General features: G+C 40.9%; 2 protein-coding genes across 6 annotated transcripts; one reads left to right on the top strand and one right to left on the bottom strand.

Annotated features, from left to right (window-relative positions):
- The first annotated feature begins 21,162 nt into the window (after window positions 1–21,162).
- LOC121576621 (repulsive guidance molecule A) lies at window positions 21,163–33,920 on the top strand. The gene is made up of 4 exons (XM_041889913.2): window positions 21,163–21,848; window positions 26,093–26,211; window positions 28,675–29,192; window positions 31,805–33,920. The coding sequence occupies exons 1-4, from the start codon at window positions 21,835–21,837 to the stop codon at window positions 32,519–32,521; spliced, it is 1,368 nt and encodes a 455-aa protein (XP_041745847.1). The 5' UTR covers window positions 21,163–21,834; the 3' UTR covers window positions 32,522–33,920.
- A 3,979-nt stretch (window positions 33,921–37,899) lies between these two features.
- On the bottom strand, window positions 37,900–69,564 carry chd2 (chromodomain helicase DNA binding protein 2). 5 transcript variants are annotated; one of them, XM_041889910.2, is made up of 42 exons: window positions 69,360–69,564; window positions 67,728–67,791; window positions 67,502–67,561; window positions 66,096–66,156; window positions 59,507–61,241; window positions 59,084–59,194; window positions 54,570–54,795; window positions 53,931–54,017; window positions 53,619–53,680; window positions 52,637–52,765; window positions 51,763–51,930; window positions 51,502–51,635; window positions 50,832–51,057; window positions 50,629–50,729; window positions 50,365–50,406; window positions 49,727–49,917; window positions 49,448–49,572; window positions 49,054–49,270; window positions 48,864–48,953; window positions 48,496–48,686; window positions 48,176–48,364; window positions 47,885–48,044; window positions 47,567–47,719; window positions 46,978–47,049; window positions 45,808–45,957; window positions 45,425–45,573; window positions 45,220–45,316; window positions 44,982–45,074; window positions 44,688–44,861; window positions 43,911–44,080; window positions 43,640–43,821; window positions 43,398–43,536; window positions 43,061–43,211; window positions 42,829–42,945; window positions 42,578–42,700; window positions 42,254–42,394; window positions 41,873–41,986; window positions 41,468–41,646; window positions 40,850–40,949; window positions 40,518–40,722; window positions 40,139–40,400; window positions 37,900–39,995 (listed from the first exon to the last, which is right to left on the bottom strand). In XM_041889910.2, the coding sequence occupies exons 6-42, from the start codon at window positions 59,143–59,145 to the stop codon at window positions 39,692–39,694; spliced, it is 5,475 nt and encodes a 1,824-aa protein (XP_041745844.1). In that variant the 5' UTR covers window positions 59,146–59,194; window positions 59,507–61,241; window positions 66,096–66,156; window positions 67,502–67,561; window positions 67,728–67,791; window positions 69,360–69,564; the 3' UTR covers window positions 37,900–39,691. The 5 variants fall into 5 exon arrangements, with proteins under 5 accessions (XP_041745844.1, XP_041745846.1, XP_041745845.1 ...); XM_041889912.2 differs by having other exon boundaries at window positions 49,736–49,917; XM_041889911.2 differs by having other exon boundaries at window positions 69,364–69,564.
- Window positions 69,565–72,089: the final 2,525 nt, after the last annotated feature.

Genomic DNA, 72,089 nt, shown 5'->3' with positions numbered 1-72,089 from the left:
TTTTTTTGTCCCCAACACAAGGTGCACCTGTATAATGATCATGCTGTTTAATTAGCTTCATGATATGCCACACCTGTCAGGTGGATGTATTATCTTGCCAAAGGGGAAATTATCACTAACAGGGATGTAAACAAATTTGTGCACAACGTTTCAGAGAAATGGGACCAACACTACATGTTGCGTTTATATTTTTGTTCAGTATAACTTTAGGCTGTAGACTAATAACCTCATAATATTTTAGGCCTACATTTAAACTAGGCTACATCAACAATTTCTGTGGTGACTTTGACATAACTTTGAGTTGATTAAATTATGTCAAATAGGCTACAACAAGAAACCATGAGATTCCTGTCCATAAATCTTAATTTACAGTGGTATAATCAAGTCAGATTATTTTCCGCTGGTATTATACACTGAGTGTACAACACATTAGGAACACCTGCTCTTTCCATGATATAGACTGACCAGGTGAATACAGGTGAACACTATGATCCCTTATTGATGTCACGTGTTAAATCCACTTCAATCAGTGTAGATGAAGGGGAGGAGACAGGTTAAATATGTATGTTTAAGCCTTGAGACAATTGAGACATGGATTGTGTATGTGTGCCATTCAGAAGGTGAATGGGCAAGACAAAAGATTTAAGTGCCTTTGAACGGGGTATGGTAGTAGGTGCCAGGCTCACCGGTTTGTGTCAAGAACTGCAACGATAGCGTTTTTTCACGCTCAACAGTTTCCCGTGTGCATCAAGAATGGTCCACCAACCAAAGGACATCCAGCCAACTACACAAGTGTGGGAAGCATTGGAGTCAACATGAGCCAGCATCCCTGTGTAACACTTTCGACACCTTGTAGAGTCCATGCCCCGACGAATTGAGGCTGTTCTGAGGGCAAAAAGGGGGGGTGCAACTCAATGTTAGGAAGGTGTTCTTAAGGTTTTGTACACTCAGTGTATGCTTTTAAAATAGCATTTCCGGTTTGAACGGGAATATTGCGATATTAACGGGATAATTGCAATTTTCTTGGGAAGGACAATTGGTAGATTTTCAGGGAAATATTAAACCCTGATATTGACTAAAAGCTCGGGATTTATTTTCAGAGCTCCACACTGAGTGATATTGGCAGTAGTGCCAATGTATCACGAGTATAACTGTACACGCACATACACACACTCAGGTGTATGCACACTCAAATATACACACGCACATGCGCACACACACAAACAGACAAACACACACACATTCACAAGCACACAAAATCAATACAGCTGAATTACTCTCAAACAGTTTGGATTCTAACATTACCCCATCTCTCTCTCTCTCTCTCTCTCTCTCTCTCTCTCTCTCTCTCTCTCTCTCTCTCTCTCTCTCTCTCTCTCTCTCTCTCTCTCTCTCTCTCTTTCTCTCTCTGGATGTGTGTCCATGCAGATCTGCTGAGAAGTGTTTGAGCATTCTTTCTCCTGTCAGAGGTGTGTGGGAGGGGGACAGCCAGGCGTTCTGCCAAATGGGGTACAGGTGGGTCTTGAGAAAAGAGATGTTGAGTTTAGATCTAGGCGCTGGACTGCTGAAATAATAGAATTCATGACAAAGATACAGCTGAGATCGCTGGTGCAGATCAACTTACTGTGGAAAATGGGCTGATAGCCGCAGGAAAGCAAATGAACATGTGTCAGCCATCTGGAGAACTCACCCAAAACAAGGTGCATCCTCTGAGCTCAGACAAAGGAGTCATTTTACTTTTTGAAAAGCTTTGCTCTGTTTCTGTATTCTCGACTGCACATGAATTTCCAAGCTGTTGTTTTCATTTGAGTTGTCAGTACTGTACAATCTGACTGGAACACAGATTAGTTACGCAATAGTAATCCTCTTGTTGTGCTTTGCCTTACAATGCAGCAGTGTTACACAGGCTAAATTAGTTACATCCCACTGGGCACACACTGGTTGAATCAATGTTGTGTCAACGTAATTTGTCAACATATTGTGACATAGAATCAACATGGAAAATACATTTGATTTGAAAAAAGTAATCAACCAGTACTGTTTTCATCTAACTTCAACCAACGTTGTAAACTAATTAGGGTACAACTTCAACTTTAATACATTGACTTAACCTGACTAACAGGTTGTTACATCAATCTTATTTCAAAGTAATCATCAGAACTACACTATATATACAAAAGTATGTGGACACCCCTTCAAATTAGTGGATTTGGCTATTTCACCCCAACCGTTGCTGACAGGGGCATAAAATTTAGCACACAGCCATGCAATCTCCATAGAAAAAACATTGGCAGTGACTTTCAACGTGGCACCGTCATAGGATGCCACCTTTCCAACAAGTCAGTTCGTCAAATTTCTGCCCTGCTAGAGCTGCCCCGGTCAACTGTAAGTACTGTTATTGTGAAGTGGAAATGACTAGGAGCAACAGCGCGTAGCGCGTAGCGCGTAAAAATCGTCTGTCCTCGGTTGCAACACTCACCACCGAGTTCCAAACTGCGTCTGGAAGCAACGTCAGCACAAGAGCTGTTTGTCTTAAGCTTAATGAAAGTGGTTTCCATGGCCGTGCAGCCACACACAAGCCTAAGATCACCATGCCCAATGCCCAGCGTCGGCTGGAGTGGTGTAAAGCTTGCCGTCATTGGAATCTGGAGCAGTGGAAACGCGTTCTCTGGAGTGATAAATCACACTTCACCGTATGGCAGTCCGACGGACGAATCTGTGTTTGGCGGATCCCAGGAGAACGCTACCTGACCCAATGCATAGTGCCAACAGTTTGGTGGAGGAGGAATAATGGTCTGGGGTTGTTTTTCATGGTTCGGGCTAGGCCCCTTAGTTACAGTGAAGGGAAATCTTAATGCTACAGCATACAATGACATTCTGACGATTCTGTGCTTTCAACTTTATGGCAACAGTTTGGGGAAGGCCCTTTCCTGTTTCAGCATGACAATGCCCCCGTGCACAAAGCGAGGTCCATACAGAAATGGTTTGTCGAGATCGGTGTGGTAGAACTTGACTGGCCTGCATAGAACCCTGACCTCAACCCTATCAAACACCTTTGGGATGAATTGGAACGCTGACTGCAAGCCAGGCTTTTGTGACTGAATGGAAGCAAGTCCCTGCAGCAATATTCCAACATCTAGTGGAAAGCCTTCCCAGAAGAGTGGAGGCTGTTATGGCAGCAAAGGGGGGTCGAACTCCATATTAATGCCCATGATTTTGGAATGACATGTTCGACGAGCAGGTGTCCACATACTTTTGGTCATGTAGTGTATGTATATGTTGTAATAAATAGAAATTCCACGTAGAAACAATAAAATATTTTTCATCTTCCACTACCGGTCAAAAGTATTAGAACACCAACTCATTCAAGGGTTTTTCTTTATTTTTACTATTTTCTACATTGTAGAATAATAGTGAAGACATCAAAACTATGAAATAACACACATGGAATCATGTAGTAACCAAAAAAGTGTTAAACAAATCAAAATATATTTTATATTTGAGATTCTTCAAATAGCCACCCTTTGCCTTGATGACAGCTTTGCACACTCTTGGCATTCTCTCAACCAGCTTCATGAGGTAGTCACCTGGAATGCATTTCAATTAACAGGTGGGCCTTCTTAAAAGTACATTTGTGGAATTTCTTTCCTTCTTAATGAGTTTTGTTGTGTTGTGACAAGGTATGCGGGGTATACAGAAGATAGCCCTATTTGGTAAAAGACCAAGTCCATGTTATGGCAAGAACAGCTCAAATAAGCAAAGAGAAACGGCAGTCCATCATTACTTTAAGAGATGAAGGTCAGTCAATACGGAACATTTCATGAACTTTTTAAGTTTCTTTAAGTGCAGTCGCAAAAATCATCAAGCGCTATGATGAAACTGGCTCTCATGAGGACCGCCACAGGAATGGAAGACCAAGAGTTACTTCTGCTGCAGAGGATAAGTTCATTAGAGTTACCAGCCTCAGAAATTGCAGCCCTAATAAATGCTTCACAGAGTTCAAGTAACAGACACATCTCAACAGCAACTGTTCAGAGGAGACTGTGTGAATCAGGCCTTCACGGTCAAATTGCTGCAAAGAAACCACTACTAAAGGACATCAATAATAAGAAGAGACTTGCTTGGGCCAAGAAACACGAGCAATGGACATTAGACCGATGGAAATTTGTCCTTTGGTCTGGAGTCCAAATTGGAGATTTTTGGTTCCAACCTCTGTGTCTTTGTGAGACGCGGTGTGGGTGAACGGATGATCTCCACATGTGTATTTCCCACCGTAAAGCATGGAGGAGGAGGTGTTATGGTGTGGGGGTGCTTTGCTGGTGACACTGTCTGTGATTTATTTAGAATTCAAGGCACACTTAACCAGCATGGCTACCACAGCCTTCTGCAGCGATATGCCATCACATTTGGTTTATGCTTAGTGGAACTATCATTTGTTTTTCAACAGGACAATGAACCAACACACCTCCAGGCTGTGTAAGGGCTATTTTACCAAGAAGGAGAGTGATGGAGTGCTGCATTAGATGACCTGGCCTCCACAATCCCCCGACCTTAACCAAATTGAGATGGTTTGGGATGAGTCGGACTGCAGGTGAAGGAACAGAAGCCAACAAGTGCTCAGCATATGTGGAAACTCCTTCAAGACTGTTGGAAAAGCATTACATATGATATTTGACCTTGTTTCAATATTGATAGTAAAATGGTACATTTGAATCAACATCATGCCATCAACCTGTATAAAGAGGTACATTGAAATAAACTGCGCAGTACAGTCCAACGATTCCTGCCTGAACAGTGACTCTTATTGGTATATGAGGGGTAATGCAATTCAAGAAGAACAAATCTACCATCTAAATGCCTACCTTTATGTACCCTGCTTAGCTTTAGAAAACTATCTGTGTTCGATTGAGCTAAGCTATGATGTCAACACATTTAGACATTGATCAGCTTCCATACTCATTTGTGTAGACTACCTAAATAACGTTGAATAGTTAAAAGTAACTCTTACTTTTCTTACACAAGCTGTATGTGAAAGTAAATTATAATGTCAATGTTTATAATGCTGATTGAAATAAGATGGAAACACTACTGATTGTTCACTAGTTTACTCCAATTAGGGAAGGGGTGGTGGGGTTGGAAAGTAATAAAGGGAAATATATATTTTTAAAGGATATGTATATATATGTATGTATGTGTATACAATGAGGGAAAAAAGTATTTGATCCCCTGCTGATTTTGGACGTTTGCCCACTGACAAAGACATGATCAGTCTATAATTTTAATGGTAGGTTTATTTGAACAGTGAGAGACAGAATAACAACAAAAAAATCCAGAAAAACGCATGTCAAAAATGTTATAAATTGATTTGCATTTTAATGAGGGAAATAAGTATTTGACCCCTCTGCAAAACATGACTTAGTACTTGGTGGAAAAACCCTTGTTGGCAATCACAGAGGTCAGACGTTTCTTGTAGTTGGCCACCAGGTTTGCACACATCTCAGGAGGGATTCTGTCCCACTCCTCTTTGCAGATCTTCTCCAAGTCATTAAGGTTTCGAGGCTGACGTTTGGCAAGTCGAACCTTCAGCTCCCTCCACAGATTTTCTATGGGATTAAGGTCTGGAGACTGGCTAGGCCACTCCAGGACCTTAATGTGCTTCTTCTTGAGCCACTCCTTTGTTGCCTTGGCTGTGTGTTTTGGGTCATTGTCATGCTGGAATACCCATCCACAACCCATTTTCAATGCCCTGGCTGAGGGAAGGAGGTTCTCACCCAAGATTTGACGGTACATGGCCCCGTCCATCGTCCCTTTGATGCGGTGAAGTTGTCCTGTCCCCTTAGCAGAAAAACACCCCCAAAGAAAAATGTTTCCACCTCCATGTTTGACGGTGGGGATGGTGTTCTTGGGGTCATAGGCAGCATTCCTCCTCCTCCAAACACGGTGAGTTGAGTTGATGCCAAAGAGCTCGATTTTGGTCTCATCTGACCACAACACTTTCACCCAGTTCTCCTCTGAATCATTCAGATGTTCATTGGCAAACTTCAGACGGCCCTGTATATGTGCTTTCTTGAGCAGGGGGACCTTGCGGGCGCTGCAGGATTTCAGTTCTTCACGGCGTAGTGTGTTACCAATAGTTTTCTTGGTGACTATGGTCCCATCTGCCTTGAGATCATTGACAAGATCCTCCCGTGTAGTTCTGGGCTGATTCTTCACCGTTCTCATAATCATTGCAACTCCACGAGGTGAGATCTTGCATGGAGCCCCAGGCTGAGGGAGATTGACAGTTCTTTTGTGTTTCTTCCATTTGCGAATAATCGCACCAACTGTTGTCACCTTCTCACCAAGCTGCTTGGCGATGGCCTTGTAGCCCATTCCAGCCTTGTGTAGGTCTATAATCTTGTCCCTGACATCCTTGGAGAGCTCTTTGGTCTTGTCCATGGTGGAGAGTTTGGAATCTGATTGATTGATTGCTTCTGTGGACAGTTGTCTTTTATACAGGTAACAAGCTGAGATTAGGAGCACTCCCTTTAAGAGTGTGTGCCTAATCTCAGCTCGTTACCTGTATAAAAGACACCTGGGAGCCAGAAATCTTTCTGATTGAGAGGGGGTCAAATACTTATTTCCCTCATTAAAATGCAAATCAATTTCTAACATTTTTGACATGCTTTTTTTCTGGATTTTTTTGTTGTTATTCTGTCTCTCACTGTTTAAATAAACCTACCATTAAAATTATATGCTGATCATTTCTTTGTCAGTGGGCAAACGTACAAAATCAGCAGGGGATCAAATACTTTTTTCCCTCACTGTATGTATGTGTATGTATGTATATGTATGTATATATATATATATATATATATATATATATATATATATATATATATATTTTGCAAGAGAAAAAAACATATGGGGGATTGGAAGTGATGCGGACCATTACATTGATGGAAGTTAAAATCTATCTGCAATATTAAAGCTGATCTACTCCCTAAAAAAAAGAAAGAAAAAAAATAATAATTCAGATCCAATGTATTTTACACGTTGATTCAACATCACAATCTCTATTGGCTCACAGGAAACATAGCCAAACACTTGTTGTTGTTTTTAAAAAGTGGCACTTCGTCCAATAAGTGGCATGTCATAATGTCACATATTTTTGGGCCAAGATGTGGTCTTTCCCACGCTTTGCTTTGATTGGACGGAGAGGGGGATACTGAGTATTGTTTCCAATTGGACTGGCAGAGAGACAGACTTTTTCCAGTATTCCAGTTTACTATTCCCTTTTACACATTGGACTTATAAAAAGTAACTCCCATATCACTTGAGTGAAAACAAAAGCATGTGCACATCTGCTAATATAATTTGAGTTGCATTTTACCAGGGATGGCCCCTTTTGGAGTTAAATAAATGTTTTTACCAGCCAAGTATTAAACTACAGATATTAACACATACACACATAATACGTGTCACACTTAGTTGGGCATATTGCACATGAAACAGGAGGAGAATTAAAGAAGGCATGTCAACACTTTCTTTTACAGTCAGACTGAGGGAGAATGGTGAGGTTGGGTATCTGGTGTCTGCTTATACCATGTTTAATTAAAGTTCCTGGTGAAAGGACTAGACTACATGTTGAGACAAGGAAGATAATGGCAGCGCGGCCTAAAGGCAACTATGACTCACTGGTATTATTTTGGCATTGGGAGTTGTGTTGGGCTTCAGCTTTCTGTCTCCCAACTATTGGCTGAGAGTGTTGTACTGAGGACCTATCTGTATCAGGTGCTGCTGCTCCGCTGCAGTGTCACGGAGACATGTCAAAGACATCAGGTTTCATACCATTCCTCTGCATCACCCCTCCTGTCAATGTTTTGGCTGGTGGTGTCAACCATAAAACTTTGAAAACATGGTGTACCATCCACCCTGAGTTTTGTGAACATATAATTGTGTCTACACTGTGTCCCTGGGTGGTTTTATGGCTGAATAACAAATCATTATTCTGTGTATTTCAGCATCAGGAATTTCTTCTTTAAATAGTTTTGAATTAATAGAGTTCTACTGTAAGAGCCAAGTTTGAGCAATTACAATATCATCTTAAAGAAAACAATCAATAACAACATCATTTAGCTCAGAGGAGAGGTCTGTTGTCTCGGAGGGCTGGGGATATCTGTAAGTCATTTGGGGATATCTGTAAGTCATTTTCCTGTAATCAGCTGTCTGCCCACTCTTTAATTAACGTGGACCTGAGCGCCGACATTTTCATGGCTCATTAACGAGCTACAGTGTACTTTAGGGAGACGGAGTGGACAACACGGGGGCAGAGGGAAATTAACATGTATCACACAGAGTTCCATGACATCCCTGTCTAACCAACAATATCAGTAGTCTACTGGGAGCAGCATCTAATGGGATACTGCTACTAGCCTACTCTCCAGCACATTGAGCTGATAGCATGTCTTAATGAGTTTCAAATTAATCTGCTATTCCAGCCACCACAGCATTCTACACTCCGCTAAATTTAAGAAGACTATAAATATTTCAGTATGTAAATGATCTTGTTCCAAGTCCTTAGAGTTACAAATTATTTTCCCGCTATGGAATAAAGATAGAATTACGCTCTGAACTGGTATCAAGCTATTGACCCATGATATTGGCTTCAAGCACAGTTAAAGGATTTCATATGTACACTGAATATGAACGTGTTTATAAGGTTATCTTGACAGGCCTACTTACAGGAAAGGTCACATGCTTGTTGCAATATAAAAATACATCTATATTTCAGAACAAAAATATGCAACATGCCACAATTTCAAAGATTTTACTGAGTTACAGTTCATATAAGGAAATCAGTCAATTTAAATAAATTATATTAGGCCCTAATCTATGGATCTCACATGACTGGGGATACAGATATGCAGGTAGGGGCGTGGATAAGAAAACCAGTCAGTATTGCCATCGATAAAATGCAATTGTGTTTGTTGTCCGTAGCTTCTGCCATCTGCCTGGTACAGTTGAAACTGGGATTCATCAAGGAAGAGCACACTTCTCCAGCATGCCAGTGGCCGTCGAAGGTGAGAATTTGTCCACTGAAGTCGGTTACTAACAGGGATGTAAAAAAAAAAATTGCACAAATTTGCGAGAAATAAGCTTTTTGTGCATATGGAACATTTCTGGGATATTTTATTTCAGCTCATGAAACATGGGACCAACACTTTACATGTTGCATTTATAGTTTTGTTCAGTACATTTTTGTCAATTTTAATGGAAAACTATTACAGTAAGGTTACCCTGAAATGATTTGATATTGTTATAAAAAAGGCTGCATTGGGCCTTTAAGAGCTGTCTATTCTGTCCGAGGAACCGGTCGCCCTCATAATTACACAAACACCATTTCAAAGCTCTGCTCTCCACTATTGCCCGAGCATGAAAGCTGAAAAATGATTTAAGGCTGCCGATAATTGGCTTGCAGCTGCAATAACTTTAGCTCTCGCTGCAGCCATTGTGACAGGATGCCACAAAAGGAAGGGCAAGCCTTAGCCCCTGCAGCTGTGCACACAGGACAACACTACAGGACACTGGTAAAGTTCAACAGCAGAGCAGAAGAAACAAAGAAATAAAAGGGCTCCAAAGAATTTACAGACATACTGCTTATTTTCTAATGGCAGATTCCCAGATGTTGGTGACGCTCAACTTTACATGCAAACAAAACAAAATGTTGGGTATGCAGGTTGTGGATGGCATTGGAATTGATCTACATTCCCCAGGTGTTTATATCCTTGTTGAGTGACGTGTTACTGTGTCATTACTCTGAATTGCAGAGAGAGAGAGAGAGAGAGAGAGAGAGAGAGAGAGAGAGAGAGAGAGAGAGAGAGAGAGAGAGAGAGAGAGAGAGAGAGAGAGAGAGGCGCTAGCTGTAGCTGAAACATCAGTGGAAGACTTTGCCAGTGTCTGTGAATATGCCTCTCTAACACATACAGCAGGCATTGGTGTCTGTTTATTAATGATTCAGTCCAAACGACAGTCACACGTAGAGTGGGAAAGGGTTCAACTAAGATAATGCATTTTTCAGCAAATGTTGTAATTTCTAGATCTGCCTCTGTTAAAAACCAGAGCAAAATATACACTGAGTGTACGTTCTTAGAAAAAAAGGGTGCTATCTAGAACCTAAAGGGGTTCTTCGGCTGTCCCCATAGGATAACCCTTTGAAGAACCCTTTTTGGTTCCAGGTAGAACCCTCTTTGAGTTCTACCTGGAACCAAAAAGGGTTCTACTTGGAACCAAAAAGGGTTCTCCTATGCGGACACCCGAAGAATCGTTTTGGAACCCTTTTTTCTAAGAGTGTACAAAACATTAGCAACACCTTCCTAATATTGAGTTACACCCCCTTTTGCCCTCAGAACAGCCTCAATTCGTCGGGGCATGGACTCTACAAGGTGTCGAAAGCATTCCACAGGGATGCTGGCCCATGTTGACTCCAATGCTTCCCACAGTTGTGTCAAGTTGGCTGGATGTCCTTTCGGTGGTGGACCATTCTTGATACACACAAGAAACTATTGCGCTTGAAAAACCCAGCAGCGTTGCAGTTCCCTGACATACTCAAACCGGTGCGACTGGCACCTACTATTATACCCCATTCAAAGGCACTTAAATATTTTGTCTTGCCCATTCACCCTCTGAATGGCACACCTACACAATACATGTCTCAATTGTCTCAAGGCTTAAAAATCTTTCTTTAACCTGTCTCCTCCCCTTCATCTACACTGATTGAAGTGGATTTAATAGGTGACATCAATAAAGGATCATAGCTTTCACCTGGATTCAGCTGGTCAGTCTATGTCATGGAAAGAGCCGGTGTTCCTAATGTTTTGTCCATTCAGTGTATTACAGGTTCCACATAAAGTCTAGTCTATAGCTGTCTATTGAAAGGTATTTTTTATAGAGATTTGCATTAGTAATAGCTTGGATAAGCATGACAGGTCTCTATGTATGATTCATAATACAACAGCTCACACAGATCAGAGTAGAAGGTTCATATTTATCTAGTCATATTTTGTGGATTATCTGCGGTCTCCATGCAAGGTGGGTTCTGTTGACATAATCTGTATTGCACAGTAATTTTCCCTCTCACATGAATGACAAATAATGATCTCTACCTCTTTCACCCACATGTATCATTTCTGCAATGTGTACCAACAGGCGATATGAATGTTTGATCAAATACTAAACACAAAATGGCAACACAGGCTGTTTCTATGACAACTAAACCAAATATTGGCATGGTGTCAATGTCTGTTGTTAATTTTGGGACTGTCAGTGAACTAATTTCACTTATATATTATTTGACTAAAGACAGCCATCTAAGATACTGTGCATTCCAAAATCTGTGCAAAGTGGCAGCTCATCTCAATGTGGGAAATTATATTCCATGTCCTCAGAAAATTGGGATCTACCCTCTCCATTCGGGAGACATTATGCAGCAAGAAATTAACAAGGCAGCTGTTTTATTGAGATAAGCCTCTGTACTGTGGGATAAATGAACAATACCAAACATGCAAATAGCAGCAGGCCTGTTGTTCTCCAACCCATACTGCATTGCAATGTTTTTGACAAACCACATGCATTATTCCAAGGACCATTCTGTTTGCTGTGTATGGCTCTGCAATGACATGCAGTGTCATTCAGTCTGATCATCTCTATTTTGATCAGGACTATTTATACTTGGGAAAGGATTCAACTTTAATACACATTCCCTCGTCCAGTTTGGTACATGTCTAGAATTAAACATTGCACATCATTCTCACTGTATCAGTGTCTGGGCTTAAAAATATATATGTTCACCTTCACTACCTAGAATGAGAATGGGTTTTTTATAATGAGGGTTTAAGCATTCTACTCCATACCTCTGTGTGTAAGGTTCTGTCAATTTACGGCTTTCCTGCATGTCACATTATTACTGACTATGTCTGAGGAATTCTATGCAGTGCCTGCTCTCTACATAACACCAGCAAATAGATTAAATTCATTCTCACTTCTCATTATCAATGACAATGATGCTGAGCATCCACCCCTCATTTCAGATGTCATTCATGTAGGCTATGATACCTTTGAGTCCCATTTTATTTGAGTTTGTACACCAGCTTTGACGAGAAGACATGAACCCATCTTCATTTTTCTTTGTTTGCCGTTGTATTCAATTTAGTTTGATTGACCCAGTGATATTCAGATTGGGAAACAGCACACAATTCTTTATTCAGCTGAACAAGGTGCCTAATACATAATGTATGTGTAATATATGCATCCATTTAGGTCTATGCAGTCCATATCAGTCTAGTGTGTTTACACTCTGTGAAGGCATCTAGGTCAAACTGGTAATGATGAAATCAGATTTTAATGTCTATTTAACTTCTTGATGGAACACATTTCCTTTTCATATCGACTTTGTCTTGAAACATGTCTGTTTTTTAGTATGTAAGCAAATGATATTTGTCCTCATCATGATTTAATAATACAGTCAATAATACCATAATGGAATCATTCTAAAATGTATGAAAAGAAAACAAAATCACCTGTGTTGTTTTACCCATGCTATTACTAGAATGTATCATCTCTGTCATCTGATCTCACACCCTTATACAGTATTTCCACTGTCATATCCGAGTGACTAACATTTTTGGCAGTAGTCTATTGTTTGACTCACAACACTGGCATCAATAGTTGGACTCGTGGATCAGATTACAAATAAAGATACACTACATGGCCAAAGGTATGTGGACACCCCTTCAAATTAGTGGATTCTGCTATTTCAGCCACACCCGTTGCTGACAGGTGTATAAAATCGAGCACACTGCCATGCACTCTCCATAGACAAACAGTGTCAGTAGAATGACCTTACTGAAGAGCTCAGTGACTTTCAACTTGGCACCGTCATAGGATGCCACCTTTCCAACAAGTCAGTTTGTCAAATTTCTGCCCTGCTAGAGCTGCCCCGGTAAGTGCTGTTATTGTGAAGTGGAAACGTCTAGGAGCAACAACGGCTCAGCCGTGAAGTGGTAGGCCACACAAGCTCACAGAACGGGACCGGCGAGTGCTGAAGTGCGTAGCATCTGTCCTCGGTTGCAACACTCACTACCGAGTTCCAAACTGCCTCTGGAAGCAACGTCAGCACAATATAACTGTTCGTCTGGAGCTTCATGAAATGGGTTTCCATGGCCGAGCAGCCGCACACAAGCCTAAGATCACCATCCACAATGCCAAGTGTCGGCTGGAGTGGTGTAAAGCTCGCAGCCATTGGACTCTGGAGCAGTGGAAACGCATTTTCTGGATTGATGAATCACGCTTCACCATCGGGCAGTCGGACGGGCGAATCTGGGTTTGGCGGATGCCAGGAGAAGGCTACCTGCCTGAATGCAAAGTGCCAACTGTAAAGTTTGGTGGAGGAGGAAAAGTGGTCCTGGGCTGTTTTTCATGGTTTGGGCTAGGCCCCTTAGTTCCAGTGAAGGAAAATGTTAATGCTACAGCATACAATGACATTCTAGACGATTCTGTTTGGGGAAGGCCATTTCCTGTTTCATCATGACAATGCCCCCGTGCACAAAGCGAGGTCCGTACAGAAATGGTTTGTCGAGATCAGAGCCCTGGTTTGTCGAGATCAGAGCCCTGACCTCAACCCAATCGAACACCTTTGGGATGAATTGGAACGGCGACTGCGAGCCAGGCCTAATCGCCCAACATCAGTGCCCGACCTCACTAATGCTCTTGTGGCTGAATGGAAGAAAGTCCCCGCAGCAATGTTCCAACATCTAGTGGAAAGCCTTCCCAGAAGAGTGGAGGCTGTTATAGCAGCAAAGGGGGGACCAACTCCATATTAATACTCATGATTTTGGAATGAGATGTTCGACGACCAGGTGTCCTCATACTTTTGGTCATGTAGTGTACAATGCAAATCAGTGTCAGTATTAATAGCTAAATTGCCACACAGATGGTGTCTCAAGCATGACTTCTGTATTGCCATTGGTCACCAGTATGGGGCCTGAAGGTGCCTCCATCACCTCTCTGTCTCTGTCCTGACATGTCATGATAAAGATGTCAGTTCAGATGTGAGCTTTGTGAAAAATGGCCCAGTGGAACCAGTGCCTTGGGCTGTCGGTATGTTTCGTTCCCGTCAACACAATGAATGACCACATAATTTCTTATCGCCCATTGATAGAAAAACTGAAGAAGTCTCTTGATAACATTTACTGTATTGTAGCACTGCATTTTATGAAGGTTCTATATTATCAAGGGCAACTCTTCATTTATAAATACTGAAGGAATATCTATTGTTCTTCTTATTTGTGAGGAGAATTACACATAAATAATTGTCGTCACCTCACCTGTCAACTGTTGTTGTGGATTAAGTTAATGCATTTTTCATGAAGTCCACAGGAGTCGGGATTATCTCGTTAAACGCTGTGTGAAAGAGAGATAAATGAACATATTTATTTCAGTTGGCACAACAATCACAGGAGGGGGTGTGCTTCTCAGACAGCCCTGACAAATCTGTCTGGTGTATGTCTGCAAAATGCACAGACACCTCGGCAGATATTCGGCTCACTGACAACTGCCTGATTAACTCTTGGCACCTTGTTGTTATGCTAGGTAGTAAACAGGTGGGCCTAGAAGCCATTAGGCAGTCAAAATGCTAGCATCCCGTGCTATTCAAGTCAATGTAAACACTCATTTAAGAAATAATCTCTGTAATTTGTTAGAGAATCCTGAATACTTATCTCTGTACCGCTATAATCCCCTAAATACTTGTTCTGTCAATACATAGTTCAGTGGTCAATTTACCACTTAAAGTAACACATTACAACATTATCCACATTTTGTAAGTGACAAATTCAAAAAACGTATATGACTGATTGTTACTGTTCAATGATTGGTATTAGGTGAAATTTAACATTATGAGTGTTCTGCACCTATTTGCATTCCCGTGCAAACAAATCAGAATCTGGAATATCCCCCAAGCAAAAACAGAGCGATGGCTGAGAATGTAAACAAACCTGTATCCAAACAGAGGCTGTCATCACAAGCTTAGATTTACGAGAGGTTATAATGATAAGCAGATGAAATGAATACTGTTTTCAAAAAAGGTAATTTTTTATCGTCATACAATACTTTATTTTTCACTTGCGGCCAAATGCAAGGGAGGCACAAATAGCATGCAAAATTGTTGTGATCTTAGCAATGTGCTGAAAAATAACTTTAAAAACAATCCCAGACATATGATGTCCTTGCAGTTGACCTTTGAACATTAGGAAGACAGTTACTCTTTCCTGTATAGCTCTCTGGTGGCTCATTCATCCTTTTTCACTGATGATGGGGAAAGTAAAAACATTGAGAGGAAGCATTAACCTAACAATACCCATTTTAATTACCCTAGTTTATTTACCTGCTGTCGACGCCATTGTTTTTTATTTTGTTGTCCCATGTATGACCCAAGTCTATTCTGTAAGGTTGATTATCATCTATAGCCAAGGTGACATTTACACACAAAATGTGATTTACAGATATCATTTATAGAGCTAGAATGGTGTCAGATATAGGGGTATTTACTTTTACCAGCTTGCATTTAAATGCCTTACATACACATTACAAAGGTGTTTCATATATTAGCCTGACCCTTCCAACACCTTATCTGCCACCTTAACCTTTAAGCAAAATAAATTAGATAAAGCTTTGAGAGTGCAATCAGAAATATTTCATTTTCAAAACAGTGTCAAAGCGACACTTTTAGAAATGTAAGGTATAGAACAGGGTGATACTATTACAGGGTAATACTACTTGATAGAGCAGTGTCTACATCATTACATCTGGATTCCTCATATAATGGAACACTATAAATGCTTCACTGTAATATTTTCTGTAATTGTATATGGCACAATAGATAGCATAGGCTAGTTAATGCAGTATAGGACATTTGGAAAATCCCCTTGAGTTGAATAACCACATCTATACTTCATTGCCATAGACACTTTCAGTCATGTGAGCAAAAAGAACATGGTTTGTTTATTATGACTATTTTTGTATTTTTGGGTCATGCATAGATTCATTGAATAAACTTAAGAGAAAGTCTATTAGACAGCACATCACCATTTGATTTCTGACTCCTTTTTACATTAACAAATTGGAAAATAAATGGTTTTGCTAGTATCAGGGGCTCATGATCTCCTTTCATGATTATTAAAAGGAATATCCTGAGCTGACAGTTTGAGCCTTCCCAAATCCCATTTTCACCTCCAGTTTCTATTTCACTGGCTGGTGTTTTCTGTGGGTGTAGACCTAACTGATTTGGTATAATGGATTAAATGAAACATAATGAGATTCCTCATGTCAGTATTCAGTGGTGAAGGCAAATTAAAGGAAATCACAGGGAGCCACAGGAAGGCTTTATTGATCCTTTATTTTACTCTGTGTAATAATATGGCTGATTGCATCTGATTTGTTCTGAAACAATGACAGATGAAATACAATGAGCTTGACATCTTTATATCTTAACGCTAAAAATACAATGGGCCTTCTATAAATCAAATCAAATCAAATCAAATTTTATTGGTCACATGCGCCGAATACAACAGGTGCAGACATTACAGTGAAATGCTTACTTACAGCCCTTAACCAACAGTGCATTTATTTTAAACAAAAAAGTAAGAGTAAAACAACAACAAAAAAGTGTTGAGAAAAAAAGAGCAGAAGTAAAAATAAAGTGACAGTAGGGAGGCTATATATACAATAGAATAAAGTGACAGTAGGGAGGCTATATATACAGGGGGGTACCGTTGCATAGTCAATGTGCGGGGGCACCGGCTAGTTGAGGTAGTTGAGGTAATATGTACATGTGGGTAGAGTTAAAGTGACTATGCATAAATACTTAACAGAGTAGCAGCAGCGTAAAAAGTATGGGGTGGGGGGGCAGTGCAAATAGTCCGGGTAGCCATGATTAGCTGTTCAGGAGTCTTATGGCTTGGGGGTAGAAGCTGTTGAGAAGTCTTTTGGACCTAGACTTGGCACTCCGGTACCGCTTGCCGTGCGGTAGCAGAGAGAACAGTCTATGACTAGGGTGACTGGAGTCTTTGACAATTTTGAGGGCCTTCCTCTGACACCGCCTGGTATAGAGGTCCTGGATGGCAGGGAGCTTTGCCCCTGTGATGTACTGGGCCGTACACACTACCCTCTGTAGTGCCTTGCGGTCAGAGGCCAAGCAGTTGCCATACCAGGCGGTGATGCAACCAGTCAGGATGCTCTCGATGGTGCAGCTGCAGAATTTTTTGAGGATCTGAGGACCCATGCCAAATCTTTTTAGCCTCCTGAGGGGGAATAGGCTTTGTCATGCCCTCTTCACGACTGTCTTGGTGTGTTTGGACCATGATAGTTCGTTGGTGATGTGGACACCAAGGAACTTGAAGCTCTCAACCTGTTCCACTACAGCCCCGTCGATGAGAATGGGGGCGTGCTCAGTCCTCTTTTTTTTCCTGTAGTCCACAATCATCTCCTTTGTCTTGGTCACGTTGAGGGAGAGGTTGTTGTCCTGGCACCACACGGCCAGATCTCTGACCTCCTCCCTATAGGCTGTCTCATCGTTGTCGGTGATCAGGCCTACCACTGTTGTGTCGTCGGCAAACTTAATGATGGTGTTGGAGTCGTGCCTGGCCATGCAGTCATGGGTGAACAGAGAGTACAGGAGGGGACTGAGCACGCACCCCTGAGGGCCCCCGTGTTGAGGATCAGTGTGGCAGATGTGTTGTTACCTACCCTTACCACCTGGGGGCGGCCCGTCAGGAAGTCCAGGATCCAGTTGCAGAGGGAGGTGTTTAGTCCCAGGATCCTTAGCTTAGTGATGAGCTTTGAGGGCACTATGGTGTTGAATGCTGAGCTGTAGTCAATGAATAGCATTCTCACGTAGGTGTTCCTCTTGTCCAGGTGGGAAAGGGCAGTGTGGAGTGCGATAGAGATTGCATCATCTGTGGATCTGTTGGGGCGGTATGCAAATTGGAGTGGGTCTAGGGTTTCTGGGATTATGCTGTTGATGTGAGCCATGACCAGTCTTTCAAAGCACTTCATGGCTACAGACGTCAGTGCCACAGGTCGGTAGTCATTTAGGCAGGTTATCTTAGAGTTCTTGGGCACGGGGACTATGGTGGTCTGCTTGAAACATGTTGGTATTACAGACTCAGTCAGGGACATGTTGAAAATGTCAGTGAAGACACTTGCCAGTTGGTCAGCACATGCTCGGAGTACACGTCCTGGTAATCCGTCTGGCCCTGCGGCCTTGTGAATGTTGACCTGCTTAAAAGTCTTACTCACATCGGCTACGGAGAGCGTGATCACATAGTCGTCCGGAACAGCTGGTGCTCTCATGCATGCTTCAGTGTTGCTTGCCTCGAAGCGAGCATAGAAGTGGTTTAGCTCGTCTGGTAGGCTTGTGTCACTGGGCAGCTCGCGGCTGTGCTTCCCTTTGTAGTCTGTAATAGTTTTCAAGCCCTGCCACATCCGACGACGGTCAGAGCCAGTGTAGTATGATTCAATCTTAGACCTGTATTGACTCTTTGCCTGTTTGATGGTTCGTTGGAGGTCATAGCGGGATTTCTTATAAGCGTCCGGGTTAGAGTCCCGTTCCTTGAAAGCGGCAGCTCTACCCTTTAGCTCAGTGCGGATGTTTCCTGTAATCCATGGCTTCTGGTTGGGGTATGTACGTACGGTCACTGTGGGGACGACATCATCGATGCACTTATTGATGAAGCCAGTGACTGATGTGGTGTACTCCTCAATGCTGTCTGAAGAATCCCGGAACATGTTCCAGTCTGTGCTAGCAAAACAGTCCTGTAGTTTAGCATCTGCGTCATCTGACCACTTTTTTATTAGCCGAATCACTGGTGCTTCCTGCTTCAGTTTTTGCTTATAAGCAGGAATCAGGAGGATAGAGTTATGGTCAGATTTGCCAAATGGAGGGCGAGGGAGAGCTTTGTATGCGTCTCTGTGTGTGGAGTAAAGGTGGTCTAGAGTTTTTTCCCCTCTGGTTGCACATTTAACATGCTGGTAGAAATTAGGTAGAACGGATTTAAGTTTCCCTGCATTAAAGTCCCCTGCTACTAGGAGCGCTGCATCTGGATGAGCGTTTTCCTGTTGATTAATGGCCTTGTACAACTCATTCAGTGCAATCTTAATGCCAGCATTGGTTTGTGGTGGTAAATAGACAGCTATGAAAAATATAGATGAAAACTCTCTTGGTAAATAGTGTGGTCTACAGCTTATCATAAGATACTCTACCTCAGGCGAGCAAAACCTTGAGACTTCCTTAGTATTTGATTTTGTGCACCAGCTGTTGTTTACAAATATACAGAGACCGCCACCCCTCGTCTTACCCGAGTCTGCCGTTCTGTCCTGCCGATGTAGCGTATAGCCTGCTAGCTGAATGTTATCATTGTCGCTCGTTCAGCCACGACTCCGTGAAACATAAGATATTACAGTTTTTAATGTCCCGTTGGTAGGATAACCGTAATCTTAAATCGTCCATTTTATTCTCCAAAGCTTGAACGTTGGCTAATAGGATTGATGGGAGAGGCAGTTTACTCGTTCGCCGTCGGATCCTTACAAGGCACCCGGATCTGCGTCCACGATATCTCCGTCTCTTCCTCACGCGAATGACGGGGATCTGGGCCTTGTCGGGAGTCTGTAGAATATCCTTCGCGAACGCCTCGTTGAAGAAAAAGTGTTCGTCCAACGCGAGGTGAGTAATCGCTGTCCTGATATCCAGAAGCTCTCTTTGGTTATAAGAGACGATGGCAGAAACATTATGTACAAAATAAATTACAAATAACGCGGAAAAACACACATAATAGTACAATTGGTTAGAGGGCTGTAAAACTATAGTGTGTCTATCTACTATGTCAGCGCAGTAAATCATTCTACAAAACTGCAGAGTCTGTCATACTGATGTCAACTGACTAGTTGTATTAATTGACCATAGGCCTCTTGCTGCAGCGAGGCAGGCACCCACTCCACCAGCTGTGTTTGAGACAGGGGGCCAGCATCCGGCACTTCTAAAGCCATTATTTTCACACTGGGGTGGCAGCCTTTCGTGTGTGCTGTTACATCAATGTAAAAATGCTGCTTCTCAATGGCTATCAATGATGGGCAGACCTGAGCTGTGACTGCAAATTATTACATTGTTATGTTCCCAGTAAGTCAGGTTCAGATAGATGAATGTGATGGACTCAGAAATGTTGCAGTATCTACAGTATGATAGTAGCTGCCCAAGAGTAGCAATACTTTTCTCAGGTTTGACATGGCACTCAATGCATTAAGTATGTTTATGACACCATTTGAAGAACTGGGCAACTTTCACAGATATATGTAGTGGTTCATGTCCTGAAATATGTTCAAAAACATAGGCTGCCTGTTTCTGCTGCCAATCCATGTTGGATGTTTTCCTGTCCAGCTACAGCTGGAAAGAAGGCATAATACACCACTGCAAATGTCTATCCCCTGACTCAGTGATATGGTTGACCAATCACTTGTTTGATGGATTTTCCTAATCACAGGGAGTTTGGGGCAGTGAGAGCCTTCTCCTCAGAGGGATGGGGGTGGAGGCCGGCCTTGTAATGGTTCTCTAGAAGGAGGGGGTGGTCTGGTAACTCTTCTTGATTTTGATCCTTAAACACAGGTGCAGTGTAAATCCCCTATTCCCCATCTGTCTTTACCTTCCCGTTTCTAAATGTGGCCAAATCCAAAGGTAGTTTTTCATTTCTAATGCATAGTCATGTTGGATTTGGACCGAAGCTCTAGTCTTGCACTGTACTACTGTCTATTGCTGTTTCTCTTTCAATCTCAATTATGTAAATAGTAGGCTATTTTGGCATAAATGTGAAATAGGCCTACTGTCTATTGAGTTGTTAGATACTACTGAATTTCGCTACACCCGCAATAACATCTGCTGAATATGTGTATGTGACCAATACAATTTGATTTGATTTGTAGCCTACTATAACAATGTCTGCATCACTATTATCACCATTTGATAACAGTGTTTATAGTGGTTATAGTTGTAATACAGAGTAGTGGGAGGAACGAAATGTGGAGGAGGAGCATGAATCTGAGTTATTGTGGTTTATTAACATTTGCTGCAGCAGCTTGTGCGTAATGTTTGGAGAATAATCATCCCCAGTCTAAACATTCGCCAATTGCCTGAAACGGCGTGATGTGTCGGGGGACTGAAGTGGGGTCCCAGCGGCGTCATGCAGAGCCAATCATTGTCTCTCTCACACTTTCTAACTAGCCATTTCACAACAGTGATGCGAGGAAACGAGAGATATCAGCAGTCCATGTGGAGCAGCAGCGGTGTCCCGATGGCTCTTCCTCTCAACGTCAACGAGAACCAACTAAACTGAGCGCAGGAATACAAGGGCAAAGATGAGAACAACTGTTGGAGTTAAATTCTATTCATATTTTATGAGACATGTTCGTTATATTGGGTGACTGTTTGGTCAACGGAATGAGGCAGACGAATAGCCTCCAAGTGTCGGAGAATCAGTGAATTGACCAGGTTCTCAATCTCAACTATCAGCGAATTATTGTGTGAAAAAAATCACTTGAATTTCACACTCGTTATCTGATACATCATCGAAGGAAACCATGCATGGAAGGCGGCATTTCCCACCAATTTAAACAATGTTATATGCGCTACATTTGGATTAGCGTGCAGTATAAGACCTAGCTAACGGTATTTCGGGTGGAATTTCGGAGTCGGGCTTCTTGCGCTAGCATTTGCGCTTTCCTCGCGTTCGGCAGCTAAACTTGGAGAGCTCCATGCAGTCGCGAAGGTTGGTATTGGCCGTTTCTCAATATACTGACAATTGGGCTATTTTCAGAGAGATATTTAAATCTGAAATCTAAATTCATAATTTCGATGGAGAGTGGTGATTTTTCTGTCAATGGGTCATTTTTGTCTAAGGGTTCTTTCCTATTTTTGTCAGTGGACTATAGGAGACTAACGTTACTTATCTTGTCAATAGTAATGGTTATCCATGTGTTGATTACCCTTCTAATAAATTAGCCCTGCCTTGTGTGCTAGGCTGTAGACAATTTCTTTATACTACATTTTTGTGGCAAAAAAATAGCAATAGCCTACACAGTACGGGCTACAAAATAGAATTTGCAATACAAGTTGTCCAGCTGTAATAACATGTTTTGAATGTAATTATAAGCATGGCAATGTGTTGACATATGGCATTGCTATATCAATAATTGTATAGCCTCATAGGCCTATGTGTAATTGTAAATTCATAATTTTTGAGAATATTTCTATGTACTCAATATGATGATATTAGGCCTAAAATATCGTCTGCTTCTCCTCTTTCACATTGCTCAAATCAAACCCTTTACGCACGCATTATTCAGGAAAAACTGCAATTGGAAGCTTATTTGTATTTTGAATAAATAAAAAAGAGAATGGGCTTCGTTATTCGCAGTGATAGAAAGGAAATGGGAAAGTATCAAGATTCAATGTCGATGACTGACTGACAGTTGTAGGCTACTGTACCCTAATAATTGCGCTAAAGCGCCACAAAGCCTAATTTTATGACAGATAAACTTGTCCCCGCACTCATAATGCCATGTGCGTTTGTCATGATGAGAGGTATGATATCTAGACTTAATAACGGTGCGGTCTGTTGGAAAGTGTGAAGTAACTTCACCGGTGTCATACAGTATATAGGCTAAGACAGACCATATGTGTCTATGGGCCAGATGCATTATTAGTGTATCTCCGCAAAATATAGCCTAATGAGACCAACTGGAACACTGTAGTAACCTAAGTTTATGAATTTCAATCGACATGTAGGCCTAGGTCTTGTAAGGATATGGATAGGCCCTACGTTTAAATTCCAAGGTCAGTGATGACACAATGAGATCAAGACATCCATTTGTTCTATGGATTGATTAAGCTTGCGGTGAATGTGGTTTTATCTAGCATTTCAGGAGGCATTACATGGGGGCCTTTGATATGTGCTATTAGGCCTACAGATGTAGGATCTTAATTTGTAGTGTATGTGAGGTTTAAAAAGGCTTCTGATGTTTGTAATTTCCACTTTTACATTTCAAACTTGATTTTCCCTTACGAAAAATGTATCAACCCCTACAAAAAAGTCCATTAATTATAATCCACATTTCCTGTTGCTGCAGGAGTATTTTCCTGCTGTAGCAAACTGGCTCAAATTAAGATCCTACATCTGTACAGTGAGATGAGATTGAATCTTCTACAAGTCTAGGCTACATGTCAATTACCACACATTCATAAGCAATGCAAAATACCTCCCAGTCCTTACAGAACATAAGTGAGTATGTTAAGAAATATAGCCTACTATCACTGTAATACCACTCAAGTTGCCCAACCAAACACTAAAACACATGTAGTTCCAACATACTATGCTGTTTAATTTGGTTTGATAATTCAGAGTCATATTAATCTATAGCCATTGCCCATGTTCTATCTCTTTCCAGACAAATAATTAGTCTGGATGGTGTTTGGTGGTTCTCCAGTAGGCTAATGTCCCCAGGGATTTTCATCAACCCCAATAGACTAGAATAACACATAGAGATAGATAGAAGTCCCATCTTTGTATAAGTGCCATTATAGCATATGTGACAACATGGGCAGTGCCACTGAGGCTATCTCCATTTTAAAGTAGTACATTTTCTTCTTCTTCATTGGCTGATTTCTCCCAACTCATAGGAATCCCCACCCAGTTGACTGCTTTAAAACGGTGGATGCCCTCAATGGCAATGCTTGAGCTTCTGTACCTCTTATAGCAGGGTTCCCCAACTGAACAGTACTGAACAAAAATGGAAATTCAACATGCAAAGTGTTGGTCCCATGTTTCATGAGCTAAATAAAAGATCCCAGAAATGTTCCATACACACCAAAAACTTATTTCTCTCAAATGTGTTTACATCCTTGTTAGTGAGCATTTATCCCCTGCTAAAATAATCCATCCACCTGACAGGTGTGGCATATCAAGAAGCTGATTAAACAGCATGATCATTACACAGGTGCACCGTGTGCTGGGGACAATAAAAGGCCACTCTAAAATGTGTGGTTTTGTCACACAACACAATGCCACAGATGTCTCAAGTTTTGAGGGAGTGTGCAATTGGCATGCTGACTGCAGGAATGTCCAGCAGAGCTGTTGCCAGATAATTGAATGTTCATTTCTCTACGATAAGTTTTAGCGAATTTGGCAGTACATCCAACCAGCCTCACAACCGCAGACCACGTGTAACCATGTCACCCCAGGACCTCCACATTCGGCATCTTCACCTGCGGGATCGTCTGAGGGGGGAGGGGGTACTGAGGAGTATTTATGTCTGTAATAAAGCCCTTTTGTGGTGAAAAACTCATTCTGATTGGCTGGGCCTGGCTGCCCAGTGAGTGGGCCTGGCTCCCAAGTAGATAGGCCTATGCCCTCCCAGGCCCACCCATGGCTGCGCCCCTGCCCAGTCATTTGAAATCCATAGATTAGGGTCTAATGAATTTATTTATATTGACTGATTTCCTTATATGAACTGTAACTCCGTAAAATCTTTGAAATTGTTGCACATTGCATTTATATTTTTGTTCAGTGTAGTTAATAAGCATGGTTAATACGTTTCATATTAACTATTTTATTTTATTTATTTAACCTTTATTTTACTAGGCAAGTCAGTTAACAACAAATTCTTATTTACAATGAAGGCCTACACCGGCCAAACCCGGACGACGCTGGGCCAATTGTGCGCCGCCCTATGGGACTCCCAATCACGGCCGGTTGTAATTCAGCCTGGAATCGAACCAGGGGGTCTGTAGTGACGCCTCAAGCACCGAGATGCAGTGCTTTAGACCGTTGCGCCACTATAGGTCAAGGCACACGAGAAGTGAGAGTCACCATGTTACAGGCTTACCTGCTCCAACATATATTTACGCAGCATATAATATTAGTTAGGTTAGCATGTACTGTTAGCAGGAAAGCAAAATACAGTTCCCATCAAACTATTGAGAAGTGACCCAACGTGACTACAACGCACAAGTCTACACATTGAGATGTAATTTGACACTTAGGAGGGGCGGAAGGCTGGAACAACCGCACCTCATTGGCCCAGTCACTAGTACGCGATAGCCTAAACTGCGCCTTCTTGGCACTGAGAAAGTTCGATTAAGCTGAACCGTGGTGCACCGGTCGATGGCCCGTTACGTGACCGGGCAAAAACGGTGAGGGAGGAGAGCCTTCTCAAATCGAACAGTAATCTGCGCTGCTCGATTATGTTGGCAACAAGGGAGCATTGGGCATCGTTCAGAAACATACAACATCTCTTTTCCATAAAATATCTGTTAACATTTTCAAACTAGTCTTCATTGAGAAGGCAGATTAAGCGTATTTTTTTTCAACAAAAGCAATTACTTTTGAAAACATAAAATCCTACTCATTACTCCACGTGTTTAACCTAGGTGACTACTTCACATTTGTTTTGAGCCAGCGTCGGCCAAAGTTGGGGATCTGGCTCACGCAGGTTTTGTCTAGGGGGCAGCTTTTGTCCAAATTTAGTTTTCATAGCAGGTTTAGGAGAATTTACGCTGCAGGTTAGGATCATTAACGTAGCAGGTTAGGAGGATTTGGTTAAGGTTAGCTAAAATGTACCAAAAAAATAAACTTTCGACTTCAATTTGATAAAAGCTGTATCCCATCTAGACATGATCGCTCACGCCCGGGAGGCAACTAAATTCCAAAAGGAATGCAATCACTTTTCAGCATGTGCAAAACAGGGCCAGATATAATCGAATCCCCTCGCTCCCTAAATGGAAGATCGATTGCCTGCTTTCACTGTTTGCTGAGGAATTCGAGTGCAGTCAATAGGCTTCTAGAAAGAGGGCGAAGTTACTTCGAGAGTTCGAACCAAGTTCTTGTTCGAGGACATGACTGCATTCCTTAACTCCAGACCTCATGTAGCCTTCTGCTTTGAGTTATTAAACCAGATAGACGATACGAATTTCTCCTAATTCATTTTTTTCCACCTTCTCATTTGATTCGACCAGGGAGAGGAGAGAAGTGCGACCCCGTGCTGGATGGATGGTTATGGGGAAAGGAGCAGGAGGACCTTCGGCGCTTAAAGTCGGCAAGATCCTTGTTGTGTTTCTTTGCCTGTTTCCTTCTGGTAAGACAATATTAGAGATACTAATTTAATCATGCGTCTGTTAACTGTGCTAATATGATTATTATGTAGTTATTACAACCCTTGTTTAGTTATACGCTCTTGAGGTCTTGCAAGGTTAGACCAGTACCACGATGATTGCAAAATCCACACAATGAAAAGGACAAGACACATTGTTACATTGAGGCAATATTCATGGATACATTGTTCAATTGAAACAAGCTTAATTAGAATGGATACATACATGCATTGTTATATTTAGCAAAAGCGTTTGCCTTAGCAGCACATTTTCTACAAATGTAGCATCCATCTGCAAGTTTTGCAGCTTACATAGTATTAACAAGACAATATTTGAGTGTATCAACAAACATAGAAGACTTACTTAATAAATTGCACGTCAACACTGGTAAAATGCATAAAATATCAGAGACCTGTGGAATCGACGGTGTCGGTGCAAACAGCCAATTCTGTCGCTTTTCATGTGCTCCATGTTGTGAGTTTGAGGCCTAGGCTATTTTTACTTTCTGTTAAAGTGATAGAAATAACGTTTTATTTTCATTTAACCATTTTACACAGCTCTAGGCTACTCAAGTGCTATATCCCCGTGTGGTTGTGTTTGTTTGGGGGGATGGGGGATAGGGCTTACGGATTCGACCCCCCTTTACTAAACTAGCCTACTTTCTTGATTTGACTTTTTATTTTGGCACCGGTCAAAACAAGTAAAGCCAAATAAGTTACTCTGAACTGCACATCGACTTTCCCCATGAGTAATTCGTAACCATGCTTAGGTTATTAATTGTTTGATCTGCATGGTTCTAGTAAAATAAAAAATAAAAATAAAAAACGTAATAACACAGCTAATAATGGGCTTACTTGAGCCCCCTCCCCCTGTTTATGAGATGCAAAAATACCCTATCCATGCCCTATCGAACTCAATTTGCACATTTGCCGACCTTTATCGGTTTCTCTTTCAAGTCACTTACTGACAAACAAAAAGTGATAATGCAAGTGTTCGTTTTTGACGTTTATTAGTTTATTGCCATTTATCAGATGGGTGATAAATGCCTTTTGTTGCTGAGGCGGGAGTGTTGTGTGATTTGTGGGGGGTGGAATCGTTGTTGTGGTGTGGTAGAGCCATCAGTATTCAACTGAAAGTGTGAATTCAAAGTATTGGCTGCTCAGTTCTGAGGGAACGTTTGGTGGAGGAAAGTTCCATGAAGGCCTAAACTGAAGTGTGTTTATTAGGCGAAAGCTAGGAGATCCAATTGTATTGGTATTTGCTTTTAATTACGTCTATTATTTCTTATATACCCACACCCTATTCCATGCCACCCAAAGCGACTTAAATTTCAGGTCATGTAATTTAAGTACCAGGGAATGCCTGTTGGAAATTGCGTTACTCTTTGATTACAGCCTTCTACAATGGACAGGTGGATATCTTATATCCAGTTTGAACTGTGGAATGGTGAGACCTCTCTTCTGTTCCGCCTTCTGGTCCTGGAGCCAGTTTCTTTCCTGTTTCTTTTAATGGAGTCGTCGGAGCGCCAGCCCCCTCCCATTGCTGATGAAACTCAACCTAATCCCTTTACACAGGGCTAATTTATGACTCTGCTGGTCTCTTCTCAATGGCAAATTACATTGTCTTCATTCAGAGCTGTAAGACTACCCCCTCCCACATTGGCTCACACAAACTCATACCCCCTCTGGTTCACCTCAACAAGAGCTGGATTCTGAATAGAAAAATTTAAAGGGGAGGTATTTCCTCACCCCTGGTGTGTTTTTTAAATACTAATTTCTGGCTTTTAGCCATGCAACAGGATGATATAGTATAAATGCAAACACTAGGTAGGATAACTACCGGTGAATTTATGCAGTTAACACTTCTGAGTAGCTTGTTTTGACTAATTGATGAGGTGTGTGTTGGTGTTTTTACTAATTTATCCCCCAATGTCCCTGTTGAAATCAAGTTAGTATATTTTTTACGAGTTAAATTAATACACCACGTCTTCCACAAAAATATATATTTTTGTTGATGATGCATTAACTTTTGCATGTTGACTGAATCTCTTGGAAACAGTAAACCTCACTTTGTGTGCTGTATGTTCTCTAAGAATGAGGCTGTATTCATCTAGTGTTATGAAATCTCAGAGCAGAATTGATTTGAACTTGGCAAATTGCAGACACTTGTAATCCTCATATTTGGTGGAATTTTGGGTTTCGTTACACATGAGGTCAGAGTTATTTAATGGAAATAAATGCTCAATTTGTCTTGAGACAATGAAAAAAACATGGAAAAACTCGAAGGACGCTGCAGGGCTTTTTGGAATTATAGGAGTCTAAAGACAAGCCATTGCCCTTACTTGCTTTTCTTTTCTTTTTTTAGTACATTAAAAAAACAGTCCATTGTAGGTATTGGTTTTCCATTGTTGTGTGAACTATGGTCCTAATGTTTTCTTCTCTCTACAGTGAGTCTGCAGTGTAAGATCCTCAAGTGTAACTCAGAGTTTTGGGCCTCCACCTCAAGCTCTGGCCCGGAGGAGGAGTTCTGTACAGCGCTGCGGGCGTACAACAACTGTGTACGCCGCACCGCACGCACTTGCAGAGGCGACTTGGCCTACCACTCAGCCCAACATGGCATAGAGGACCTCATGAGCCAGAACAACTGCTCCAAAGAGGGGCCTACAACTCAGCCTCGAGCCCGGACCCCCGCTCCACCCCCACCACCACAGCTCCAGCCTGACAGCCAGGAGCGCTCCGATGGGCCAGAGCAGTGTCATTACGAACGCAGCCTTCCTCGCCAATCCTCACTACCCAACTACACCCACTGTGGCTTCTTTGGAGACCCGCACCTCCGTACCTTCAGCGATGACTTCCAGACCTGCAAGGTTGAGGGAGCCTGGCCCCTTATCCATAACAAATACCTGTCTGTTCAGGTGACCAACACACCTGTGGTGCCTGGTTCCTCTGCTACGGCCACCAGCAAGGTGAGAGGAGCCTCTACATCTCTCTATCATATTCACATGTTGAATCCATGACATATTGACTGTATCGTGGGTACAGCACAGTTACAGAGTGTCTGGGGATGCCGGACATTGCTAACTACTGATCAAGTATTTAGTTATTAATTCATTGCCAAGGACTGAAACCTTGCAAAACTACTCACTTGAAGTAAAATGACACCACTTTTCTTATCATCATAGATATACATGCAAAACTTCTGATAACACCTGTCTTCTCACTGCTGCGGAGGAGTTTAGAAGTGTACTATATAAGTAAAGAACTCAGAAATAGCAAAAAGATAGCTTGTTAGCAAACTGCGTTAAAATGCCAGGTAGAGGTTTTTAGGAAAGGGAACATTTCGTTGTCCCTCCTGACCAAGGCTGCTACTCCTCTATTCTGCCATTTTCTTACTAAAGAAAGCCCTTTCAGGGAAAGGGAAATATGTTGGCCTGCTTGTTTGAATCAGTAAACTGATAAATTGTAATAATATAAAATAATAATATGCCATTTAGCAGACGCTTTTATCCAAAGCGACTTACAGTCATGCGTGCATACATTTTTGTGTATGGGTGGTCCTGGGGATCGAACCCACTACCTTGGCGTTACAAGCGAAATTGTACTGCAGTGATTAATTTGTAGGAGCTCTCAAATCAAGAAATAGTATCATAAGTAAGACATTCGTATGTAAGGTTCTTGGCCGCTTTAATGTGGGTAGAGAAGTAGGAACAGCCGTGGGACTGTTTCACTGTGGACTCTGGTTAATGTTTGGATCAGTTCCATCGCAGACCAAGAGGCAATGCACAGACCAATTGTTGGGATCTTGATAAGGTTTACAAATGATATGCCAGTATTATAACAGCAGTATAAACATCAAACATTACCAGGTGGCTCCAGTCCTCTCGCTTTTTTTTGTTGACAGCCAAGACTAATGTTAGGCCCACTGTATGTGTAGCAGTCCATACCCTAGCATTGTGTGTATGTGGGTTAGAAACTGTTGTTTTAACTAAGTGCTCAAGCCATGCAGGAAACTGCAGGCATTTTCTCCACATTAGTTGGCCCTCATACCTCATCAATTATCATTGTTTTGCTACTACGGTACATTGGACGGCCTGGAGGGCTTACCCTGAAATGTCTTTCACTAACTTAAGGTGAAAACAAAGAAACCTGAGCATTTGTAGTCTGCGAATTCACGTAATATTCGGTCCACATTTGGTACAATTTTGGCAGTTGTGATTGTGTGACCAATAGGCCTCCATGCGCTGTATCCTGACTGCAGGGTTTACACTGAGACTTTGTCCTCAATCACATAAAGAGAGAGGCCAATTTTCCATCATCAGACCTAATGATGCACTTTCAGCATTCAGGCTTTTTTCTGTGCGCTTAAGGTAATTATATTTTTACACAGCTGTACTTGGAAACAAATTAGACAGCTTTTTAAGTTATTCAGTCTGGACAAGGGGAAAACAAGGCTACAGCCTATACAAACAAGACTTCCCTGGGTATAGACCATGGGATTGCTGGAGCTCTGCTTAATATTGGCTCCTGCTACAGGGTATGGGAACTGTCTGCTGTATACTCTACCGGTGTGACATGCTAGCAGTTCCTATAGACTTCCAGTCATTGAGCCAACGACTATACATTTAAAAGCTAGTCACTGCAGAAATATATAAACAATGACATATCTTTTTTTAGCGGTGGCAACAATTTAGCAGCGGTGGGCCACCGCTGCCAAATGAATATAGGGGAAACACTGACTACCTTCATTCAGGAGGAGGGTTGATGAATCAATTTATTTCTTTATGCACATGGTTTTTGTAGAGGTTTTTACATGTTCTTAGATAAAGTTGTCCTTCGAAAACAGAGGGGTCGGTGGAGATTGAGGGGTGGGCTGAGTGCTGGGGTGGCAGATTACTTGACTGGGTAATAACAGGGCATTTTGGTGCTCCACTTCCCCCTCCCCCTGCCCCCTCCGCTCTGAGATCAGAGCCTCTCGGCTGTCCTGGGGTCACTTCTGTGACAACGGCTCACTGGCGTCCTAATGAAACCATGCAAGCGGAGAAGTGACCAGCCTTAGTTAATTAGCCACAGAGCAGAGCATGCTCTCCCCTCCTGGCCCAGTGCCACTCCCCGGAGCACAGTTCTGGGGTTCACAGGCAGGTTTTTCACCACTATGAATGGCTCGTCTTTGTGTCTGCACACTATGGCCCGATTTAACATGGCCTATACCCGTGTTTTCTGAGGCCGTTTACTTTGGCCTCCCCAATGTTGAGGCAGAGCTGAAATGTGACACTGAACTGGGGTGGGGTCTGCATTACACAAACTACTGGTGTTCTTAATGCCAAAGCACAAAGATACCCCTCAGTCATTTGTGTAGCCCTACCACTAACTATTTTCCACATAAAAATGACAATATAGAGGTTCCATACAGTTTTTAAATTCAACTGGTGTTCAATGATTTAATTAATTTGATGTCTATATGTACCTTTCTATTTTCAGCCTCAAAAGGCTCCTTAATTACCTGAAACATATTGAATGAGCTAACTATTGTTGTGCTGACTGCTATTTCTAATCTTCTCCCCTCTCTCTCTTGCTACAGTTGACAATCATCTTCAAGAACTTCCAGGAGTGTGTGGACCAGAAGATGTATCACGCAGAGACAGACGAGCTGCCTGCGGCATTCGCCGACGGCTCCAAGAACGGTGGAGACCGCCACGGGGCCAACACGCTGCGCATCGTGGAGAAGGTGCCTGGGCAGCAGGTAGAGATCCACGCACGCTACATCGGTACAACCATCGTGGTCCGGCAGGTGGGCCGATACCTGACCTTTGCTGTGCGGATGCCAGAGGAAGTAGTGAACTCTGTAGAAGACCGAGACAACCAGGACCTGTACCTCTGCCTGCACGGCTGCCCTGCCAACCAGCGCATCGACTTCAGGACATTCAGGGCCCGTGCAGTGGAGGACCACGGCCCAAGCAAGAGCAGGACGGGCAGCCCTCCCCATGGGTTTACCTACCAGGCTGCCATGGCTAAGTGTAAAGAGCGCCTCCCGGTGGAGGACCTCTACTTCCAGTCCTGTGTGTTCGACCTGCTTTCCTCTGGGGACATCAACTTCACCATGGCTGCCTACTATGCCTTTGAGGATGTGAAAATGCTCCACTCCAACAAGGACAAATACCACATTTATGAAAAGGATGCATTTGGGAGTAATGCGGCACCAAGGGAATCAGATGTGTTCTCGCTAGTGCTCCTCAACTTTCTGGCTGTGTTGTTGTTCATTTATAGTCCCCTGCCAACATCATCCTCATTATCCTAGCTGTCAGTGGGTGTGAAACAGTGCTCTCACCATGTCATACTTCACTTCCACTGCTCTGTCCTCAGTGGCTGGTGGCCAGTGGAGTCAGCGAGGCCTTCCATGCCTCTGAGGGGACAGAGCAGCCCATGTGTTTTCAAACTCATCCCAGCCATGGTCTCATCATTGTTTTGTTGTTGTCATCATGTGTTGACTTCCATCTGGTGGAGAGGTGAGTGCTCTGTGCTCCCACCTATCATTGCATTCATTCAGCTGGTTTAAGGACGGGTCCTTTGATGAAGGGAGCGGTGGTGAGTGAGGAGAGCCCAGGAGCCCCAGTACTTTGGATATCCAGCTGGGATTAAATCCCACATTCCCACTGGGACTGCATGCACCTATGGGAAGCAAGACGAGATTATCTCTTGCAGAAAGAAGAGTTTGCTGATCTTCTCACTGGTGCCAAGCCAGTGGAGCTCTCTGTGGCTCATGGGTCTGGGCTAGAGGACATGACAGGGGCTTTTGTTAACCTCTGGCCAGAAGCAGCTCCCTGTTTGTGATGAGCTTCCAGCTTTGGAAAAGCCGTAGCTTTTTGGAGGAAGCGCTCGGCCAAAAGGATGTCAGAGCAGCGAGTCTAGTTGTCTGCTGTGGAGATTAACAGGTCATAATGCCAGGTCTTTTGTAAGATTGTGTTGTTTGTTGGTCCGTGTGTGTCCGTCTGTGTGTGTGCGCACCTCTGTGGTTAATTGTGTGCTCCAGAAATGGCTGTGTTGATTGAGTGCATGTGTGTGTGTGTGTGCTGTTGTCCTCAAAAGTGCAAGAAATCTTTATTTGGAAGAAATGTTTCCTAATGTTGTTATATTGCAACCCAGGTTCCAATATAGAACCGTCATGGTGGCCTAGGGTCAGTTGAAACGGCCTCTGCCTGCCAAGGGGTTACTTCTAAGTGAACTGGCAGACAGTAAAAAAAAAAAAAAAAACTTTTACCTGTCAATCAGTGTCAAAAAGACTCAGTCCAAGTATTGGTGTTTAAAGTGTTAATTATGATAAATTTCTTTTTTGTATCGGGTCTAATTAGGAATGTAGATGTTCATAAGAAAAAGAAACCTGAACAAACTTTACCAAGGGCACACATAATGCAGAAACGCAGATCACGTTTACAGAGTATATCTCATCTCTTCATTCAACCGATCAACCAACTTTCATGTACAGTGTACCATGGCCAAGAAATAGATTTCTACAGGTCATTTGTAAATGATTTGTCTCTTGTCTAGGCAGTCAACAGTTCCCCGCAGATGTAGGTATCTTGGCCATGTAATGGCTTTGAGAAAGGTATAGTCACACTAGCTAGGTTAAAATAAAATATTTTCCCACCAGTGGTGTGTTTCCACCAAACGGATTTGTTGCGGATAAAAATCAGTGTGTGATGACGTAGTGCACACAAAATGTACTTTAAGTTCAATGTGTTTCCATTACATTTTCAACTGTCACAAAAACTGTTGGTTAAATAGCAAATGTGCCTCCTCTGGTCTTGGCACAGGGGCTCTAGCCAACAGCTGGCAGATACAGTGTGGGTAGGCTAGTCTACATGATTAGATTATTATGGATAAGAGCAAGAATATTTGTCAAACGGCAGTCAAGCATCAATCATCATGTCACCAGAAGAAGACCCTCAATATTTATTGGAAAGGAGCATCAAGCTCATCACCGTGCACTTTCACCACCCTGTGAAGTTCATCATAATTTATTTCATCTGTAGTCTAATAAACTGCATGCTTTCCCAATTGGTAGTGGGAGGACACACCATATCATCACGTGACTCCAAGTTCTTCGATATGATGGTTATTATATCAATATTTGCGCATAAAGGAGTTTCCACTGCCATTTCTCGCATAATTAATTTTACCTACACAAAAAGATCCCACCATGTCAAATGAACAAATTATCTCTCTGCATTTATAAAATTGTACCAAAAGTTCCTGTTTCTAACACAGCTGTCGTGATTTGTTATATACGGTATGACTTTACTCGCATAAAAACTGTAGATGGAAACATGGTTACTGACCACCCCGTAGAGAGCAGGTCCTGTATGTAAAAGAGGGTGTTGACATGGCTCCGCTATAGGGAACGTATGACTTGCATCTGTCTGTAGACCTGTGAATTTATGGCTTCAATCTTTGCCAAAGAACAAGCCCTGGTGCCAACAACTTCCCAACAGCTGAATTTTCACTTCTCTCTTTCTCTCTCTGAGGACTTCTGCAATAGAGTTCAAGTTGAATTGTGTAGAACACTGGAAGGTGCTACTACATGAACTTAGTGGATGGACTTATTTAGCCAGCATGGTAATAAATAAGCTGTCAGTTTCTGGTTTTGAATTTGATCTTTTGTCATATGCAGGACCTGTGTGACATGCATGCATCTACAGCAATGGAGGCTGGTGGGAGGAGCTATAGGAGGACGGGCTGATTGTAATGGCTGGAATTGAATAAATGGAAATGAGTCAAACCTGTGGTTTCCATATGTTTGATGTGTTTGATACCGTTCCATTAATTCCATTCCAGCCATTACAATCAGCCCATCCTCCTATAGCTCCTCCCACCAGCCTCCACTGATCTACAGTACCATTTTGATGTGTTGTAGTTTCCCCATTGCATTGTCTGCGTAATCATTTAATTCACTAGTAAGCCTAAGGGCTCAATTCAATTCGTACCGCGGAAGTTCAGCGCTATGAGCCGACATATGCAGCATTTACCGTGAATGCAGTCTCTGCGAACGCCAGGAACCTTGCCTTTAAATGTCAATCATGCTATAGCGCTGAACTTCCAAGATACAGATTTAACCGAGTTCTAAATCTTGAGGAGGCTGAGGTACTAATACTTCAAAGGCCTGTTATATGAAGAAGACATTGAACCTTTCATTCTGGTTGGATCTTGATTCACATTATTTGTTGTATACCCAAGTAAGGATAAAACCTTGTCAGACGATTGATTTGCTTAGAGTTTTTTTATTTAATTTAATCTCGGTATAATATTTTTGGGTTTTACCTTCCTAGTCCCTTAGCACTCATCTATTAAACAACTTAACAAGGTAATATATCCTTACACTGAAGTATTTGGCAGGTCTAACTACTGCTATGGGAGCATGTACTGGTGCAGTTTGTTCTTAGTCTGGCCTAAAAAGATGATCAAAGAAACAATAATGATTGTAACACTGAATCTTGTGTTTATAGATGTAATTTGTATTGTGAGTTTGATATATGGTTCTACATGTGTAATGTGTGATTGCATATACGTTTGTGAGTTGTTGAGTTGCTAAACTATTGTATATTATCTGTTGTGTTGAATTTATCACTACAGTTTTGTATATGAGAAAAGGTTTGGTGAATGTGACCTTTTTATTTAAAAAGGATTTTGTGAAAACGTGAACACCACAAAACTGCATATTACAAAGCTGTAGGGTCGTCAGGGCCTAGTTTTCAGCTATCTATCAATGGCAGGGATCCTATCCTGGTTACTGTAGTTTCAGAGCATTCCTTTGCCTGCTCAGGAGCAGACACAAGTTAACCTGGATTCCATCCAGGTGGATATCTACAAAGGGAATACAAGAAAGTGAGTTTTTTTGGTGTTCATGTCTTTAATTTTAAAGCACTTTATGTTTTTTTTCACTTAGCTCTTACTTGGTTTGAACTTGATTGTGAATAGAGGTTGTCAGACTTGTAACAGTAGAAAATATGGAATAAAAAAACTGTGTATGTAGGACAAAAGCGGTGCCACACACCAACTGTTTATACTGTAAATTATTTATTAAATAAAAGATAGTGTCTTGTTAACTTTGTGGTTGTGGTCTATCTTGTGGTTAACCTCTTTGTTTTATAGTGATTCCCAGTGATGGTGTTGCGTTCAGCGCCTTGATTTGCCTAGTTACACTGCCCCCTGGTGTAAGCAGTTTGTAAGGGTATGAATACATTTAAACTGCTCTGGGGAGTCCTGACATTCTTATCATACAAAACAAGCATCTCGAAGGCTTGCTGAGCCATAGTAATCCAGGTGATAGCCATGCATGTTCATATTAGCATATACAGTGCATTCGGGAAGTATTCAGACCCCTTCACCTTTTCCACATTGTTACGTTACAGCCTTATTTTTAAATGGATTCAATAAATACAAATCCTCATTAATCTACACAAAATAGGCCATAATGACACAGCGAAAACAGGTTTTTAGAAATGTTTGCAAATGTATTAAAAATAAAAAACAAATACCTTATTTACAGAAGTATTCAGAACCTTTGCTATGAGACTCGAAATTGAGATCAGGTGCATCCTGTTTCCATTGATCATCCTTGAGACATGTCTACAACTTGATTGGAGTCCACCTGTGGTAAATTCAATTGATTGGACATGATTTGGAAAGGCACACACCTGTCTACAGAAGGTCCCACAGTTGACAGTGCATGTCAGAGCAAAAACCAAGCCATGTCCAAGGAATTGTCTGTAGAGCTACGAGACAGGATTGTGTCAAGGCACAGATCTGGGGAAGGGTAGCAAAAAATGTCTGCAGCATTGAAGGTCCCCAAGAAGACAGTGGCCTCCATCATTCTTAAATGGAAGAAGTATGGAACCACCAAGACACTTCCTAGAGCTGGCTGCCCGGCCGAACTGAGCAATCGGGGGAGAAGGGCCTTGGTCAGGGAGGTGACCAAGAACCCGATGGTCACTCTGACAGAGCTCCAGAGTTCCTCTGTGGAGATGGGAGAACCTTCCAGAAGGACAACCATCTCTGCAGCACTCCACCAATCAGGCCTTAATGGTAGTGTCCAGACGGAAGCCACTCCTCAGTAAAAGGCACATGACAGCCCGCTTGGCACATAAAGGACTCTCAGACCATGAGAAAGATTCTCTGGTCTGATGAAACCAAGATTGAACTCTTTGGCCTGAATGCCATGTCTGAAGGAAACCATGCACCGCTCATCACCTGGCCAATACCATCCCTACGGTGAAGCATGGTAATGGCAGTATCATGCTGTGGGGATGTTTTTCAGCAGCAGGGACTGGGAGACTAGTCAGGATCGAGGGAAAGATGAACTGAGCAAAGTACAGAGAGAAACTTATGTAAATATGATATCAGTTTTGTATTTTTTTTTATACATTTGCAAACATTTCTAAAAACCAGTTTTTGCTTTATTGTGGGGTACTGTGTGTAGATTGATAAGGCTGTAACATAACAAAATGTGGAAAAAGTGAAGGGGTCTGAATATTTTCCGAATGCACTGTAAATGTTGTGTGAAGGGTCAAGATTCCCAATGGCATCCTTAATAGCATTCACAAAGCAATTAACCTTTATCATAATCAGACTGTTGGTCTTATACTTTACATTTTACTGGATGAATAAACAAGTGACCATACGTTTCATAATGTAGGAAAGTTTAATACATATGTCTATTAACATTTTTACAGTACATTTCATGTGAAGAGTGGCTTTCACAAATATAAATTATTTAGGCTTGTTTTCAAGAGGACAGGTCCAGGGACTGTAGCATGGAGAAAAGGAAGGTGGTGTTGGTTGGCTATTCCTTGTAACAGATCTGCCCACAGAGGACATAATACACAGATTCACCTGTGTAATGCTGTTTATCCTTTTCCCAAAAGCTTTTGGGGAGTTGCAGAAGAACATGACAAACAAATTTGTTCCCACCACCAGTTTTCGCTTAACAAGCATTCCACAATCATCCATTGAGAACAATCTCAAAACATGACTGTTTAATACGGCATCATCTCTGTAGTAGAGTACAGTAATGTACATGAACACATATACAGTATGATCCCATATACAGTATGAACCCATATACAGTATGAACCCATACACAGAAATAAGGCACAAATGGAGAAGCACACCAAAACACCAGCAATCAGAAGAACCAGAGCAGGGCCAGTCTCTGGTTTGGCACTGAACCAGATTGACCAATAACAGCTTGTCATCAACCACATCAGTAAACACTCAAATGTACCTTCGAAAATCTACCAGCAGTTAGTTACATTGCTGTCGCTGGGAATCAAACAATCTTTTAACTATAGAGAATAAGAAAAAAAACATAGTTCAATACTTTTATGGGTGGAATAAAGCGGTAGAGTGCAGTACTTCTAGTGCAATGTAAGATGCAAAAGTACCATTCATTCATAAGACAGAGTAAAATGGTTGAAATAGCTTAATTCTTTGCACATCTACAAATAAATGTTATTAGGGATAGCTTAAACATAGTCATAGTGTTCTTCTGAACCTTTGCACAAGGAATGACCTTAAATACTGCTTAGAAAGTTGTCCTTTTCATTAGGTCCTCAACTTATCAGCGAGTAAGTGGTTTTATCAACTTAAAAATGAAACTTGCAATGATGCATGTCTTTACAGAAGAATGACTATCAACACTAATGAGAAATGCTCATTAAAACCTTTTAAATAGTCATTCTGAGGACTAGGTACTGGCAGCTGACTCATTTACTATTCCTCTTCAATCTCGACATAAGGATGCACTCCCATTTTGATTTGGGGAAGAAGGTGCATTTCTTTATGAAATTATGATAGTTTCACAACCAGGTCAACATTAAGATTCATAAACATTTCAAGGTGAGGGTGACATGATAAACAATTTTTACAGAAACGTTTCTATGGACATCGTTATAATGGCATAAAGCTAAACACAAAGAAAATCTAAGTCATGGTTCCTTTGGGAATAATCCCATACCTCTAACATTCAAAAGGCCAAATACTTCAGGCACTTTTTATGTTCCAAGATCACTCAACATCGACCTTTTAGGCATTGTAAGCTTTCCCCAGATAATAGTCCATGGGACTAATCATCCATAGGCATTCTACAGACTCAGCGCTAACACTGACTGATCACCTGTCATTTCAACTAAAGAAAAATAAACGGTGTAATAGATTTCAAGATGCTGAACTCTGTTCTACATGGGCACAGAAACAGTTCGCTAACACAGTCACACCTGGAGGAGGGGTTTGGAGAGTTTGGTGTTTGCTGGTAAACAGAGTATTTGTCAACTCCCCTTCTGACTGTGAGGGTATGTCAGGCCAAGCAAACCAGTGAGTCTAGCCAGCCCAGACCTGTCCTTCAGCAGCATGTGGAGTTCCCACTGTGTTCATCACCTGAACAGAATACACTCACATTGCCCTTCAGCGGCAGTCCTCATGTCTTCCTGTTGTTCCAGTTTAAATCAGCCCCAGCTGCTTTCAACTCTGCAGTCCGCTCTGCGGTTGGCGAGCGCGAGTCCTGGGGGGACTTCTGAGCCTGTGGGGAGCGTGGGTCCAGCAGGGGAGGGGGTTTGTTGTCTGGATAGGGCCGGGTGAAGTGTTCTGGCCCTGCTGGCCCCGGGGGACCCCTGTGCTCTGGCATCCTCACCCTGAAGTCCTGGGGATGGCCTCCTCCACTCCCCCTGAAGTCTTGGGGAGGACGGAAGTCATCGCTGCGTCTCCGCTTTGAGTCTGGATGTCTGGAGCGAGAGGGATGATGTCTTACAGAGCTTACTACTACAGAGCTACAAGCTATCACAACACTTATGGTTTTAGCATTACATTCCAATACTGACAAATACAAATCTCTACATTATTGTGCTTGAAAAGGCCTAATTCTCACCTGTCGTAATAGGCCCGACGGTCCCTGTGTTCTCGGTCGCTGTCATACTGGTCATATGGCCTCTTCCGAGGGGAGCTGCTGCTGCCGCCACTACGATAACTACTAGAGCTGCTGCGGTAGGAGTCTTCACGCAGACGACGGTCGCCATAGTGATGGTCCTTATACCGATGGGTGTCGTATGGATGATGTCGCTCGCCTTGCCAGGGCTGGTTGCTATTTCCAGGGTAGTTGTATTTACGGTCTCTCTGCCAATCTCCTCGATCTTTTATAATGAGATAAAATAGTGGCCCATGAGGTGTCATGTACTCATATCGAAAATGTTATAGAAATCCCCACAATTGCTGCCAAGCATACTTCATACCAAATAAACAGCTCTTACCATCATTTCCAAAGTGTCGCTTGTTGGACTGGTTGTAGCCTTCTCTGTGGGGACCATGGGGGGATGTGGGAGAGGGGTGGGGCATGCCTGGATGAGACTTGGATGATGGCTGGGTGCCGGTGGAGTCTCGACTGGAACCAGACGGCTCTGCTCTGAAAGGCTTCTTCCTGCCCGACGGGTCATCCCCCTTTTTTCTATGCTCCTTCTGAAAATTAGCAAAGGACAATGGAAGGGTTAAGCAGAGGACCAAGCAAAAATATCAGACAAATAAGGTTTGTCTGATTGTACATGTTATAGAAGTTTTGATATTGCGAGAAAAGAGACCAGCTCACCTCCTCCTCCCGAGAACGCTTCTTTTGAGCCATCTTGTACAGCTTGTGAAGCTTCCTCGCTCCGAACTCTGTGAACTTAGACACAAAAATCCAGAGGTTCCTGCCAAACAAAGAGGCATCTTGGTAAGTCATGTTAAGTCACAGAGAAGAGAGTTAATATGGAGAACTATTTTAATGAAACTCAATGGCATCAGAATTAAAAACATACATTGACCTAAATGACCAAGGAGTTGGCTTCATAATCAAACCTTCAGTGCACATACACTGAGTTTACAAAACATGCTCTTTCCATGACATAGAATGACCAGGTGAAAGCTATGAGCCCTTATCGATGTCACCAGTTAAATCCACTTCAATCAGTGTAGATGAAAGGGAGGAGACAGGATAAACAACGCTCAACAGTTTCCCGTGTGTATCAAGAATGGTCCACCACCCAAAGGGCATCCAGTGAACTTGACACAACTGTGGGAAGCATTGGAGTCAACATGGGCCCGCATCCCTGTGGAATGCTTTCGACCTTGTAGAGTCCATACAAAAAAGCGTGCAACTCAATATTAGGAAGGTGTTCCTAATGTTTTGTACACTCAGTGTATGACTTATGGTTGGCTGAGGGCTTACCGACGCCATGTTTTGACATGCTCTGGGTCGCTGTAGGCTTTAAGGCACTCAGTGATGCGGTCTCCTATCTTCAGCAGGCAGGTGCGTGTGTGTTGGAGCTGCTCCTGAACCGACAGGCCCTCGTCAGGCTTATCTAGCTGTTTCAGGGCCTTCTTCACCGGCCTCATGCGCTCCTTACACTGGACGGACAGACACACTAAGTACAAGAGAGCTCCAAGCCAAAGATTATCCATGCGTTTCAATTATCCTCAGCTGTAACAGAACATCCATTATGTTTGACATGTTAAATGGCTTATTAACACCTACATTAGTCTTCAATGTAGTGAATAATTGTCTTTATCCTGTCCATGTCGGTGGGTAACTAGCATGGCCATGCTCTAGTCGTGACAGGGTGTAATAACTCACTATGCTGAAGTTCTCCTGGTCCAGCTCATCGTCCTCCTCTCCGATGGGAACAGGGTCACTCCCAGCAGTAATGTGGACCGGCCCCTGGGGCTTCTTCCCTTTGGCTTCTTTAGCCTGAGACACGGACAAACAAAACAGACACCACTAAGCAGGTTAACACAGATCTCCATACAAACACCTGCACAGTGACACCATTCCCCCCGGTGATCCAGGAGTAATCTGATAACCTAATCTGTACACCCATCTTCCACCTACATCCACCACCAACAACACAGACAAAGCTAAAAGTTTCCCCATTTGTTCGGAAACAGGAAAGGTTAGTGGGTGAGAAATTGTATACTACCGCAGCACAATGCATAACATTTGCGACTGCTAAAGTACCTTTTCTTTTTTTGCCTTGGGACGTTTTTTGTCTTTGTCCACGTCCTTCTCTTTTTTAGGAGTTCCCTGTTTTTCTTTGTTCTCTTTGTTCTCCTTTTTCTTCTGTCTCTTTTTTGTGGGAGTTTTTTCTGTCCCGTCATCCTGGTTAAATAAAGAACACAGAACGGTAAATAAGTAAACTAGTTCTGGTGGACTACAAACAAAGACTGCATCACATTGCCCTTGTGTTCTCTATCCCGGTATTCTGTAACCAACAGGAACCTCCCTTGTGAAAAGGTAGGTGGTTGATAGGCAGGCAGTGCTGGGTCCTTTGAGGTGACTTACCCTCACCTCCCCTTCCTCTGAGGGGTTGTCTGACATGCGGGGGGAGGAGATGTCATTGCCCTGCTCATCTTTAGGGGCCTTGTTCTCTTTCTTCACCCGAGGCTTCCTCTTCTTCACTTTGGCCTGGGGGTGAGGGGAGAGATATGATGAGCCAAGGGGGTATATACTGTGCAGAAACCAATACCAGACAGACTGTACATTTATAATTGAAGAGAGGTCCTGGTAAACAGAGCAGCCATGTCTTTGCTCACCTCCTCCTTAGTGACATCTTTACTGTCCGCTTCTTTCTTCAGCATCTTCAGAAGGTAGTCTGATCTGGCCTGCAACTGCTTCCCTTGAGGTTTCTTCTCTGGGTCATCGGGGAGAATCTGTGCATATAGAATACAATTAGTTACCAGGAGCCAATCTAACGCACAGCTTTATAGTTTCATCGAGTTCCACAGCTATCTGAGAACATTTTTATTCGGACATTCTGATGGTTACCTTGTCTGCAAGTTTGAGATCTGGGTCTGTCTTCATCAGATCCCAGTTGCCGTAGCCATGCTCATAGACCCCCAGCAACAGTTGAGTGTCATCCTGCAGATCCCAGTCCACGTCAAAGTGAGGCACCTTCACTCTGCAGGTCAGTTGGAACCTATGGTGGGAAGAGGAGGGGAGGTAGTTAAAGCCTCTGGTACTGTAGCCCATCAAGATGATGCCCTGGTGTCTGCATCAGTTGTTACCCCTTTGACCCACATCCGTTATAGTAATATTTATTTTCTGTGCATATTAATCTGATCAAATGTTTCACAGGCCTCAGATATCTGCAATGGTAACTTACTGGTTTCTCTCAGCAAGATTGGCTGGCACAGCTTTGTGCAATGGCTCAAACTCCTCCTCATGCTGGATGATGGACTTGGCATTGACCTGCACTCCTGAGATCTTGATGTTAATACCTCTGCGCTTCCCAGGACCTTTGGCTAAAGGAACCGGGTATACATGAGTCAAAACATAAGAACACACAGTCTCAGCCCTAATTCCTAAAAAACTGAGTCATGCAGTCAGACAGGCAGTCACACTCACCTTCACTGGGGTTCTCTCTGAGGTGCTCTTCATGCTCTTGGACAGCCGTCACACAGCTGCTGTGGATCAGCTCTCCCAGTCTCTTCAGGTCTGCCTGGGATTTGTCCACCAGCTCAGAGTCCCGGGCAATGCCCTCCAGCCTTTCAAGCGGAGCTCCAAATTTCTTATAAGCCTTGATGAACCTGGTGAAGGAAAGAGTAAAACAGTAACTAAGTGTTTAATGAAACATTGAGAAACCATTCAGTCTAAATGACCAAAGAGACCTACAAACCTGCGGATCTCTGCATCAGTGAATCCCTCCACGTTGTTCTTGCGGGCTCTGGGCCTTCCTCTCCTCTTTGGCTTCTTGTCATCGCCGCTGTCGTCCGTCTCGCTCTCAGAGCCAGAGGAGCGGTGCTTCAGCTTGGAGCCAACATCACTGTCACTGTCGTTGGCCTGGGCCTGCAAATGATAGACAATACAACCTTCAGACACAACAAGCAAAACCTATTTCCTACTGAATGTAATTGCCCAGTGCCTTTTTGTGTTATGGATACTTCTGAATAATGAAATGTTTAAGGAGGTTATTTTCTCTACTATAATATGAAATAAAATCAAGAGAAAATCTCATCAATAATTATAATTAAATCACCATAATGATTCATTTTGAGGTGTCTCTTCCATGCATTTCATGAATTTAGATCATCTTCAACAGCAGAGGATATTATCTGTGTGATATAAATACCCACTGCTGCATCACAAGGGACAATGCTGCTCTAAAACCTAATGATTCATTAAGGAAGCTTCTCATGCAGTAGATTCACATACACACACAGTGGAATCACCAGGGATTCACCTACACCGTGAGGCAGGCAGTAAACACCTAATTACCACCCCATCCAACCCCCCCGACGGAGAGCAGGAGAGGATGAAAGTAAACAGTTCAGCAGCACACACACTCCCTGGGGGAGCCCCTTCACACACAGCCACCTGAGCTGCACCGTGGAGCAGTCACATCTCTGACGTGCTCCAGAGATCTAATTTGAGATGTGTATTCTCTCCTGCTTACCCTCTTGTTGGAGCTTCTGCTTCTAGGCAGCATGTAAATGTCCTCCATCTCCTTCTGCTTCTGCTCCTCCTCCAGCCTCCGCCGCTGGTCCTCAGGGATGATGTCGTCCCAGTCAGGCACTGTCCGCTCCACCAGCTCTGGAGCACTCTCCTCCATGTTGGAGAAGTTGGCCACCTGGAGGGACACATACATGTACTGTCTGAGACTGGGAGTAGAGTGGCTACAGTAATAGCGAAATGTATTACTAGAAGTATTGTTAAAAGCAGGTTGAGAGTTGGAGCAACTTCTAGGTACCTTGAACTGAGAGAGAAGCTCATCTGTGGCACTTGATCCCTGGTCGCTTTCTCTGGTTTCAGCCAACCGCAAGATCTCATCAATATCCATCTCCTGCAAGGGCAAATAGAGAACGGTACAAGGTAAATCACAAGGAACACAACAGACATTCTGCAAATATGGAAGTTTGAAAATTGATCACTCATACAACTGAACTTTCAACAGAGCATATTATCAATATAAATGTGTGTCTGTGTACCGTAGGTTCAGTCTCCTCTCCCTCTGCCTCTTTGAACAGATCTTCAGCTCCAAACTTCAGGATGGCAGTCAACTCATCTTTATTGAATGGGTTGGAACTGTGAAAAGATGTTGATGTTAAGTTAAGAACCTGAGGGACCTCATGTTTTCAGTCAAACACAAATATAACTTAAAGACTAGCAGACTGCATGGTGAAGTTTCCTCACTTTGAATTTCCGGAGTTGTTATCCAGTACAGTTCGACCAGTGGTGTCCATTCTCTGAATTACAAGATGGTCCAAAACCATCTTCTTCTTGGCTCTCTCAATAATGTCCTCCTCCACAGATCCCTTTGTGACCAAGCGATAGATATTCACCTGTTCAGCAATACAAGAAAGGAGACATTTAAACATCTCACTTGGCAAGTTGGAAGACAAACATTTTCCATGATGGCTCTGCCAAAGAAAACGTATGCCAAACTGATTACTAACTTCATACTGTACCTCACAGGTTTTATTCATTAGGATTAAATCACCAGAATCAGACCAACAATCTTGTGCTTAGCTAAACCTTCCCTCAATACTAAGGACAGTGGGTCTAGTTGTGGTTACCTGCTTCTTCTGGCCGATCCTGTGAGCCCTGGCCTGAGCCTGCAGGTCGTTCTGAGGGTTCCAGTCAGAGTCAAAGATGACCACAGTGTCTGCAGAGGCCAGGTTGATACCCAAACCTCCAGCTCTTGTGGACAGCAGGAAACAGAAATCCTGGACAGAGAGAGGGGGAGATTATTATTCTCAAAACAAATCACATAGTGCACCACACCCAACATGCTGAACATCACAGTGGTGAAGGGATGAAATGCCTGAAGTAGAGAACATGTCAAGAGTGATAATTGTTCTTGTGGCTTTTATGGTGTGGGTTCACACTTTATTTGGACATTCCCATATAGATGATCCACAGATGGTCATATATCAACAAACTATCTGTTGATAAGAAACTGCTTGCTAAGGTTACAGTAAGGCTTAGGTTTAGGTTTAGAAAAAGGGTTAGGATAAGGCTTAAGGTTAGAGCTAGGGTTAGTAGATAGTTAGTTGAAATGTTGTTGACAGTTATTGAACATCAACTGAACATCTACAAACCATCTACTTGGGACTATCCAAATAAAGTGTTACCTGATGTGGTAAAACACACCAGGTAACAGTCACAGCCATTTTGTTTCTACCATTTTGTTTTGCTAAGTTGACCTCATTAACAGAATATCATAACTTCTGAGGAAAATCAATCTGAACACTAAATGAAACAATGTATTGACTGTCATGTTAATCATGTTAATGTATGGTATCACTGTGGTTATCATCACAGTCGATCATCACAGTATATTGGGCTCCCGAGTGGTCTAAGGCTCTGTATCTCAGTGCTTGAGGCGTCACTACAGACCCCCTGGTTTGATTCCAGGCTGTATCACAACCGACCGTGATTGGGAGTCCCATAGGGCGGCGCACAATTGGCCCAGCGTCGTCCGGGTTTGGCCGGTGTAGGCCATCTTTGTAAATAAGAATTTGTTCTTAACTGACTTGCCTAGTTAAATAAAGGTTTAAAAAAAAAAAAAAAAAAGATACATCACCTGACACAAACATCAACATTCGCTGATTAAGTGAAATTATATACCACCCGAGTTCCGATGCAGATTCAGGTCTGACATAGACACTTCAAATATCAACGCCTCCAATGTCCAGACCTGCAATCTGCAATAGCTAAAACATTGCATAGTACAGATTACATACCTCAGAGCCTTCAGCATTAAAGTGGTCAAGTGCTTGTTTTCGTATTTCTCCCTTTATGGAGCCATCCAGGCGCTGAGGAAAGAGGGAAGGAGAGAGACTTCAGGCCTTGGAACCTTGCCTGAACTCCCACCCCTAAGATCCCACTTGGCAATGCTCAGCTATACATGGCATTATACGATCAATCAGACAAGCAGCATATTGTCAAAAAGCATTAAAGCAGTAAAACTATGTCTAGCTATTTACCTGTGCTAAGACTCAGTGTGAAGACCAAGCGGTCACTCTGGCTCTGGGGACAAGCCAGTCCCCATCAAAAATAACTTGAGGATAAAAATAACTCAGTATGCCAGAGCATGTTTGCGGCAACACTGACACATGAGCAGGTTAACACCTGAGTGGACTCCAACCCTGCTCCAATATCTCAACAGCTACTGAAAACACCCTCACTAAGTCACCATAATAAAGATGGAATAACATATAATGGAGATCTAAGAGAACAAGGACAAGTCATACAGAATAAAAGAACAGGAGGTACACTACTGAAGGTTTGGACCTGCTGCCTTGCCATCCCCTGGGCTGTGTTATACCCTACCTGGAATGGGTAGCGCTTCAGGGCCAGGTACTCAGCCAGGATGTCCAACATGCGCACCATCTGGGAGAAGATGAGGACTCGGTTGCCCCTCTCCCGAAGTCTGGTCAGCAGCTTGTCCAGAAGAACCAGCTTCCCACTGCCCCTCACCAACGCCTGAGATACGCACAAGGTCAGAGGTCAAACATAGGGAAATGAACATCTCTTCTCCACCCCTAACAAACCAATAAATTAGTGTGGTTGCATGTAATCATGCTCTGCTGCCATTTTAACCAATGAGGGTATTTCTAAATGTTCAAAACAGCAAAAACAGAGTCCTACCTGCAGGTGCTCCTGTGGAGTGTCACACTCCTCCTCAGGCTGTTTGATAAGGAAACCATGGTTAGTGCACTTCTTCAGCTCCATGACAATGTTGAGGAAGCCAGAGGAGCTGCCTCGGGTGCCTTTCTGCAGGGCCCTGAAGTTCCTGGTAAGAATCCACCTGAAACAAGCACCAAAACACACCACCAGTTAACTTCAGGGACAAGGGGTAAGACTTTAGATACTGCTCAAATCATGTGTCCAGATAGGCAGACATGGATAGAGAGAAAAGCTACAGATGAGGGAACGTACTTGTAGTACTGCTTCTGCACGGCAGACATGTCCACACGGAGGATCTGTTCTACCTTGGCAGGCAGGGATTTCTCCACATCCTTCTTGACACGCCTCAGGAGGAAGGGCTCAAGGACTTTGTGGAGGCTCTGGTAGCCATTGTCAGTCCCTTTACCATGCTCACTTTCAAAATCTTCCCAATTTTCAAACCTTCAGAGGGGGAAAGTACAATAGCGTCGGGATAAGAACACTGTAAATGAATACAAATGCACAGGTTGTTCTTCTCAAAGTCAAAATCTGCCTAAATGTACATGATGTATTTTATAGAGAGAAGTACATACTTGTCAGGCATGAGGAAGTGCAGAAGGGACCACAGCTCTTTGAGAGAATTCTGCAGTGGTGTCCCTGTGATTAGAAGTCTGTGGTTGGACCGGAACTCGATCAGGGTTTTGTACAACAGGGAGTCGTCATTCTTTAGCCTGTGAGCTTCGTCCACACCCAGGAAAGACCAGTTTATGTTCCCCAACACCCCCTATGGACAGATCACACACATTGAGAGTTGTATTCAATCAAACAATTCATGTTTTCTTTGTCTTTTGTAAAATAAACAACAAAATGTGTACTATTTCGGCCAGTACAAATCAAAGCTGATACAGTATATCGAAATATATCTGTCTGAAAATACTTCCAAGAAAAACAGATGCCTTACCTTGTCTTTCAGTAGGATTTCATACGTGGTTATAAGTGCATTGAACTTTATTCTTTTCGTCTGATGGCATACCCACTCATAGTCACGGATCTGTTAAACACAAAAGGAACGCAGAGGGGGACACTCATTTTTGGTTGGCAACAAGACTACAACGCTTCTTTCGAGTTTTGTAAAGAGGAGATTTCTGTACCGATTTCCTGCTCATCACGTCTCCCAGGTAGACCACCACATTCATGTCGGGGGCCCAGGTGTCAAACTCTCTCTGCCAGGAGGTGAGGGTGGACAGGGGCACCACCACCAGGGAGGGCCCATACAGCTGGTGCTGGTGGAACATGTAGGACAGGAATGAGATGGTCTGGATGGTTTTCCCCAGACCCATCTCATCAGCCAGGATCACACTATTGCACCTGAAAAACACAGACCATGGAGTCTTAGTGTTACATTGATTAGTGCTACCAAATATCTAATTCCAGGTAATTAACAGTACACCTCAGTATAGTATCAAGTACATCCACTAAATGTGATGTTCAAAACCTTAATAATCTCTACGGTTTCTCTAGTGTCCCTCATGACTTGATGTGTACCTGCACCAGGAGTGAGCCAGCCAGTTCAGTCCATCTAACTGGTAATCTCTCAGCTGTAGGTTCTCATCCCCAATGTACAATGGCTGGTTCTTTAGTGCAACAAATCTGGGCCTCTGTTTCAACACCTGAAATTAGAGTTACAAAATCACTGCACTATTCTGAAATTACAATAGCTATATATTGTAAATTCTTGTGTTCTAGCTGATACTAGTAAACTTTTAAATAAAAACAACTGTGATAGGAGTATTGATGTGCAATCTATCTAGTCGGGACACTTTCCTCACTCACTTTGCAGTCTTTGGAGGGGACTGTTTTACTGGAGTTCCTGTAGGTGAAGCTGTCTATACAGTGCTGGAACTTCTTCCCCAGCAGAGCTCCATCCTCCCAGGTGCACTCTGAATAGGGCAGGCCCATCCACTTACACAGGTACTCTGGCTCATTGGTCGAAGCACCATTCTTGTGGCTGTGAGCTGGTGTACAGTGAAAACAACATCTTTAGTGAAAGTGTTTTTCAGAAAAAGTTGTTTTCATCAAAATGTGCTTAGTATGATAATGATGAAGATGCACTACAAGACCAAATGTATGTGAACAACTGCTCGTCGAACATCTCATTCCAAAATCATGGGTATTAATATGGAGTTGGTCCCCCCTTTGCTGCTATAACAGCCTCCACTCTTCTGGAAAGGAGGCATCCTATGATGGTGCCACGTTGAAAGTCACTGAGCTCTTCAGTAAGGCCATTCTACTGCCAATGTTTGTCTATGCATGGCTGTGTGCTCGATTTTATACACCTGTCAGCAACGGGTGTGGCTAAAATAGCCGAATCCACTAATTTTACGGGTGTCCAAATACTTTTGTATATATATAGTGTATGATAATAGTGTATGATAATGTTGGTGATGATATGAGGGACTTACAGGGGAAATCCGAGGGTCCCTGTGTCTTCCCGGTTTTAGTCGCTAAAAAAACAAAAAAAGACACCTCAAATTACATTCCCCAAATCGCCATAATTGTTGATTACACCAATTCTGTAAATATATTATAAAGCGTGACATATTTTTGATAAGAAAGATGTTAAGTCTGTTGTAATAATCACAATTTTGTCAAACAAATATATTTTAATCGATGAACCATTGCTGCTAGTCAATGAAGACACATTTCAAAGGAGTTGAGTTTCTTACCAATGACTCTCTCCAGAATATGGAACTGCTTATTTAAATCAGTGGTTAGCTCTTGTTGGCAGTTGTAATATTCTGAATCCTCAGGGGATGCTTTGCTCAACCTATGGAAGATAATCAGTGTCAATAAGTAAAAGAACACATCAACAGTGAAAGGTACAACTTCAGTTGTAGCTACTATACATGTGTACACAACAAGCCCTCACCAAGCATTAAGCTCATCATTCTTCTTCTTGAAGTTGTCTAGTTTCTTGAGTCCCTTGACCTTCTGTTGAGTGAGGGAGTCGATGCTCTCCCAGGTGTTGTGGATGTAGGACCAGCCTTTCCACTTGATCAGGTAATGGGTCTCTCCCTCATCCTTCTCTGGGTCAAAGTCTGCTCCTGGGTCCCCGTTTTCCTCCACAGCATACTGGGTAGTGGAAGCCCCGCAGGCTAAAATGGATACACACACAAAATTCAGACATTCATATTTTCAATATCTGAATATTATTCACAGTTTAGATTCCTAACCAGGAGGCAGCCGCTAGTAAACAGATGCCTTATCTAGCAGGGTAATATGAGCGCCACGGTTGCCGTCTCAACACCAGAGGGTGCTACAAAGCAGGATCAATTAGTTATCCTGCTAACTTTGATAAGCAACCAAAAATAATTATTGATATTCTGGTTAATTAAAAAAGCCTAACTTAGATATGTGTTTTCATTTGTTGAATCAATTAGACCATGCCCATTACAAGCCTATCATAATATTTAGGCAAGTTATCTGGCTAACTCCTTGATCCTGCTTTGTAGTATAGCCCTCTGCTGGCAATGTCTATCTAGATGGGTTAACACAATACAGGTGAGATACCGATAAGATACTAAGTGAGGATGCATCACCTCCTTTTTTGCCTGTCCTGGTGTCCATGATCTTCTCAATGGTCTCGCTGTCCTCTTCCGGCTCCACCTCAGCTCCCTCCATCTCTATCAGGTCGTCAGAGTCCGTCTCAAAGTCATTTTGGTCCTCCTTGTAACTGGAACAAACCAACACAATGCATGTCATGCACGGTAATGTGACAGAAGCAATGTGGAACAGCACTGTGGAACAGCAACAACACTTTCCTTCATATTTTAGATTGAACTAGTGAAACATTGACATACCTGACTTTGGCAGCCACCCTTCGCCGGGTTTGTCTCTTTGGGGTATCTTCATCATCATCATCATCGTCGTCGTCATCATCATCTTCCTCCACAGATGACTCTTGTTTCCTGGTTTTCCTTCCCTTCGGAGGCTGCTGTTTTTTGACTGTAGATGATTTGGTCTGTGGTCTGTAAAATATTGAGTCAAATACACACACATGAATACCACTTCTAACCACTCTGCAAGACAGCCTACTTACTAGTCTTTCTCTAACAGCTCTAGCTGACTATAATCACTCCTAACAACCTGACTCACACCAATGGCCTTGAGACAGCTTTCAAACCTCCGACCTCAGCAATATGAATAATGTATTGTTGATAGGGCTACAGGTGAATTTCTTCATTAAATTCCAAGTGATCAATGGGGGGAAATCCTAAAGTCAACCCACAAAAGGAAAAAAAACGGGACATTCTCCAAATATTTTATGTATTAGTTTGTTCAGCCATGAAGCTGATATGTTAGCACACCTTCTTCAGGACATCATTTTGGTTGACTTTGGGATTTTTAACTGTTCTTTTTTTGGTCATCCTTATGAGTCTAAATGCAAATATTCACTGCAATATAACAATATAGAATAGTATATGCATATCATAGTTGATATAACATATTAAATGCGCAGTAATAAATAATACACAGAAGAACATTTCGAACAATTAACAGATTGGAATTTACAGATTTCATTTTTTGTATGTGATTGAAGGCTAAAAAGAAGTCCAGTCTGTATGACTTTCAAAGCCAAAAAAAGCACTACAATAGCCAGTTTCTAATCACACACAATGGACATGAAAGTGGACAGATAAGCTGTCTGAAGGCCAGGCTTCACTACACCCTTACCTTCTAGCAGGAAGTCGTCTGGATCTAACTTTTTTCTCTTCCTGCTCACTGTCTGCACTGCTGGCATCCTCCTCCTCCTGCTCATCATCATCATCATCATCATCCGATTCATCACTTTTCCAGGTATTTCTTACAACACAGAAATACCACAAGTTCACCCTTTGGGTTTATTATTGCTCTACACCGGGCTTAGGGTGCTCTGGTTAGCAAGATTTGATCAGATAACTAAGCATAAACTAAAGTTCTGAAGACCACCTCAGTATTGTGGTCCTCTGTAGCTCAACTGGTAGAGCACGGCGCTTGTAACGCCAAGGTAGTGGGTTCGATCCCCGGGACCACCCATACACAAAAATGTATGCACGCATGACTGTAAGTCGCTTTGGATAAAAGCGTCTGCTAAATGGCATATTATTTATTATTATTGCTGTCTGAATCTCCTAATGAGCCACTTTAGACAAGCACAAACACCCACATATGCATGAAAATGGCAAGGACAGAATACAGAAAATAATTTGACAACATAATGACAAATACAAACACCACTGAATTGAAAGATCAAAACAAATATATGTCATGCACTTAGATCTAGATTGTCATGGGATACTATGGCTATACGTTCATGATATCAAGCAAGAAAGTGAGCCAAGGTTATGGCAGAGAGTCTAATTGGATGACAGCAAGTGCATTTTGGGAGCAAAAAAAAACGACAGGGATTGCCAGTAACGCAAACATGTGCTACAGATAACTAACGTCATCTATGGCATCTGTCTGTTTTACTAACCCATTTCCAATTGATTTGACAAGTAGACCTAAGTCATGATTCAAATGAGTTATTCTACAAATAGCCTAACTTTGAGCAGAATTTGGCACAATATAGTACATTCATCTCATGACATGATAGATTTAAGTGGATACGTTTAGAAGAAAATAAAACTGAAATGATATTAATAAGGAGTAAAAGTCTAATAATCTCAACACTCACTCTTTCTTCTTCTGTCGTGGTGCTTTTCTTTTAGGACTTTCACCTTCGGAGTCACTGCTACCCTGCAAGTGTGTTGAAATTGATTACATCTCAATGAGAGATTAGGCTTTGCCATAAGGGGTTGCAGCTAAATTGACTGAGACACCAATAAATCCACATCACATTCACTAGATGGTAAAACGTCTGTATGTGCAAACCCCTTTGGGGAAAATTGACATTTTCAGTGGGGTCTGACTTTCAGTACATTTAAGTTTTTTTTAAATGCATTTCCATTCAGCAGTATTTCAGTATATTTCATGTTGCACTTCTTACCCCAGCTCCAATATTGAGACGAGCAGGTTCTTGTCTACTGCGATTTGACCGCCTGACCCCATAGACATCTGGATGCTCTTCCCACATCTGGAATCAAATACCAAATTGGATCATCGCATCCTTGCCATTTTCAGTCTCCATCCCAATCCCTGTCTTTCTAAATGTGCAGTGTCCATGCATAAAAGCTGTTGTGTAACTAATGGTGCGATATATCCCCGAGCAGACTTGGTGAAGAATCTGTCGATGTGCCCTTGTGAAAGGCACTTAACCCTAATTGCTCCTGAATCTGAACTGAATCTGAAGACGCTCTGGATAAGAGTGTCTGCTAAATGACAAAAATTTTAATATAGTGCATGTGTCCTCTTCCGGCCTAGTCTAGAAAATCTGACATACAATCTAGAAACCATCAGGCAAATAATAAATCAGGTAAATAATGGTAGAACCAAATATGGGGAAAGGAGGATACCTAGTCAGTTGTACAACAATGCATTCAACTGAAATAGTGCTTATATATTTGCATAGACTACAAACAGACTTGGCATTGGGCTTCAATTTATTTCCAAAGTTTCAAGGGCCTTTCAGCCCTACATAACATAACTCAGGCAAACCAGTCTGGAGTACAGGCCTTGCTTTGTTTACCTTCTTCACATCTGACAGATTGTCTTTCTTTTTAACTGGTGGTCTGTCCTTGACCTCTGCCGAGGCCTGCTGGGATTCACTCTCAGACCCAGACTGGCTCCCAGATTCAGAAGAGCTGTTGGACTCTCCTGAGTGGTGCGATCTTCTCCTCTCCCTGCCCTGCTCACTCTCCGACTGACTCCCAGACTCCAACCCAGAGTGGTTCGATTCTTCTGAGGCCGAATTGCTATGGTATCAAAAATGTGGAATTTCAGTCTATATAAAACATTACCACATTTACTTAATAGCACCCCTTTATAGTGCGGTACTTTCATTTGGTAAGCTATGCAATGATTGTCCTTTTCAATAATGAGCCCATTTCATGAACAGTTTCTCCAACCTCCCACCTACTGTTGTCAGACACTGATTTCGCTCAACAAATGAAGATCACTTTATTCGTCCAAATTGTACACAAGGTCCAACGAACCTGTGTACAATTTGTACAATGTGACTTCTGCTTTATACTAATCCCTCTGAAAGACACATACAGGTTGGAGAGGTTGGAGCAGGGGGCTGCCACACTTGGCGCCCATGGAGCCGTTGTTGTGGGGTGTTAAGCGCCTTGCTCAAGGGCACAACAGCAGCCAATGTTATCTAGGATGTGTGTAGGAAATGTTAACCTAGGCTTATTTCACAATGTATAAAAAGCTGCAGAATGTGTAACATGTTATCTAAGTGAATGGAGTTCCTGTAGTACTGAAAAGACCACACACAAAATGCTAATGCCTTTAGGTGGAAAGGAAACAGAAGACTCATTACATCACCATAGTGTGCTCAGATTAACTTTTTCATAACAAGCCCATTCTCTACATGCCAATCCAATCCTCTTACACAGATCTTTAAAAATACTTACATAACCCAATGCAGGAGAACTTGCTGGAAGCCACATAAGTGCTTCTCAATCTGGGGTGTGTGTTATGTCCATACTATTATTGTCGTCATGTTGAAAGACCTTTCCACAATATTTAAAAGTTCCCCACACTAAAAATATTTTTGCATTCATTCAATTCCTAACATAGCCTACAAATCTTCACAAATAACCATTGTTTTAAAACAGTAGAGGGCGCCAAATAAGTCCTATGGTTGCCAGTGCCACATCAGTACATACACAGGGCCAACAGTGACTCAACCCAACATGAAGCTCCTGAGATTCTTTCCAAGACCTAATTATAACATCTAGACCTGAAGTAATATTCACCTCAAGAGCACATCACAACCTATCATATAATTTTGTCAATGCAAACATTAGGCTACATTTAACTAATGTATGTAAACCATGACAGAACCATGCCCTGATACATTCAAAACACATCTAACCAAAAAAATGCCATATTCATACTGTACCTTACCTTGAAAATGTTACATGCAACTAAAAAAGATTAGAAGAAATGTCAACATTCAATTTAAATTGAATGTCTTTATTTAAATGAAACCAGAACACATGAATCACTGCAACATGTATTTATTAAACTGTAATTCTTACATAATAAGCCCAGCAAATTACAAGGGAGTAAGCCTGTCTATGCCCCGTATGAAAAATGTATGCACTCACTAACTGTAAGTCGCTCTGGATAAGAGAGTGTCTGCTAAATGACTAAAATGTCAAATGTAAATATTGCCTTACTAACATTATGGAATGTGCAGTACCCTGAACAGACTACAGGGGGTACTCACGTCCAGCATTATTCCATTTTCAATATAGATCATATCCACAGTCTACTACCTTAAATGGTTAAAACATGGAGCAGGCTACTACAATAGAAAAAAAAACAATTCCTTCATTTGTAGCCATGCTTTATTACATATGTTTAGTCACTTATGACATTGAATTGCTGTAGTTATATGCATAAAAACTATTAGTAGATAGATTTTCTATAATTAATATTTAATTAGAAAATATAAATATAACTGATGAAATGTTTATACAACCATTCAGATAAGAAAAATAAAGTTCTTATTGTGATATGAAAAGCTATTGAATTGTGATATTAAGTTAATATAATTTATCGACCATTCAGTCACCAGCGACAAATGCTCAAACCCCCATAAGCAGGTGACTCCCTTCATTGAGAGGTCAGACATAGGCAGGACAAAAAAATTAAGTGAATGATTATAGGCTGGTGGGTTGCTAGGTGAGGAATGAGCCAATCCCCGCTCAAATTAAAAGCCTCTGACCTTTGAAACACTTCCTGTTTCCCTTTCTTGTAGTTCTGAGCACACTTCTAATACAGAAAGTACAAAGCAAGAGCCATTTTGTGACTTTAAAGTGGACTCCACTTCTTGCCCTGTATTTCAAAATAATATTTAATGAAGTGATCTGCTCTCCCAGTGTATTTTGCTTACATGTGCTTGAAAAGTAGTCCTCCATCAGGACGAGAGCAGTCAAAAGTGTGGTAGAGGATTAGGATTTTGACAGACTTTGGATAAATGTGCATGGTTACTAAAATGGCTGCCAACAGGATAGCAAATGCACTACACAGCATTTATTGTGTGACAATGTCTTCATGTCATGTATTTGTGACCCATTATCAATTGAATTCAGGAGTAGAGGAAGTTAAGCTGAAACATTTGCATTGTTTGACAATCTAAAACAAATGCAATACTTCTCTCTTTGATGAGGAACCCAAACAGGCCTGTAGTTGTAATGTAGGCCTATAGTAAGAAATGTAAGCCATGTAATAGGAGACAACATGTTGGCCCCATCAGGCTTTAATTATGATATCCAGTCACCAATTATACATAGGCCTACATATGACAGTTACTTCCATGACTGAATTCTAAAACTATCACAGGTGTAAGAGGTGTAAGCAATGTGCACTTACCATCCCCCAGAGAATGAAATGAATTTAATTTGATGGATAACCAGATATTATGTTCCACTCAAGACTACCATTAGATTATGCAAGCAAGAATAATTATTTGACATTAGTAGACATGACTTTATCTCCCACGTGGCCTCAAAATAACCTGAGCACATGAGGTCCTTTAAAAAGATGTATAACTTTTTATTGATTATGATAAATTACATTGTTTTGTGTTCCTTCTGTTTTCCAACACAAACAGATAATAACATTTAAATCATTTAAATCGAAACTTTAGATTATACTTTTATCTGTAAAATAAAACAATCAATCAAGTCATTGAGACCATGAAAACATCTGCAATACATGATATTTACCATCCTGGCACTTAGCTATTAGCCTATTCCATGGTATCAGAATATAAAAGGAACTCTTAATCACAAATACAATACAGGCACAGCTGAATAAAGGGATACTTTGCATTGAGGACATCACTCAATTGAACCAGCTGTCCTATAAAATCTGTAAAATGTAGTTCAACCATTGCCACATAAACTGACTATGAACAGAATAGCCTAATCTATAAATAATAAATGAGTGAACACCAAATATGTGCAAAATATAGCATGTCAATGGTTAGTCTGATTTGTGTACCAGTGAAGTTCACTAAAGAAAAAGAGCTACATCAATGCCAATAACCCCACTGAAATTGTTCTCTGAATGACATTAGAAATCTCAACATTGGTTCCCCATATAAGTTAATGAGAATGCATACTTTTTCAGTATATACCTAATCTAATAACTATTTCAAATGGCTATCCATAACAAAAACATGTAAAAGTTATACATTTTACAAGAGGACTGACTATAAGTGAAGCCGTTTTCAAATAGGCCTACAATAATATTGAGCCTCCCTTTATGACAGAAGCCTATGTGAGAAATGAAGTAGGTTGTAACTGAAGACAAGATATCCAGGAGGTAAATACATCTACAACAGGCCAAATAGAAACTAAAATCTAGTGAACATTCAGTCGTGATTGACTGTATGGCGTACAATATATTTAACAGTTCTCGTTAAAATAATGCATACTTTATAGTTTAGGCTACCCACATTTAAGCTTTCTAAAACGAATGTTGTCAACTGTTTAAAATGAAGACAAATGAGTCTTTAAAACTTAACTCCATAGTTGTCAATGCAGAAAAAAAAAGTTGATAGCGCCTATTGGATATTAATTTGAATACTTCCCTTCATCCACACATGCTGTTGACATGAGTAAATTGGAGTTCTAAAATGTTTCAAAAAGAATAAGTGATGCATGTTCAAATGGTGCAATGCAGTATCGACTAATAAGACAAGGTCATATCACATTGTAACGATGGAACAACAAATATTGAACTCATGCATTTGTTCTTGGGGAAAACGTAATTTAAACTTATTCTAGGTTGTATACATGTGTGTAAAGATGCAATACCATGGGCCTGAAAGTTCAGTCTTTAGTGTAACAAAATGTTAGGAAAATTAGGGTGTGGCTATTAAACAAGACCAAGGTCATTGGTTTGAAACTGGTACAAATCGTGAAAACGATGTAGCAAATGTGTCCACAGGCGATCAACCATGCTTGTCAAGGTAAACAATGAAAACAGATGTCAAAAAAGTTAAATAGATGATCGTACCTTGATGCATTGCTTTGAGTCGAACCGTCATCTTCTTGCTTTTTATTCTTATTCTTCATCATCGTGTTATCTTGAAAACGTTGGATTGATTATCGTATGTGCTGGTATTTGCTGTCAAAAGTTAGAAGAGTGATGAACTATCATAAAAGTCCCATAAGATTGTTTTTGCTCAGAGGACAGTAAAAGCCTTGACGTTACGAAATAAGACAACATTGTGTCAGGCGTTTAAACTGGGATTATTCATATTAATATATAAATTATCGATGACATCCTGTAATTAAAAAGCCAAGTGTTGATAATTTCAATTAGATCCACCGACCGAGCCACATGCACTAATTCTAACTGCGTCATCAGACAAAGGACGACCAAAATGTGATAATAAATAAAACAATCGATTGTAGGTATTATAAAATGTCAACATACCTATTCCATGTACAGTAAGGTATAATGAAGTATTAGATTCACATCCGCAAAGTAGGCTATAGACTATTTAATACTAATGACAAAAAAAAGAGCCATTTAGAAAAGGTTGAATGAAAATAAACATTAGGAAAAAAATACCAATGTTGATAATAGGATATTGAAGCCTCAACACAAGTGATCGTGAGACGAAAGACTAGAGCTCTTCACAGAGCACACGAAAAATGGAGGAGCGCCATGGCTGCCAGACCTAGGCAGAGAAGACAACGACTCGCGTATACACTCTGCAAAACGGATCTACACGACGAAAAACTCATTAAATAAAGCAAAAAACCTAATCTACTGTTCACTATAGTAATAGTTCTTATTTTAAATAAAAAAATATTCATAGCGCGGCATATTCCAGCTTGATGTCATGAAAAAGAAAAGGGCTGACAAAAGCCCAATGAATTGCTCCCCTTCCCAAGGCTCATCCGCCATCTAGAGCTCCTTCCTAGCTCTGAAAGCTTTGCCTTTGATTGACGTTATTTCCATTTACCCCACACTCAGGTGATGTCCCAAGTCCCACCCCCTTTATTTTGTATAAAAACTGCAAACCTATAGTACGTTATTCTTTCATAAAACGTTGCTTCACTTCAAGAGGATAGCCTTAGTCTTTGCCAAAGTCAGATCCATATTGATTTTTCTTTTTAAAGGGTTGAATATGTACAATATTACAAAAATTGTATTAAACACTAAGACCCATCACTTCCTGTTCAGACAGGAAATATGACTTCAGGAGCCATTTTAGAGGCAGAGCCTTGGCCACCATTTCAGTTCTTGCCAAAAACTCAGTTTTAACTCTGTGTGTTATGTAGAAATGATGAGTATAATTGTATGGATTAGCCAGCCCCTTCACCATGGAATGTGTTGATCATTAGAAGCCATACCCTTTAACTTGACTTCAGTATTTCGTACGTTTTTTTCAATGTTTGCTAATCATGAGCCGGATTGTGAACACAGAAGTCCTACAAAAACTGTATGATGTAATAAACTTGTCAATTAAATTAATCTGACCAGGGATGTAATGGTAGAAAAAAAAAGTAGCTAAATATTGCTCGAGATGGAGACAAGTAACAAACACTTGAGCAAAAAAACTTTTGCGTAATAGGTGTAAATGTTCACAAAATAAAAAGTTGCGGAAATGATTACTTGCATTTACCCTCTACTAATTCCCTCGATCCTATGTAAAGTTAGGTCTAATTATTAGCTAGCACTATTAATGTCAATTTAGGAGTAATCGGAAGCCCCAGAAAATACCCAAAACTTGATTTCATTTGAGTAAAATTGATTCAGTTTGAGAGAATTCTCACATTTAGCAAAAAGACAATAGTCTTGTAACATTCTTGGGTAGCATATTGATCAATGAAAGGTAGTCAGAAGTAAAAAATGCATTGTTTTATTTAACATAAATAACATATCCCATTAGGAAAATCACAGAAGTAGAAAAGTACAGTGTAACTGAATGCAGTAAAAGCAACCATTACAATATTCAAACAATTGAGTCCAAAGAATTGCCAGCACATCCAAAGCACAAGAGTCCATGTCAAAGTAATTCCAATTGATGCATCTTATCCAGTAAAATAAAATCCAGAAAAATCCAAGTCAGCTTTTCAAAAATCCAATTAGCGCCCAAATCAACACCGCCATCTTCATGACAAAGCAGTGGTCTTCACTTCAATGTCCAGTAGAATGGGGTCTTTAATGGAATTAAGAAAAAGGAAATGAGTCGAAAACCCCAATTACATTAAATTAGGAATTCACTTTTGTCCTAACCCATCAGTTGGAATTTCCCTGCGAAAATAGCGTCAATAACACCAAAAAAGATTCCAACTGAATAGCTAGCTGAAAGTCGAGTTGGTAATGAAACCCATAAGTTAAAATGTCTATATTATAGCAGTGACAAATATCGCTATTCAAATCAATGCAAAAAAATCCAGGATGTTTATCTAAGAGCATTAAGGGATGAATCCTTACTACCCATACATATACAATGGGTAATATGCAAACAGATTGGACAAAATGTGAATATCATGCACCATACACAAAAATGTATGCACGCATGACTGTAAGTCGCTTTGGATAAAAGCGTCTGCTAAATGGCATAGTATTATTATTTATCATTTTAAGATTCAGCCCTATTCGCCTCAAATGGCTTTGTGCCTTCTAGTAGTGCAATTTCTGTTTTAAATGCCAATAAATGCTCATGATTTTCAAATATGAACGTTAGACAACTAAGTGAATATTTTTGGGGGGATGGAATACTAAAAGTAATGCAAGTCAGCTGTTAAAATTTCCACAAAAAGCAATCATTTAAAACCTTTACAAAACTCTGATTCTCACGATAGTGTTTTAACGAAAAATCGAACGTCAAATATTCTTATGCTTCGTTCACCTGCTCCCTGGAAGTAGGAAACTCAGGAGTACGACGACTATTTGCTACTTGGAAGCTCGTTATGATTGGTTTTGGATGTCGGAAACTCGTAATTACGGCGATTCTGGGAGCTTTCCAGAGGTATCCCAGTCCCAAGTTTCCGATGATTCCGAGAGCACATGAACGCAGCATTATGCAATTTAATAGCAACCATTCAACACATTTTACAACTGAATAATTTGAAAACAGCAACAAAGACAAAACAGGAAATACAACTAAATTGCATGCACAAGTAAAAGCTAAGCAAATGGAATGTTCCAAAATGTCTTCATCAAAACATATTACAGTTCAGTATAACTTATTTTAGCATGGATAATGTAAAGTAGTTTTATCTGACAACAATAAACATTAATGCAACCCATGGTTTGTGATCTACTTTTGGGTTTACAGTATGTTCATTAGAATAAATATACAATAAGGTGGTGACATTAACTTGACAGGATTTTTTATTATTATTTTACTGTCAGGCTAGGCCAAACTACTTAAACTGCCCACTAGGGGGTTCACAGGTATCAAATTGAGCACACGCTGGCATGAGTTAATCTCATAATCCTGCAAAATTATTTAAAAAACTTTCAGCCAACTGATATTGATGAACTTTTAGAGTTGTATCTAAACTATTCCAGCTTGATTTGTTAACGAAACACAAAACTATGCCAATAGTAATCATGCATGGAGTTAAACTGCACAAAATATGCTAAATGTACTTCCTCTGCATGCACCCTGCCACGAAAACTTCCACACGACCAGAAGAGATTCACCAAGGAAGAGAGGAAATCACAAAAATGGGTATGTGGTACGAGAATAATAATTTTAATAAGAACGAGAATAATAAAGAGTCCTCAAAATGTCATTCACATGAACCAAGAAAAATTAGAGGCAGGTTCCGACCCAAGATCTCAGTTCATGACTAGCAAGTGAAAACAAAGTGAGGATTTTTGGAGGATCCTCCCAAAAAAAACTACTGATTACGAGAAAGCATCTCATATTCAAAGTACAAGGAAATATCCATTGGGCCCTTAGTTTGAAGTTCTAACTCAGGGGACATGCACAGAAATCCATTAGTAGGGATGGGTTGGGTCTAATTAATACAGGGTTATTTTACCTTTTTACTGAAGAGATATATATATATATATATATACACACATACAACTGGTCAAAAGTTTTAGAACACCTACTCATTCAAGGGTTTCTTTATTTGTACTATTTTTTACATTGTAGAATAATAGTGAAGACATCAAAACTATTAAATAACACATATGGAATCATGTAGTAACCAAAAGAGTATTAAACAAATCAAAATATTTTATATTTGAGATTCTTCAAATAGCCACCCTTTGCCAAGAGTGTGCAAAGCTGTCATTCTCTCAACCAGCTTCATGAGGTAGTCACCTGGAATGCATTTGAATTAACTGCTGTGCCTTGTTAAAAGTTAATTTGTGGAATTTCTTTCCTTCTTAATGCGGTGGTCCTCTGTAGCTCAGCTGGTAGAGCACGGCGCTTGTAACGCCAGGGTAGTGGGTTCGATCCCCGGGACCACCCATACACAAAAATGTATGCACGCATGACTAAGTCGCTTTGGATAAAAGTGTCTGCTAAATGGCATATTATTATTATTATTATAATGCGTTTGAGCCAATCAGTTGTGTTGTGACAAGGTAAGGGGGGTATACAGAAGATAGCCCTATTTGGTAAAAGACCAAGTCCATATTATGGCAAGAACAGCTCAAATAAGCAAAGAGAAACGACAGTCCATCATTACTTTATGACATGAAGGTCAGTCAATACGGAAAATTTCAAGAACTTTGAACGTTTCTTCAAGTGCAGTCGCAAAAACCATCAAGCACTATGATGAAACTGGCTCTCATGAGGACCGCCACAGGAAAGGAAGACCCAGAGTTACCTCTGCTGCAGAGGATAAGTTCATTAGTTACCAGCCTCAGAAATTGCAGCCCAAATAAATGCTTCACAGAGTTCAAGTCACAGACACATCTCAACATCAACTGTTCAGAGGAGACTGTGTGAATCAGGCCTTCATGGTCGAATTGCTGCAAAGAAACCACTACTAAAGGACACCAATAAGAAGAAGAGACTTGCTTGGGCCAAGAAACACGAGCAATGGACATTAGACCGGTGGATATTCGTCCTTTGGTCTGGAGTGCAAATTTGAGATTTTTGGTTCCAACCGCCGTGTCTTTGTGAGACGCGGTGTGGGTGAACGGATTATCTCCACATGTGTATTTACCACCGTAAAGCATGGAGGTGGTGGTGTTGCTTTGCTGGTGACACGGTCGGATTTATTTAGAATTCAAGGCACACTTAACCAGCATGGTTAGCACAGCATTCTGCAGCGATACGCCATCCCATCTGGTTTGGGCTTAGTGGGACTATCATTTGTTTTTCAACAGGACAATGACCCACCACACCTCCAGGCTGTGTAAGGGCTATTTTACCAAGAAGGAGCGTGATGGAGTGCTGCATCAGCTCCCCCGACCTCAACCAAATTGAGATGGTTTGGGATGAGTCGGACCGCAGAATGAAGGAAAAGCAGCCAACAAGTGTTCAGCATATGTGGGAACACCTTCAAGACTGTTGGAAAAGCATTCCAGGTGAAGCTGGTTGAGAGAATGCCAAGAGTGTGCAAAGCTGTCATCAAGGCAAAGGGTGGCTATTTGAAGAATCTCAAATAAAATTTTTTTTTGATTTGTTACTACATGATTCCATGTGTGATATTTCATAGTTTTGATGTCTTCACTATTATTTTACAATGTACAAAATAGTACAAATAAAGAAAAACCCTGGAATGAGTAGGTGTTCTAAAACTTTTGACCGGTAGTGTGTGTATATATATATATATATAACAAAAGACAGCGTGGCCTAAGTGTGATCTTTTGACTTTTAGAAAAGTGAAATTCCTCCCAAATAAGTCTCAAAATACTGAATCAGAATGGTAGTAGTATGTAGGTTACTTTAATATCCCAGACGGGAAATAGGTAGAATAGCATAATGCAGTAGTCTATGTATTTTGTCAGAATACACTGACCTTACCCTGACCAAGTGAAAAAAGTAGATTCATCCATCTATTACGATTAAAATGAAAGTTGATTAATTAATTAATATATATATATATATATATATATATATATTAATTAATTAAAGGATAGAGTTGGGCAGTTGTGAATAATCATAGTACATGTTGACCTGGCATATGCCACAGGCAAGAAAATAATCAGGGAATATTTGAAAGTAGGAGGAAACCTCTTGATGCTTAAAGAAGCTATCAAGAATGAATGGCAAATTCCAGCTCCTAGGGAAAATATGCTGCTTCTAGGGGAAGTATGAGCATATTTGAAGTAAATGTTTTAAAGGGCTAGTCCTTCACGTAGCATACGCCTGCGTCGCGCAATGACAAAGTCTTCAGGTAACGCTAGTTAGCATTGGCTGGCGAAATTAGCTCCAACTTCCTTCATACTGCACGCAGAGACATAAAAATGGTATCCACAAGTTCATTGGACGCTGGGTAAGTAGAAAAACAGAATCTCGCAGTATCCCTTTAAATCATTGTGATAAGATAGGATGCCCTTGTAACAGGGCTTCTTATACCAAAGGAAGAGATTAGTACCTTTAAACTGATTTAGCTTAAGTGTGGAAGTTTCTGTTCAGTGGCATGTAACAATGAGTGAAACTATTTATAGCTTTCACCATGCAGCGAGAAAAAAAAGTTACCTTTCACTGGAATACACATCTTTCAATAATACTGCAAGATGAGGTAGAATGTCATGGTGGTAGATCTCAGTTGATCTCAATTGGTTAAAATCAGTGTTCCAAATTATACCACATCACTGGGAACCCTACTCCCATTCCCAATAAATAGGCCTAGCCCTGGATTGTTATGGATGCTAAAGATCACGTGCTATGTTTTAAGGCCCTGTGTTTTGAGCAAACGTGACATGCCTTGATTTGAACCTTTATTTAAAAGCTATGCTACTTAAATGTTATTAAACAGAATTAATGCTTTTCTAAGAAATTGATTTAGTACAGAGTATTGACATTACATTTATAGCAGACATTTGAAGAAACATTCCATTTGTTACAGCAAACAACACAGACAAGACTTACATAGCTGTCTTCTTACTTCATGGGGAGGGAATGGAACAGACAGTCAGTCCATGTCTTGATTCTGTTAGGGATAAGATGATAAATTAGGTGACCATCAAATACACCAGACCACGAGTTGTGTCATGAATACTCACTCATACTGGCCAATTATTTGAAAATGTGGTCAACTCTAGGAATGGAGTTACTGATCTAGGCTTTTACTTCATAACGTTTTTGCAAACCAAAAGACAAGTTCTCCAAAATGTGACCACTCAAATGATCAGGTTTCCTAGTGCTATGCGTTATGCTCAGTTCAAGTATTGTCAGAATTATAAAAAAAAAAAATGGGTTCCTGACTTTATTTTATTGAATGACCCTCCAAGATGCAATCACAACATTCTGCAACCCTAGTCTACGAGTTGTGACATTATATTACAGACCTTTCACCTTTTCAACCAAACGATTTACAGATTTATCAAATATGTGTGTGTGTATTATCAATTATTATGATAACCATGTTTCATATTAAGAGAATACTACATGGCATCTTCTTGATTGGTAATGTAGCCAATTTGACCAACTTAGCAAGCTAGCTAACTTATTAGCAATTTGAGTTAGCTTATTAGCATTACTTACTACATTAACTAATCTCATTCATCCAGAAACATTCTAACGTCTAAAGAACCTGAACAGACTTAAGTCATATAGCACCTTAACTGGTAAATACTTGTTTCCAAGGAGCACTTGAACACAAGGATAATAATAATGGCTACTTTTACGATAACGATCATACGTTTTAGACCTATGCAAGATTGAGTTGAGCCAAATGAATAGGCATATTATTAAAAGCCCTTTAATTTGCGGTGTTCTTTACTTGTCTGAGATAATTTCTTTACTTACCCATTGGCTAGCTAGCCATTTTTTTTGTTCTGATGTATGAATGTCAGTTACAGTTCTCCCAAAGAGGATAAACAGCACTTTTTACAAGCACTTAAGAGACCTTGGCAGTGAATCAAATTCCGAAAATAAGTCAAACCACAAAATGTGAACGTAACATAATCTGTGAAGATTTGAAGCAGCGTCATCGTAGCAATAAAAGCTAACTTTAATAGTGAATTATATTGCCCTCTTGCTGTCTTAACGAGTATAACACTGCCCACAAGTGTGTTCAGTGATTTTTTTTTCAAATACACATTTATTCATTTTTAACACATTTTCCTATTACCACTTCTTTTCAAGTATTGAATGGGCGCAGACTAAATGCCAAGTGAGTACACAATACAAATGTTACAATGTAGTGTTAGGATACACTATAACACACACCCATATCATATTTTACATGAAAGAAGAGATGTTATTCAAATGTTTTGTTTTCAGGTTTTATTATCTTCTCAGTTTTTAATTAAAAGCGAACACTTTATACTTACAAGTCTTGATCATTCCGATCCCCCTAGACATCAATTTGGCAGGCCATCCAGTTGACAAACCTTCAAAAGTACAAATACAAAAGTGAAAACAGGCCAACAGCACAACCTATTGGTTAGTCTTATATAGCAGTCAGGAGAAACGTACTTGCTAAATTAAACATACTCACTGTTAATCATTAATAGTCATAAAATGCAATCACAAGCTCAGTTTATTACACAAACCTACCATTTTTTGAATATCAAAACTTTGGTATTCTTCTTTCACCCCATTTTTCAAACTTCAATGGTTCCTGAAAAAAATAATGATTTTTTAAAATTATTATAACATGATAGATTACGACAACGATTTTAAATGTCACCAAATCTGGCAGAATGTCATACATTGTCTGATACAAGATATTCTATACATCTGTACAGAATGTAATATTCTAAATGTTACTACAAATGCTACAGAGGCAACCATATACTGGATCAACTAATATCTACCCATAATTAATTGGTGATCTAAATTCATTTGCATATGGCAAATGATATGCATTTACACTTTTCGAATTCATGCATGTCCAAAAATACTATACTTTCAACTTGAAATATGCGTTGTGGCCATTTATCCAACCATTTGTGTTTGTATCAAAATTTGTAAGAATTGTTAATGGAACACTAAGATTAAACTGTTAGCCAATTTATGACCACAATATAGCAGCTGATCAATGATACCTTATTTAAATATAGTGTTCCTAAACAGCGAAATCTTGAGACTTGGCTGAATCAACGTCTCAGCACCAGGGACCTTTATATTAAGCTTAAATAAAGATAACATAGCATCAACTTGACTACATGAAATATCCATGAAACACAAATCTCATCCTCACTGTATGGACATTTTTCAATAACCTGGCCAGGATAGCATTAAGTAGCTGTTGTGTCTTGGAAAAGAGTGTATTTCTTAATAATTCCTCTATGAAATGTGATCAAGTGAATCGTTTAGTATTTGTGAAGTGTGAAAAACCTACTCCCATAACTAAAAGAATAACCCCCAAAAGATTTATGGAATTATTTCAGTAACTTTTATTTCCATTCTGTAACACAAAGAGTTAAAAGCCAACACCCTATTTTATATTTTTGAAAAATAGCTTATATATGCTCCTCAAGACATTGCAGTTTCATTTGAACATAAAACTTTGGTGTTATGTGTTTAGAAAGAGCAACATTATCTAACATATTGTTTTACTTTTAATTTAATTTAATAATTTTAACTACTGTTAAAATGAGCCGAAATATTAAGTTAGGCATAACTATACCTGTCTGGAATGTTTTCCAACATTTAACACCTAAACCTGGCAATAAAGCCTTTTCTAACAGATATCTTTTTTTTTTGTATGGAAAAACATCAAAATTCACTCTTATATAATATAACATCTCTTGAAATCACAATATAAAGCGTCATACTTTCATGTTACTCTCAACACACTTAAATCAACATTTAATGTTAAGGTGTAACGTTACTCAATTTAGTTAATTATCTTCTGTCAATTTCAGACAAGGGCATTTGCCCTTTCAAGGACAAAGCACATTTTAAATGCGTAGGTTCTAGAACTCGAAAGTGTACCCAATAATAATGTTACTTTGTACTTGACTTAAGTTAACGCAACACCATTTCCCCCCCTATTCATCCCACGAATTAGAATTAACACCACGAACATTATGTCCGAATTATTATTTTTTAAATTCTTAACCGGGAACACACCATGGCCATTTTTACAACAGACCGTCGAACCCTCGCTCTTTCCACCATATTGCCACATCTTCTAAACGCGCCTTTACTGGGGAAAACTGTTTTTGTTTTTTAGATTCTTACCCACATGTGAGACGGGCGCTATCCCCCGTCTTCTACCCGCGCGACCGCCGCATTTCTTGCAGATTTTCGTCGTTTTATCGCGATCTTCACCGTGACTGTTGTGCGTCTCTGTCATACTGTGCTGGATGCTTGTCTCTTCCGTCTGTCCTTCTCCCTGGGTCTGCATGAACTGTTATCCTATTCAATAGCTCTGCCCCCTCTCTTTCAACGTAAGCGCACACAACTTCCTCTGAAAAACACCAGCATCCTGGGTGGCAAGCAGAGCCGCTACTCTAATGGTTTAGATAATTACTATAAAGCTATTTATTGAGGTCAATATGCAACATTGTGGCTCTACATTTATTTTATGCACTTGTCTGAAATGTATCAAATGTTAAAACTAGGAGATACATTGTGGCAACATTTCCCTTGTATTGTCCAAAGAGCTATGATCAAAGGGTTAGACTGTCTGTTTTGCATTTAATGTTTGTTCTTCCTAAGAAATGTTTTGTGTTTGAAGAGGTAAGATGTGTAAACCAACTTCATTAGTGAAATAGTTTAGTTTTGAACATCAAACAATCCTGAACCTCCTGTCCTGTATATTTCAGTACACTTATTTCATCATGTGTTGCATAGCTATAGGCTATTCAATTAAATAATTATACAACACTGTCGATATAGATGTCTAAATCTACCAGTGTCAAACTAATGTAGGCTTAACACGGATTTCTGTGTTAATCAACAAATGAACTTACTACCACATTTGTAATTGTTTGCCTATAAGATGTTGGGATGTAACTGCTTGTATTGATAATAACTTGTATTAATATTGCAAATAATATGCATTGACCATGTAAGAACCAGTTGCATACAGATATAATTGAAGAATGTCATGGATAGACTATAATGGCATGTCTTTGTAGGAAGCAGCAATAACACATACGCCATTTTGAATGTACTGTTCAGTCCTCAGTACTCCACCCCATCACCAACCAATAAGATGTGAGCTGGAACAGCTTTGGCTGTTTTGCAGTGGAAGATTTCCTTTAAAAAGATCCATATCCTAGCAACAAGAGTTGTAAGCCCCCATTCAAATGAAAAACGGCAACCTTCATTCCCTCATTGGACAGATCACAGAAACATATTTGCACTGGAAAAACAAAATGGTGCCAGTTGAGCTAGAAGTTACCCTTCACTACAGATCTGGGATCAGATTACCCTACCAACCTTAACTGGGGGAAAAAAATATCTGATCCTGTATCAGTGGTTAGGGGCAAGTTCTACCTCCTGCTGAAATCCAGAAAGACACATTGTGATTTGTGATGGACAAAGAGAGGATATATTAATGCAACATTGATCAAACTTCTTATTGTCATTGTTGAACATTACAAAATATTGCTTTTCTTTTTTTAACAGCCCATAAAATCATAAAGGTTGTAGTTGGTTACACGTACTTGCTTACACATGCTCTAGAACTAAAGTATTGCCAGTCGATATGCCCATTTATGAAGTTTATGATAATTTTAACTGCACTGTTTGTATTGTATTAGACTGAAAGAGTAGGCCACAGTTTCCTTATTCACTGGTTTGAATACCAGGTATCCAAGCAACAGTAACCAGATCTACTCGTTTTCTGCGTTGGTGTCCGACTTACAATTCCTGCCGAACAGACAACAGATCTGATAAAAACAAATATAGAGTTATTTAATTTTGATAAAACCAGTAGTGTGTCAGACGAAGAGTAATTATATTTCTGCTCTTGTTGTAAAATTAATAAATTAAATACTCTATACTCAATAGTTAGCCCAATATTGGACTAAAGGAGCCTAACGTTACTCCTTAGTCCAAGGACCTTACATGTTCTGTTTAAAGGGTGATTTGTCTCTGGAAGCCAAAGCAGCCAAATACTGAATCATAAATCCCTATACTTTCATATTCCCACGGGGGGCCAGTATGAAAAAATTATAATAATGTATGCACTCACTAACTGTAAGTCGCTCTGGATAAGAGCGTCTGCTAAATGACTGTAAATGTAAATGTAAATATCACATCAAATACACACACTGTACACCAGAGGAGGCTGGGTGGAGGAGCTATAGGAGGACAGGCTCATTGTAATGGCTGGAATGGAATAAATGGAACGGTACCAAACACATCAAACATATGGAAACCACATGTTTGACTCCGTTATATTACAGCCATTACAATGAGCCCGTCCTCCTATAGCTCATCGACCAGCCTCCACTGCTGTACACTGTTTTAACAGTTTCAGCCGACAGTATGTTTCAGTGACAACACCTTTGTTGCGTCTGTCTACCGTTTACACACAGGTGTTCGGAGACGCAGATGGCTAATTAGCACAGGTAGTCCACTCTGTCTTCTATCTGTTTTCTGTAAACAAGAGCTGTAACATAGAAATATGGCAGTGTGGGAACCCTAACCCTATAAAAGGTGTATCAATTTAACCTTTTGTTTTTTGAAAATGATACTTATGCTTCCGAAACTGTACCACAAGCGATGCGTGTTAATGTTCAGACCGAGCATCCCTCCTAAAAGAATGACTTATGTGTAATGTAATAGAACTGAGAGCCATGATCAAGGGCTAAGTCAATAGTAGGTATACAGGCAAGTTGATATTGTAACGAGTCACCCAGAAAACATTAGTACATAATTATTTAGCCAGCATGTAATTATTTTATAAAAACAACCTGTTTATTATTTTATAGGTTTGGGTAACTTTATGGTCTGGGT

The sequence above is a fragment of the Coregonus clupeaformis genome, chromosome 11, assembly GCF_020615455.1.
Source record: "Coregonus clupeaformis isolate EN_2021a chromosome 11, ASM2061545v1, whole genome shotgun sequence".
NCBI lineage: Eukaryota > Metazoa > Chordata > Actinopteri > Salmoniformes > Salmonidae > Coregonus > Coregonus clupeaformis.
Note: the sequence above shows the minus strand (reverse complement) of the source record. Positions and strands in the feature narration are given on the sequence as shown.

Coding starts and splice junctions, on each gene's coding strand:
- LOC121576621 (XM_041889913.2), top strand. Junction 26,212..28,674: donor TCTTTGCCTGTTTCCTTCTG/GTAAGACAATAT, acceptor TTCTCTCTACAG/TGAGTCTGCAGTGTAAGATC. Junction 29,193..31,804: donor CTGCTACGGCCACCAGCAAG/GTGAGAGGAGCC, acceptor CTCTTGCTACAG/TTGACAATCATCTTCAAGAA.
- chd2 (XM_045223469.1), bottom strand. CDS start 59,145: ATGATGAAGAATAAGAATAAAAAGCAAGAAGATGACGGTTCGACTCAA. Junction 45,574..45,807: donor GGATCGGCCAGAAGAAGCAG/GTAACCACAACT, acceptor ATTGCTGAACAG/GTGAATATCTATCGCTTGGT. Junction 39,996..40,138: donor CGTCGGGCCTATTACGACAG/GTGAGAATTAGG, acceptor CTCTCGCTCCAG/ACATCCAGACTCAAAGCGGA.